Consider the following 72,089-nt stretch of genomic DNA (forward strand, 5'->3'; position numbering starts at 1 on the left):
CACATTTGAATCTTTTGCTTCATATCAATGGTTTTGCTTACAAAGAACTGCACTCATAACTGCCACCATTAGTAAGAATGTATGTACCACTGCATCTTGATGGTCTGATCGATCATTGCTTTAAGTTTTTTCCAATCTAGTGGCAACAATAAAATACTTCAGGACTTGAATTTTCTTTTGTTTGATCACCAGGAAAGTTGACTTTGCCGTATCTTTATTATTAAAAGTATCCAACGTATTATGAGATTGCTCATCTTTTCCTGTTGACTCACAGGTCCCTTTTTATTAAAGTTATTAATATCTTGTGTCAAATATATTATAGATATCATTTCAAATTTGACATTTGCCCTCTAATGTTCTATGAGGTTTCTTATGTTTTATAATTTTAAAAAAAGCTTCAGAAGGCTGGAGAGCAGGCTCAGCAGTTAAGAGCATTTGCTGCTCTTCCAGAGGACTAAAGTTCAGTGTCCAGCACCCTCACTAAGTGGCTCACAACTCCTGTGATTCCAGCTCCAGGGAATCAGGTGCCCTCTTCTGGTCTCCATGGGTACCTGTACTCACATGTATACACACATACACACAGACACATGTAGATAAAAGGAAAATAAATTCCAGGGTGGCTACAAGGCAAATGCAGGCCTTTCCCTACCTCTATTCAATAGATCAACAAAGCAAATAAATAGTGGGGTGTGGTGGTACACATCTTTAATCCCAGCACTTGGGAAGCAGAGGCAAGCCGATCTCTATGTGTTTGAGGCCAGCTTGGTCTACAGAGCGAGTTCCAGGACAGACAGGGATACACAAAGAAATCCTGTCTCAAAAAGCCAAAGGGAAAAAAAAGAAATACAGTCTACAGTAAAAGAAATAAGCTTTTCAGTGTCACAAACAGAAGGGCAGAATAAAGACAAGTGGCAGTCCTGTAAAAACCCGGAGTCACAGCAGGCTAAGCCCCAGCCCTGAGGATCCTGCTTGAACAAATTCCAAGGAACAGAAAACAGAGCTTTGGGTCCACAGAAGACAGGGAGCAAACTTGAAGTGACTGCCCAAAACCAGACCATGGAACAGGATTGCTTTCATAAAAGAGGAAAAGTAGAGATTGTTATAACCCCTGGCTCAGGAAAACACTAGAAGGTTTCTCTTTACCTATAACTCTGAGTAAGCCAAATGTCTCCCACAATGAAATAAGACAAAAGTCTTCCAGGACACAGGATGCAGGGTCCACATGTGTAAGTACAAGGAAAGGCAGGAATGCACATACAGAAACAAAGCAAAGCTTTCAAGGATGCTCAATGTGAAAGCATCTCCAAGTTACTTGGCCGAATCAAATTAACACCACTCTTCCCCAACCTGACATCCACAGAGCTCCTGATGGCCACAAAGCAGCACAACTTTAAAGTCACTGCACGTCCATAATTCCCGGATGCAGGAGTGGTGACAGCATCACAATTGTGAGGCCCTCGTGGGCTACCTACAAAGTCCAATACCAAGGCTGAGGAGAAAGCTTCCTAGGTAAAGTGCTTGTCATACAAGTATGGAGCCATGAGTTTGGATCCCCAGAAGAAATCCCAGTGCTCCCCCAACGAGGATCTCATTGATCAATACCTAAGGCTGTCATCTGATTTCCCCATGCATGCCCTGGCACACATGAGCACACACACACACACACACACACACACACACACACACACACACACACACACACACACACACACACACACGAGGAAGATGGAAAGGACTTCCGTGCCAACCCAGACTATGTAGTGTCAGTTTCAACTGTCAGTCTGACACAAGCTAGAATTCCCTGGGAAGAGAGACTCAATGATAGGTGTTGGGTTGACCTGTAGTCCCAATGAGAGATTATCTATGTTGGGTTGGCCTGTAGTCCCAGTGAGAGACTGTCCATGTTGGGTTGGCCTGTAGCCATGTTTGAGGGATATTTTCTTAATTAAGATAATTGTAGTGAGAAAACCCAGCCCACTCTGGGTGGCACCATTCTCTAGTCAGGGGTCCTGGATAAGAGTGGAGAAACCAGGCTGAGCACAGTGAGCAAAAGTGCATCCATTTCTCTCTACTCAGGACTGTGGATGTGATGTGACCAGCTATCTAAAATTCCTGCCTTGACTTCCCTACAATGACTGTGACCCAGCATTATAAGCTGAAATAACCCCTTCCTCCCCTGTTGTTTCTTGTCGAGACATTTTACCACAGCAACAGAAATGAAACTAGGACACATATTTTAAAGCTGCCACTATGTGCCAGACACTGATCTAAGTGATTCCGCATGCATTACTCTAATTGATCTTCACAATGCCTCCCCAGGCAGAGTCCTTTCTATAGATGAGAACACTGAATCACAGATGATGGCTCTGGACAGTCCGGAGGCCCAAAACTACAACACAGAACAACCGCAATTCAAACACAGCCAGCCTTGGCTCCTGTGTATAAACCCAGCATTGTTTTTATAACAGCCCAGCTTCAAAATATACGAGACACACGTTTACAGAATTGCAGGGAAAAATTAGCAAATCCACAATCATAATAGACATTTTATTGTGCATGTCCCGGTATCTAATTAAGCAAATAAAAAATTGGTGAAGATATAGAGCACAATTAAAACACTTGATATAATGGTGCTATATAAAATTCCATTGCCAACCATTAGAGACTGCACGGTCTGTTCAAACAGCATGAGACACTTACAAAAATAGATCACATGAAAGGTTGCAGAGCAATTTGCCAGAAATCACAGAAAATGGAAAGCACAGGGGCCATCACATCTGACCACAGTTTAATTAAATAAGGCATCAATAATAGAAAGGTAACTCACAGATTTGTACATTTTAAAGCATACTTTCAATTGCATTACAGGTCAGGGAACAAATCATAATAAGCACAATAAAATCTATAGACAAAAGGGGGGTGATAAAACAAGATATCAAAAGTCACCAAAGGACAGGAAGGGAGAGTTTCTTTAAGTGTGTGTGTATTACAAAAGAAAGTTAAAAACTAAGAAGTTAAAGTTCAAATAAAGATAGAAAAGGACTAACTTCAGAAAATGATAAAGTAAAAGCAGCTAATAAATGGAGGGGACATGTCCAGTGAGCTGCTGCTCACAGGTTTCTTAGAATCAATGCAGAGAAGGAGTGAACGCTGAACCTAAGGCTAACTAGGGAACTGGGGTCTTCATCTAGGGCTGTGTGACATTCAGCAGGGTGCTTATCCTCTCTGGACAGCAATTTGCTCCTAGTTGAGCAGGGAGAGAAACTCAGCAGTCCCAAGTCCCTTGATAGACAATTGATTAGCATGAGAACATAACTGCAGTGAAAGGCATGGTGCAGTAGCTTTACAATATACCAGGAAGTGAGGTACATCTTCCCTGTGTTGGCTGATACAGGCCTAGGAAGAAAAGAGAAAATTCCAAACTGAGCAAGGAAACATGCTATGGGTGTTTGAAACATGTATGTATAGCGAGTGTAGCAAGTCCAATGCATGCACAGTGCCTAGTGGAGAGCAGGCATTTGGAACTATTTTAAGCAGCGGTGGAGATGAACATATTCGAGGTGGGTCACTCAAAGGAAGCCTGCTACAGAGTTTAAGTCAACATCGTCTCATGAACCACTTCAGAGAAGCACTCACAAAATACTCAAGACTCTCAGGCAAGATGGCGGATGCCTACCTATGACCAGGGGCTGGGCGTGGGGAGAAAAAGTTGAGATAACAAAATATAGACTGTTGTAAAGAGGGGGAGAATCCAAAATCACAGAGGAGGGGAAGGGGCAGCTGAGCAGTGTGGAGAAACAGAAGGTAGTCCCAGAAAAGAGTGAGTCATGGTCAACTTCAGCCAAGTGATTCCTGGTAAGAGGAAGAGAAACAGAAGCCTCATCCAGAAGGCAGTCCAGGTGGCCCTGATGAAAAGACACCAGCAATCCTACCCAAAAGAAAGGCCCACAGCTCCCACAAGACCCAAGCCCAGGTGTGGGTTTTAGTGAGACAATGATTCTTCACATTGAGTCAGTCAGCAGGGGTTGGAAGCCCATCCTGTCACTCTCCATGAGTCAGAGGGCAATGGCCAGACATGATCTTTAGGGGTTAACTATGTTTTAAACTCTGAGAGACTAAGAAGACAGAAAATCTGCCACCAGTCACATGGAAAGCATTAGTAGGGAATGGGAGAGCCAGGCACTGTCAAGCTAAAATCTACAAGTTGAGCAGGAGCTTCACTCAGGCATCGAAATGCCCCACCCACAGTGGCTAGGAGTTAATGTCATCACCTGAAGATAACTTTGAATACTGACAAATTCCAAGCCTGAAGTCAACAGGTAGATCATTAACTAAAGCCAGGTGCCTACCTGCTGTTAGGTTCACTGCTATAGAGACTGAGACATGTGTGGAGATAGTAGTTAATTGTTGCTTAGAAGGGGTCTCGTGTGTTCCGTGCTGGCCTGTACTCACTCTGTGGCTCACTTCCCCACCTCTGCCTTCCGGGTCTTGGGATTACAGGACTGTACCACCATGTCTAGTCTGACGCTGAGAACTGGGAAACTCCTTGACATCTATACCCTCCATATAATAATGCTTTATGAATTTAGGCTCTACAGATGCAGGTCTGCCCAGACCTAGCTAAGCTCTGTTTGATCTCCCTACTCCAGGTACTTAGGAAAGACCACAGTTATAACACTACATACCTCAGGTATGTGAACTAAGGAGTCTCAGGAGAGTAGGGAAGCCAGTTACGCCCACATACTACAAAGTTGAAGGGGGTCAGCATTGGTCACTAGTATGCAAAGAAAACCTACTGCAATGAAGATAACTCTGTTGGACGTGTGACACAGGCCACTACAGACCCAGCACAGGCACAAACGGGCAAGGAAAGGTCCATGAGTTCACATGATGTCCCACCCACCCCACCCTGGCATCCACCAGGCAGACTCCAGATTTAGATGACCCAGGGAAAATCTGCTTCAACACTTCTATTTGTTGCTCTTTATCCCTTTCTTTTCTTCAAATGATAATTTTAGTCATATTTTTAATTTGTGGCCCAACTGTAGCATGTCCTGAAGGAACCTAAGTCAGCATACTATGGAGATATATGTACATATGTTTACTGTTCAAAATAGACAACAAAGCAGGTCTAAATGCCCATCAGTGAGTGGGTGGATCGAGAAAATGTGGTGTGTGCACACAATAGAGTAGCATCAACCACAAAGACAAAGGAAATTGTATCACCCACAGGAAAGGGGATGCAATTGGAGATGATGTATAAAGCAAAATAAAATATGAGTGTGTAAACACACATATGTACACTCACAAAATACACTCTTGACGTAAATGCCAGAGTTTAATGCCTTCAGGCTGATGAAATCACGGCAGACGATGATTGCTATCTGGCTGGAATAACAGACTTCAGCCTTGGTGCTGAGCAGGAAAGGGATAATAGGCAGTGCTTTCTGGCCCCAAAGTTTCTATGGGCCTCACTACACAGAGAATGACATACTGAATTGTGTGTGTGTCCCCCTGAATTAAATTAAGGTTGCTTGCATGAGCCTGGATGGGAAGCTATTTACTGGACCATGGACAGTTTTTTCAAAGCCTATACCACTTAAGAAAATGATTCCCCCCTTGTAATCACTAATTGCCAGTAATAATCTCCTCCCCTATCTATGGTGAAATGTTGACAGGTTCAATATTGTGCCAGTCCTGTGCAGGTAACCAGAACTACAATAAGTTCATGAGCACAATGGCCCCATTATTTCCAGAAGGTGTGTGTGTGTGTGTGTGTGTGTGTGTGTGTGTGTGTGTGTGTGTGTGTGCGCGCGCGCGCACGTGCACACATGCTGGTGTCTAGCACAGCCCTCCCACCTCCAGCTCTTACATTCTTTCCACCCCTCTTCTGTAATATTCCCTGAGCCTTGGAGCATGGATACAGGAGTCCTGATTGAGGGAAATAACTCCACCATCCCTTACTCTTGGCATTTTGACCACATATGAGCCTCGGTGTTAATGACTCAATGATAAGAAGTTTCTCGAACAAAGGCTGAGAGCGGCACTGATATTTGGTGGTGAACTTGGGCATGTAGAAGGCAGTTTGGCAGCATGTCCATATAGCTGAACAATAGTGGTGTGGATCTTCTCTAGGGCCTATGGCCTCCCAAGCCACAAACTCTGGGCCAGGTTCACAGTAACAATCACAGGCTCCCTCATGTGGAGCCAGTCTCAAAACAAATGAGAAAGTAGTTGGTGACCTCCATCATAATTATGTCACTATTACACCAAGACCACCTTGAATTTTTAAGACAGGGTCTCTCACTGGCCTGAATCTAACCAAATCTAGACTGAGTGGCCAGTAAGCCCCAAGGACCTGCTTGTCTGTATCTCCCAAGTACTTCGATTACAAGTGTACTTAAACACACACACACACACACACACACACACACACACACACACACACACACACACACACACACACACTATTTTTCATGTGAGTTCTGAGGTCCTCCTGGATTTTCATGCTCAGCCTCTTCAAGCTCTTTGCTGATTAAGCTATGTTCCTGGCCTAAGGCTGTTTCTCTGTGTCTGCTACTCCCCTTGCGCTTGCTCCCCGCCCCTCCAGTTCTTTTCACCCTTTTTACTTACAGATGGGTACTGGACAGCCCAAACAGCTTCAGATTCCCCAGTGCCATGCATTTTTTAAAATTCCAGTCCCTAAAGGACATCTCTGCCAATGGTTTAGATACATTTCAGGCATTTAATTACCTAAATGAAGCATACTCAAAGAAATGTGTGTAGGCTTTTTTCCCCCTATCCTCTACTTCATTTTGTATTTTTCCCCTTCTAACTGAAATTAATTTCTGTCATTGTTTTGTATCACAGAACACCTGGCTAGGGTTATTATTCTGAAAAGGTAATTATAAAATTAGAAGGATAACCATGATGTGGATTTCCTAAATTGCAGGTGACAATGGCCCCAGCACACACAAAAGGGAAAATGTTCATAAATGCAAGCTAAATCCTCCCACAAAGAAATTTCCACATCCCTAGAAAAGCCTCAACCATGGGTGCCTACAATGCACCACTATTAGAGAAAGCAAGTTAGACATTGAAGTTTACAACCTGGATTTCCCCCTCCAGACTGAAGAATATTCTCCTACGTGCTACAGGCAGCTGACCCCAAACTATAAGTGGCAGCCCCCATCACAAGGCCCCTTGCCCAAGGTCTCACTGTGGATTCTCCTAAGGATTTGGTGTGTGAGAGTATGTTGGTGTGGCTGTGTGCACACGGGGAGGTCAGAGGACAACGTTCGGTCCACGAATTCCAGGGATGACTCAGGCCATGAGGATTGCACAGAAAGTGCTCTTACACTGAGCCATCTCACCCACCCTATCTTAAGGACTTTACTCTGCCTACATCGTAGCCTTAGCCTCTGCCCACAGTTATCTCTTTCCCTCCTTTCCACAAATGTGAACCTAAGAGCATTCCACACAAAGCCTTCTGAAGCCTAGGTTCATTTCTGTATCAGCTTGCAGGGAACCCCACCTGCAACAGGGAGGGGAGTTACAGTTTTCTTTTAAAAATTAACCTTGGAGCTAAGTATGTGGCTGCTTGGCAAACTCTTGCCTAACATGCTGTCATGGGTTCAATCCCCAGCACCACAAACCAAATAGACCTTGCATTAAGTCCTCCAATCAAATGATACTCTTAGACCCTTAATACCAGTCCAGAGACCTAAGGTCCATGTAAGAACAGATGACATCAGGGGAATCAGTGAAAATGAAAGTTAATTGGCAGCATTTATCAAAAGTCTCAATTTTTCACATTCTGATCCAATACAATACAATTTTATTTATGCCCATCCCAACTCATTCCCAAACTTTCTGGAGGTGGTTAACGAAAGTACTCATGAGTCAGCAAACCAAGCTCCATAAATGAGCCTCATGCAGCTAAGTAACAGCATGAAAGCTGGAGGGAGCCAAGTCCACATCTGTGGCCCCAAGGTCAAGTAGATCAAAGGTCTTTAAAGAACAGCGCATAAATAAATGTGTTGAATTTAAAATGGCTTTTCCCCAAGTTCCTGACCTAAAATTCACTTTAAAGACGTTGAAAATGAAAAAGCAAGTCAATAAATGCAGAGCATCCAAATGGCTGCGGTTTGATGCCTTGGCTGTGGATGAACTGGTCATGTGCCTTGGGAAAGTACAATGGTTAACTTGTCCAACTTGACACAACCTAGAATCACCCGGGAAGAGTCTCAGTGGAGGGCTGTCTATGTTGGTTTTGCCTGTGAGCATGTCTGTGGGGGACTGCCCTAAATTAATTGATTGAGAAGACCCAGCCCACCATGGGCGGCACCGTGCCTAGGCAAGGGGTCCTTAACTATATGAGCATAGAGATCAAGCTGAACACACACAAGCATACAAATGAGTGTGCACGCATTCACTTCTCTCTACTCTCAGCTGTGGGTATGATGAGCAGCTGTCTCAAGCTCCTACCACTGTGACATCCCTGAAGTCACAATGAACTATGGCCTGTAACTATAAGCTAAAATAAACCACACCCCCTCCCAATATTGGTCAGAATACTTTAGTCAAAGCAACATAAGATGACTTCCATAGAGAATTCCCTCTCAAAGATTAGAGAAAGGCATAGACATAAAGTGTAGACATGTTGGTTTGGTTTCTCTAGAAAACTGCCATTATAGGGAACTTCCCTCCCATGTAAGCAACCCTGGGGCTCAGTTCACATCTGGCTTGCATTTGAGTCTTGTTTCATTTCCTATGTCAGTGTCGAAATCAAACCCACTGCTATATTTCAGTCTCACCAAAGCTTCTGACTGAACAAATTAAAAAATAAGACAAAAATCAAAGGGAAATGTCTTGGTTACAATTGCTGTGATAACTTCATGACCCTTTACTTGGAAGATAAAGGATTTATTTGGCTTATAGGTCACAGTTCACCATCAGGGAAAGCCAAGGAAAGAACTCAAGGCAGGAACCTGGTGGCAGGAATTGCTGTGGAGGTCATAGGAGAACACCATTTACTGGCTTGCTCCCCAGGGCTTATTCAGCCTGTTAAAGCCCAGGATCACCTATCGAGGGTGGCACCACCCACAAAGAGCTGAGACCTCCCTCACAGTCATTAATCAAGGCTTTCCTACAGGTGATCTTATGGGGAGATGTCCTCAATTGTGTTTCCTCACCCCAATAACTTTAGCCTATGTCACATTGACCAAAAAAAAAAAAAAAAAAAAAAAAAAAAAACTAGCCAGTGCATGAAGCTGCAGTAGAATAACAGATAAAAGAGCCAAGCTTCACTTTCCTTGTGTTAAAAAAAAACACCCCACAGCATTTTCACAGTACTGTCCCACATTTCCCCCAGGGAGACAAACAAAGGACAAAGAAAGTCTTTTATGCCTACAAAACAATAACTACCTCCCAGCTGTGGAGACACAGTCTCAAAACTGAAATCTGGAATACACAAGTTTGACTCTTGGGGTAGAATACTCTTGGGGTAGTTGAGACAACTCTAAAGCCAAGAACTTGGTGCCAGCCATGGTCATCCTCACTCTGGTGACCAGAGATATTGCAAACACCAATGGGGTCATCTTCCTCGATATAACTTCCCAACACAGGAGTGGACAAAGAAGTTTCTAATCACTTCCCCACTAGAAGGCAAAGAGAAATGGTAGACAGTAGAACTTTGAAGTGTTCGTGCTTTGGGTGGATGAGGAAACAGATCTTTGAAGTTAAAGCCAGCAAGGGAAATAGAAGCTGATGAGATGTGGTAGGCAGTCACAAGACACAGCACATCACCATGAAGGAAGAACTTCTGGACTGAGCTTCTGAGGGGGGGGTCTGTCTGTCTGTCTGTCTGTCTGTCTGTCTGTCTGTCTGTCTGTCTTTGTGCATGCGTGTGCAGGAATATCTGTGTGTGCGTGTATCTGTGTGTGCCTGTGTGTGCCTGTGTGTGCTTGTGTGTGCTTGTGTGTGTATGTATGCATGCACAGATATGTAAAATTTGCCCCACAATTCCACACATCTCACATGTAGGGCCTTTCTACACACAAGCCATTCAAAATGAACCTTTCCTAACCACTTTCTGGGAAGCCAGATTGGCAATTGTTCCTTTCACTCAGCTTGCTCATAGTATAAACAACCTTAGAACAGAGCCCTGATTAAAGTCTTTGTGGAAGTTCTGGAAGCTTCCTAATCCAGGTTTATGTGCACACAAGTGGAGAGAGATTCAGATACTGGCTGTCTGAGGGGGGTGTTGAGAGAATCCCAGGGGCAATATCACGGGTCTCTCAGTAACAGGTTCAAGGTACTTTGGAGCCTGTGGTTGGAGTCTCATGTATCTGATATAGCTAACCATTCCTTGACACAGCAGGAAAGGGCAGTTGGGCCAGCCTCCGTCACCCATCTCCACCAAGCCTCTGCTGCTTCCTCCAAACCCCAGAGCATCTTATTCACGGACAGCAACCTACCTGCTTTTTGTCGATGGAAAAGCTTCTCTGGGGCACCAGAGAAATGTGGTCATTGTGATCTGAAGTTAGAGAAGCTAAATCTCCAATGCTAGGCTGTAGGGACTGTCTCTTTCCCTTTGTCCAACTGTCTCACAGCCATCTGCAGGGTCAGGGCTCAGCTTTCAGAAGGAGGTGGTCCCCACCACAGTCCCCCTCTCAAGAAACCCCAAAGTGCTTGATCACTTGCTCTCCCCCTCTCCTATCCCCTTTCCCTCTGTGCTGGACTGGAAGCCATGTCACTCTCCACCAGTACTCTTTAAAATACTCTTTAAAGTTCAAACTCTGCCATTTCTACATCTTCACCACTTTCTATCGTAAGCCTGCGATGGTTTTATAATGGGAAAAACCCACTCTAAATTGCTCAAAATAAACTCAACTTTCCCAAGGTGACAAGAAACTGCTCCAGCCTCATCTCTCATGGCTACAATTCCAGGGAGTTTATTTTGGCTCCATAGACACCCACTCCAGAGCCCATATGGCCTGAGCATAAGCATGCTGCAGTCTCGTTTTTTTAAAGGACTATGCACAGACTCACTATGCACTGCAATTAGGAATAGAAACTTGTCAAGACCTTTGTGTGTGGGGGGGGAGTGGGAAAAGAGAGTGTCCCAAAGATGGACAAACTAGTGCTTTCTCCCATAATTCATCCCTGAAATGCACGTGTGTGTGTGTGTGTGTGTGTGTGTGTGTGTGTGTGTGTGTGTGTGTGTGTGTGTGTGTGTGTGTGTGTGTGGTCTAGATTAGGACCTTGGATACAGCAAAAAACAACCAGAGCAAAAGTCTGCACACTCAGATGAAGCTTATTTAGGAAAAGGAAGGTCCTGCCTAGGGATGCAACCCACAGCTGTTCAGAGAGGGTGGCAGGTGTTAAGACCTGGGTCTGCAGGGGATGGTAATCTTTATCTGCAATGTTGAATCCCAAGGGAAGGATTCAAAGGGCCAGCAATGGCACTGAGGTTGCTGTTGGAGAATTCAGTCCTACACGAAGAGCTGGGCTGCCATCCCAGGACAGCCACAGGCAGACTAAAAGTTATCCTAAAGCAAAACACTGAAATTTCATTTCTGAAAATTCACTCGTACTTCTTGTTGATTTTTATGGTAGTTTGAATGTAATTGGCCATCATAAGCTCAAAGGGAGTGGCACTATTAGGAGCTATGGCTTTTTTGGAATGGGTATGGCCTTAGTAGAAGAAGTATGTCACTGTGGGTGCACGCTTTGAGGTTTCCTGTGTCAGGACAGTCTCAGTCAACTCCCTGTTACCTGCAAAATGCAGGGCTTTCAGCTCCTTCTCCAGCACCATGTCTGTCTGCATGCCACCATGCTCCCCGCCATGACGATAATGGACTAAACCTCTGAACAGTAAGCTGCTACCTCAATTAAATGTTTTCCTTTATAAGAGTTGCTGTGGTCATGGTATCTCTTCACAGCCATAGAAACCCTAACTGAGACAATTGTGAAACAGGATCTCACACTTTAGTCCAGGCTGGCCTGAAACTCACTAAGTAGCTACGGCTGGTTTTAAACTGATGGCAATCCTCCTGCCTCAGCCTGCTGAGCACTGGGATTACAGACATGGGTCACCATGCTTTGTTCACTGTCATATTTCTACAGCAGCACCAAAGCCCTGTGAGTTACTTTTTCTTGTTAACTTTATGATTTGGGTTCTTTCCTTGTCAACAAATTACATAGGGTAGAAGGAGAAGGTGGCTCCCAAAGCCTCCAAAAACTTCTCCCGCCATGGCCTTGCCTTCATGTCAACCTGTGTGTTTCCTGCTGCTCTTGTTGTGCAGCTGGGGTCACCAGCCACTGACACTAAGATGAAACTTTCCCTTCCCACTTCCCCCAGGTTAGACTTTGCCCTCAGCGTAGAGTGTGAAACTGCTGAGTGCTTCAAATCAATTCATTTCACCACACAGCTCACACTCTCTCACACAGTCAATTATCTGGACCCAGGTCACAGGTGCATTTCTCACCTCTCCAGACAGACCCCAGCTCAAACCTTCTCAACATCCTGTCAACACCTTGAAGAAAAGAACGAGGCTGGCAACAGGTGGTCAATGCCAGAAGAAATGAAAATGAAATCGCCCCTTGCTAGTCTTTCCCTCCCCCTACTCCTTCTTATTTAGGAGTGTGACTTGAGTATGTAGACACATATGCATGGGACCCAGAGTTGGGTCATAGTGTAACTGGAACACTGACTATGTGTCTTATTGGAAATGCTGGTTGATAATAAAGAATAAGTTTGATACAGGGTGAAATGTTGTTGTTGTTGTTGTTGTTGGTGGTGGTGGTGGTGGTGGTGGTGGGGTGTGTGTATGTGTGTGTGTTTTCACATGTAGAGACCACAGGAGGACATCAGGTGTCCTGCTCTATCACTCTCAATCTTTTTCCTTTGAAATAGGACCTCTAACTGAATCTGGAGCTAGAACAATGGCCAGCCAGATCCATCAGCCCCCTGCTCCCTACAGCGGTGGGATCACAAGCACAAATACGAACATACTCAATTCTTTATGTGGGCACTGAAATGTACACTCAGGTTCATGCTTAAACACTGAGTGGTCTTATCTGCTAAGTCATCTCTCCAGTCTCCAGCAATTGTTTAAACCAGGGCAGGAAGGTGAAGTGGTTGTCACTATGGCCTGAAATGCACCAATGACACATACAACAGTGACTGGGGGAATTTCAAGGTAAGTGTGCTGGGTAGGAATTTCCAAAGATCACTGTGGACAAATCTCTCATTTTCAAACCTGGATCTGGCTTCTAAGAGCTGGTGGAAAGCAACCAGGTAAAATTAGTAATGGTATTTTCACCGGCATAAAAAAGAAAGTTAGGCTAATGCTGGGAAGACATGGAGAATGGATGGTAACTGGGTTAAAATAGAAACCATCCATGCACAGCACATCCTAGATATTCAATTAACTGTGGGTGCTTTCCTCAACCACTGATTAAGAAAAGAGATGGTGTAAGAAGCCCCCAGGCAACAAGTTCTTCCATGGGACAGCTAAAGTAACCATCTCATGACAGATAGCAATACAGAACCATTGGACTCTCTGGATACAACCTTTAAGAATATGAGAGATCCCACTTATGCAAAAAACAGAGGGACCTAAAATTCAAAGTGCAGTCACTGAACCTGCCAAAATACATTCTTGCAAACCATGGCTTGGTGCATTACTTCTGGAGCACTATCTATCGCAGACCATGGAGCATGAGTATGTTTCATGCCAGCAGACATAGCCCTTCATGCATAGCCATTGGAAAGCCAGAGATAGGAATGTGGTCACTGGGGGTAAGAAATCCAAGCCTTCACGCCATTGAGCTATCCCAGAGGCTTTCCTGGTGCAGCTGTCATAACAATGGTGACAAGTGTCCCTTACCTCCAGAGTAGACCCCACTATCTATGTCTTCATAGACTTCTGAGATGGCTCTGATACACTCTGAAGTTTGAGAGCCACCGATCAAACTATGTCATATAAGCCAATTAGAACATATATCTGTCTTTTGCCTTTTTTGTTTGTTTGTTTTTTGTTGTTTTGGGGGGAGGGTGGTTTTGGTTTTTTGATTTTTTTTTTTATATTTTTGGTTTTGGTTTTGGTTTTAGCTATAAATGTAGCATAAGAAATACCTCCCCCAAAGTCTCAGGAGCCCATGAGAAAAAGAAACCTCCCCTTAAAGACCACATCAAGTAACCCCTTTCTTTGTTATCTGTGATGCAGCCACAGGGCCTTGGCAAAGCTGCTCTCCTGGCGAATGTTCCTTTATACCCAACATACGGGGTTCTGAGGCTCACACCTGGGTCTGTAATATGTCCCAAATGAGCTACAGCCACAACCTTAGGTTGCTTTTACAAAACTACAGTGATATGGTGACACATTTTCTAGTAACCCTTTTCTTGCAATTATTGTTGCATGCATGTATATTCTTAAATACATAAATATGATTTGCTCAGTCTGTATAATGTTACTTATATGTTTTCAGGGCTGACCATTTGGTACTGGAAAGCCAGTTGGTATGCTCTTCCTGGAAGAAACTCTTTTCCCCCCACTCTCAGCACTCCTCAGTTGCCTGTAGTTCTTTGTGTAAGGCTGAGGGACATTAGCACATCTATCGTGTCCTTGTTCAGCTTGAGTCTAGGCAGTCATGTTGGTGAGACCTTATGGGTGTGGCATGTGACATTCCTAGGAGACACAATCTCATAGCAAACACCATCCTCTGGCTCTTAAATCTTTCTGCTCCTCTTTTGCAATGTTCCCTGAGCCTTAAGTTTGGGAGTTCTTTGTAGATTTATTTATCATTGGGACTGGGTTCAACAACTCTTCATTTTGAGGATTGTTTTCTGCAATGGTCTCTGTGTTGAAAATGGTCTGTTCTTTGATGAGGGGTAAGAACTACACTTATCTGTGGACAGGACAAATCATCTGGAATGTAGTTACGGACCACGCTGGTTTAGTAAAGTGGTGATCATAGGTTCTCCTCCCAGATCCATGATTTCACTAGCTCTGGGTAGTTGGCTAGGTACCAGGCATGAGTTGCCTCTTGTTGAACAGGTTTTAAGTCTAATTAGGGACACATGAGATTTTACCTCCAAAAATAAAATAATTCCAACAGCGGGTCAGTAGACCTTTGTTGTGATGGACTTTTGAGTATTTTGTTTTAGACTCGAATAAAATAAGTGAAACTGTGCTGCACACTAGAGAGCTGCACACAAACCACGCCCTCTGCCGTCTCGATGCTTCTGTGCTACTGGAAGTGATAAAGCATCCCAGCCAAAAAGCTAATAAAAATAGAGACGACAAAGATGGAAAAGAACTCCAGCTGATTGATCAAATGAATACAGAGCATGCTCACCACCCAGAGAAAACACATTTATTTCCATCTTAGAGGGAAATCTTTCAGAAGGGAGCACACATAGCACTGCGTTACAATAGGGGAAGGCATCTCGAGTGAGATAGTAAATGTCAAAACACAACAGAAAAATATTAATATGTATAAGCAGCATTAGAATTAAAACTTCTACATAAAAACCACTCTACAAAGTTGAAGAAGGATTAACTATTTGGTCCTATAGATGTGTAAAACTTTGATAAATCAGAACATCCCATAAATAAAAGTATAGATAATGGATGTAATTGGGTGATAGATTCATAGATTTGTTGTACTGCTGTAATTTATGTATGTTTTACTTTTTCCCATTTGGCAGGGTTTTAAAATGCCACTCACAAAATTAAAGGGCAAATGAAAAATATTGCTCTGTATGAGAAAAAAAGAAAATAATTCATAATATCTAAGTATTACTTACATTTCATCTTTAAAGATATATCTGTCAATTAAAAAAAAAATAGGTGACCTGGCATGTAGCTCCGTTTGTAGAGGATTGCCCAGCATGCACAGAGTCCCAGGTTCAAGCACAATACCACATAAAACAGAGCACAGTGGAGGATGCCTGAAATCCATCCAGCACTGAAAAGAGGATCAGAAACTCAATGTAATCCCCAGCTACACAGCAAACTCAAGGCCAACCTTGAATACAAAATCCTATCTCAAAAAAAGGGGGGGGGGGCGAAGGTGATGGACCAGCAGTTTCAAACACAGCAAACACAAGAGAGGTTTTCCTATCATAAAAGCAGAGACCCTGATTAACTTAAGAACTGTTGTCCTACTCACCAAATACAAGTCTGAAAAGACATCTTTTTTCTCTGAGCCTGTTCCAAGGTTAAATCCATTTTTCCTTGTCACTGTTCCATAGATTTTAACCAGCTCAGTAGGAAAAATAAAGACAAACCAAACATACTAGAAAGAAAACATTTTCCTTGTCCAAAAGTGAGGTGATTATATGCACCAAAAATTCAAAATAATCTACAGACTTTAGATTCAACCAGTAAATGGAACAAGATTACTCATGATTAAAGCTCCGAAGTAATTGCATTGATTAATGCCAGCAACAATTAACAATTTTTTTATAAAAAGACTATTGGCAACAGAACCCAAATTATTGAATATCCAGGAGTAAATCTAAAAACATATATGTGAGACTTTTAACAGGAAAGTACAAAACATGACTGGAAGACGACAAGAATAGTCTCCGTAAACTAATGTGGGCTCTGCACTCACAGACTGGACGTTTCAGTTCTCTGTAGGTCCATTGTGATGGTCATTGCTAATTGTCCACTTGACACCATCTACAATCACTTGAAAAGGGAGTCCCCATGAGAGACTATTGAAGTGTGATCCTAATTAGTCTCCTTGAATAAAAACTCAGAGTCAGATATGGGGGTAAAAGCTGAAAGATCAGAGAAGTAAAGGACCAGCCACAGTCACCTCTTACCTCTCCAACAGAAAGGGGCTGAGATCCTACCTACACCCCACCTTATCACCTCCTTTTTCTGTCCAGTCATAGCATTTCCTGTCCCCTGTCTGTAAAGACCTCCAGAACTCTATGGTTAACTAGTCACCAGCTCCACCCTCTGATCTCCAGGCAAGCTTTATTTGTCAGAACACAAACAAAATATCACAACAGATTGTCTGCATTAGGTTGGCCTGTGAGCACGTCGGGAAGTGGGTTATTGTGATTATGTTAATTAAAGTCAGAAAGTTTTTGCACTGTAAACAAAGGCAGTAGAAGGAATGGGACACACCTTAAAATAATATAACAATAGCAAATATTCGATAGAACAACAGCAGGCAAACAACATTTTCCATCAATGGTGTTGGGTCAAACAGCTGTCTGCTCATAGGTAAGCCTTAACCCTTACTGTGAACAAGTCTCAGGTAGAGACTCAAATATAAATATAAAAAAATACATGAATCCATGTACTCTCCATAAGGAATCCCTACCCCAGGTTTTGGGTCATAAGGATTCCATTTGTTTTCCACACAGCTGTTGCATTTATCTTTTTGAACCTCACAGGTTGGATTATATTAGATTATGTGCAATGGTTTCTCAGTCCTCTCAAAAGAAAGACCAAATCACTTGCCATGACTTCAGAGGTGCTCCGCAAACTACCTGCGACCCCACTCTTCAGCCTTGTCTGTACGTTGTCTTCCCATCTCACTGGCCTTATAGACAGTCTGGCTTCATTCAGTCCTTCAAATACACAAAGCTCTCACGTCTGAACATATTCTCTTCCTCTGCCTGTGGTGCCACGTCTGGACTTCTCCACTCTTCATCTCACCACTCCTTTTTCCTCCTTTGTTTTGTTTTGTTTTTGTTTTTGTTATTGAGACAGGGTTTATCTGTAGCTTTGGAGCCTGTCCTGGAACTAGCTCTTATGTAGGCCAGTCTGGCCTTGAACTCACAGAGATCGGCCTGTCTCTGCCTCTCGAGTGCTGGGATTAAAGGCGCACAACACAACTGCCCATCAACTTAGCCTAAAATTGGAGAGGGAAAGTCTCCAGGGAAGCAGTTCATCACATGGCAATAGGTAAGAGTGAATGAATCCTTCTCCTAGAGAGGAGAGGAGTGGAATGATGGGTATTGATGACAGCATAAGTTTAATAAAGACATGGGGACTCGAAATCTTAGCTTTGTTTACCATACTTTCTACTACATTCTACATGACGGCAGTGCAATGCCCAGCCAGCATGTGGCATTCTGGGTAGCAGAAAGCCAAGCAAGGTACATATATCATACTCATGTATTAATAAACATTTCAGCTTTTATGTTATAAGTGCTCATGATAACCTCAGAACCAAACATTAACTCTACTCACATTAACTCTTTACTCACAGAACTCAATTTCTGGGATATTTTCTATATCCATTATTTATTATCATAGGGCAAATCATCCTAAAACTTCCTGGTTTAAGATGAGTTTTTGCTGCTACCTCTGAGTTTGTAAGCTAAATGAGTGAGTCTGCAGACCTGAGCCGTGCTTCTCTGACCTGGCTGGGTTCCCTCTCGGCTACCCAGCAGCAGCAGCAGAAAGGGACTCTGCTCGTCTTCGGTAACTCATCTAAGGCATCTTAGCACCAGCCCACATTCTCTCTCCATTCTCCGTCATCTGGCTTGGGGAAAAGCACACCAGCAGAAGATGGATGAGAAAGCAAAGCTTACAAAGCCAAGACTCAGAGCAATCACCATTTTTCTCAAATTCTATTGGCAAAGCCAGTCAGGGGCCAGAGCATGCACAAAGGTGGACAAAGGGACCTCATCTCTTTATTGGAGGAGTTACTAAAGGCATAGGCACCTCAAAGGAGCAGTTTTAGAATCCACCAAATACTTCAAGGTCCCTATCCTAGTCAGCTTTAATTGCCAACTTGACCCAGCCTAGAATCACCTAAACAGAGTCTCAACAGAATAATTGTCTTTCTAAGTAGGTTTGTGGACATGTTTGCGGAGGACTGCCTGTTTGGTAGTTTGTGTAGGAGGGTCCAATCCACTGTGGACTACAACATTCCCTGGGCAGGTGTTCCTGGGATGTATAGGGAAGCTAGCTAAGCCATTCCTCCATGGTTTCTGCTTCAGGTCCCTGCCTTGACATACCTCGGTGATGGCTCGTGTCGTGGAAGTGTAAATTAAACAAACCCTTTACTCCTCAAGTTGCTTTGTGTCAGAGTTTTTCATCACAGCGACACAAAAGAAACCAGATCACTCCCCTTTTAGTGTGTGTGTGTGTGTGTGTGTGTGTGTGTTATGTACACATATATGGCATGTATATGATATGGAAAGACAATAATTTATAATACAATAGAATTGAAATATTTGTCTACCCCTCTAGGAACAAGCTCAACGGCTTTGTTTTGTTTTTAATTTGTTCTATCCTATTCACAAAAGTTACCAGAATTCGCAGGGGACTTATAAAACAATAACAAAAAATTAAGAATCATAGCTGTGTGGAGTGTGACCTCCTCTGCAGACACAAAATACACTGAAGTGGAACTAATGATTTCTTTTGAAAGTCACTTAGATATTTCAACCAAGACTATAATGCTCCACCAGGGAACAGTTTTTAAGTTCATATATTTTATGCATGCTTATTAAACATATTTTATTCATGTACATACATATAAGTAGCCATATTCCATACAACAGTACAAATATGTAATTGATATAAAAGCCAAAGGAATAAACATAAAATCAACCTTTTGTGCTCACTTTAACCAAAATAACCATTGGGAAGATTCTAGAATAGAACAATATTTAGGTTCAAACTATGTCTTGGTGCTATTAAAAAAAATTACCATTTCTTATGGTACCCATAAGAAAACAATCATTCCAGTTTCAAAGCCAGAATGAACATTTAAAAAAAAAAAACTTTGCCTAAACAGTAAGTTTATGAGCCCCAGCAGGTTATCAGTTATAACCATTTGAGAAAAGGCAATTCACCCCCTTCATCCTAGATAAAACCATTATTTCCTTTTTAATTGCTGGCAACTGAACCCATGACCTTTCAGATTTTAGGCAAGCCCTTTTCTACCACTGAGCTACATTCTCAACCCTCACCATCACATTTACATATTTACTGTAAAGGGAAAGCATTCTCAGGTGGGGTTATGGCAGAATGGCTGAAGTCTGCTGGAGAGGCTGCCAGCTTCTGCACACAGGCAGTGTTGGGAGAGGAGAACATGTTAGAAGAATACTGACCGAGAGTCGGGAGAAGAAGGGAACCTTTATTTCTGATCTGAATTTCTACTCAGTGCCCAAAGTACTCAAAATTAAATGTCAATTTTGAAATCTTAGGAATTATGTTGAGTCATCTCCATTAGCCAGGTTGGGTATTTAAAGTCCTTCTACAGTCTAAAGAGTTTTTAAACAGGGACTCGTGTCATTCAAGTTGCCCTCAAACTCACCATACAGATGAGAATGACTTTGAACTCTGGATTCTGCCTCCACCTCCTGAGTGCTAGGATCACAGGAAGGCACCACCACAATGTCTTAGTTGCTTTTTTCTGTTGATGTGATAAAATACTCTGACAAAAGTGACTTAAGGGGCCGGGCATTGGTAGCACCCCCCTTTAATCCCAGCACTTGGGAGGCAAAGGCAGGCAGATCTCTCTGAGTTCAAGGCCAGCCTGGTCTACAGAGTGAGTGCCAGGATAGGCTCCAAAGCTACACAGAGAAACCCTGTCTTGAAAAACCAAAAAAAAAAAAAAAAAAGTGACTTAAGGAAGGAAAGGTCTATTTTGAGTCACCTTTGATAGTACAGATCATGCTGGTGGGGGAGCCAAGGGGACAAAAGCTTGAGCAGCTGGTCCTAGCATGTCCACAGCCAGGAAGAAGGTAACAATGCTTGGCCTCAGCTAGCTTCCTCCTCTCTATACAATCCATGATCCCAGCACACAGAATGGTCTCTCTCTCTCTCTCTCTCTCTCTCTCTCTCTCTCTCTCTCTCTCTCTCTCTCTCTGTGGGTCTTCTCACCTCTATTGACCCAAAGAAGACAATCTCTCATAGGCATGCCCTGAGGCTAATCTCATTTAAATAATCCTGCACAGGTGTCTAATGTCTTGTCCCCTAGAGCCTATCAAATTGACAATCAATATTTACTATCACATTCACTCAGTTTTATGGGGTACTAGACACTGAACTCAGGGTCTTTTATACTCTAGGCAGGTGCTTTCTGCACAGCCTCTACTAGTCTTCCTGATACAATGAGGTGTTCACAGCCTCTAGGGACAATTGTCCTTTGCAAGTTGAACTGCAATGTTGGTATACCAATTAGTCACACATCCCTTTGCCATCACCATTCTCGGTGGCTCAGAAAATAAGTAACTATGATACAGCAGAGAATCAAGCATTTGCTTGCCAAGGCCACCTCCCTTGCTGTGCTTGGATTCCTGCTACCTTGTGAACAGGACAGACCCACCAGGTAGAGGATGAGGTCACACTGCTCAGTCACTGCTATGACCACAGCCAATGGCTGTCCAGTGGTCAGGCATGTGAGTGAGCCCATACAAAACCACCATGTCCCCATCTGACTCACCAGCCAACCACAGAGCCAATCCAGCTAAATACAACCTAGGTCAGAAGAACCATCCCCCCAAAGCATGAGTTAAATAAATGGTTGCTCTTTAAAACTAGTATGGGTGGGGGTTCTTATGTACAGAAGGCTAATTGAGACAGACAAGTTGTGTCTTAGCTACCCATGAAGGTGTTTGTCTGGAGAAACCCTGGATAGAGCTGTGCCCAGTCATTCACTGGGCAAAGAGTCCTCAGTGCCTTCTCCATTGGTTCAGTGTGTCTTTCAGTTTGATTTTCTATTACTGTGATTTACACCATGGACCAAACATGTCTTGGCAAAGGGGAAAGGGCTTACTGAAGCTTATACTTCCAGAGCCCAGTCCATCATTAAGGGAAGTCGAGACAGAAACTCAAGCAGGAAATGAATCAGAAACCATGGAGCAGTGGTTCTTAACGTGTGGGTCACAACCCCTTTGGGGGTCAAATGACCCTTTCGAAGAGGTCATCCAAGACCATCGGAAAACAAGTTGTTTACATTATGATTCATAACAGCAACAAAATTACAGTTATGAAGTAGCAATGCAAATAATTTTATTGTTGGGGTCACCACAACATGAGGAAGTGTATTAAAGGGCTGCAGCATTAGGAAGGTTGAGGACTACTGCCATGGAGGAATGCTGTTGACTGGCTTGCTCACTTGGGTAGGCTCAGCTAGCTTTTTTATACATCCCAGCACCGCCTTATAGATGTGGCCATAGGCCAATCTGATCAAAGCAGTTCTTCAGCTGATGTTCCCAGGTGACTCCAGGTTGTGTCAAGTTGACAATAAAAGATAACCAGAACAGTGTGACAGGTTGTGCTCAGGCACAAACACTCATTGTCCCTAAGAATTACAACAGGGCCAAGGAGTCAACTTAACCTTTATAAACACACTGAGGTCTCCAGAGCTCAACCCTTGTCTTCCTTGCTCACTATACTCAGAGAAACCTACATTATATCTCTGAAATCTCCAGCTTTCCACCATCCCTACACAGAAGGTCCTTGAAAAGTAAATTAGTAAGCAAGGAGCAATTCAACTTCCAAATGAAGAGAACAATAAGCAATGAAGGCAAAACTGGTCAGATAAATGATCCTTGAGGTGGCAAACGATCCTGACACATATGGCTCGAGTCATGGGGAAAGGACACCACAGTTCCTTGGCAAAGGAGAAATCTTTATTGGCTCTTGGTGGAAACTCTGAAGGATGCCATTCTAACACCTGGTAAGCTTGGCAAAGACAGACCTTGGATAAGAAGGATGGTGGGTGATCCACCACTACTGAGAAGAAAGAGTTGGAACAAGAAGTCAAGAGCCCAAGGACAGTGTGACAGGCTAGCAAGCAGCAAACCCAACCAGCAAAGAAGCAGTCTAAATGGGACCCTGTCAGGCACCCCGGGTAGGAGAATATGCCTTAAGATAAAACATGGCATCGTGACACAGCCACCGAGTTCCTTGAAAGTGCTGAAAAATACACCCACAGCTGCCACAATGTGCAAGCCTCTGGGTGCCCCATGAAGATCCCCTTATGCTATTATGGGCTGGGGCTGTAACCTGGTAGAATGCTTACCTAACATGAAGAAATCCCCAAATTTCATCCCTAGCACCACATAAACTGGGCATAGAGACACACACCAGTAACCCCAGCACTCAAGAGATAGAAACAGGAAAATTGGAAGTTCAAGGCCATCCTTGACTGCATTGCAAGTTCAAGGCCAATTTAGAATACATAAAACCCTATCTCTACATAAAATATGCTACCAGTGGCCGAGGGCAGGCCACCCAGGGCCTGTAGTAACCCCAGGCCCTCTGCCTGATGGCCCAAAAGACATTTTATACTCCCACGAAGCACCGTGAGCCTGTAGTCTCACTTGTTACCTAACCTCTCTGCAGTAACATGTCTTCACCCCAAAGATGAAGAGCAGATCTATTTTGCCACATGTATTTGCCATCTGTAGTAGCCCCATGTTTTGGCACCAATCTGTAGTAACCCAACTTTGGGGAGCTTCAGTCGGATCCATCCAACTTGCCTCATTTGTACCTAAGTCGGGGGGGGGGGGAGTGTGAATTGAGGAGCCGGCAGGTAAGGAAAAGATAGAGACACAGAATAGAGTCGGGAGGTCAGTCCAGTGAATACTGGATGCCCCAAGTTTGTTTATTCTTTTTTTTTTTTTTTTTTTTTTTTTTTTTTTTTGGTTTTTCAAGAAAGGGTTTCTCTGGGGCTTTGGAGGCTGTCCTGGAACTAGCTCTTGTAGACCAGGCTGGTCTCGAACTCACAGAGATCCGCCTGCCTCTGCCTCCCGAGTGCTGGGATTAAAGGCGTGCACCACCAATGCCCGGCTTGTATTCTTCAACATTCTAATATTCTTCAACAAACCAAAAAGGGGGAAATGGCAAAAGACTTCTTTATCATGATACAAGGAACAAATAGACTTACTTCCTTAATTTTCCAAACATTCAGTAGAAAACCTCTTGTTATCTGGCCTTAAGGCTTAAGAGTAATGACACCTTAGACCAAGTCTCTTTTTATTTAGATAAGCCATCCACGCCTAAGATCAAACATCCTACAGTAGCCATGTCTTATTAGACCCTTAGGTTTTATGACCTTAACCTTGGAAGAGTGAGGATAGTTTTGAACTCCCCAACCTTAAGTCAAAATGAAGAGAGGCCATTTTTATGGACCCCAACAGCCTTGTTATCTCAAGAATTCTAATTCCATTGAGACTCTGGGGTGTAAAATCTGTGCAGACCAAAGGAGATTATTGGGTCTTGCTTACTTTTCTGCACATAAGAGAGACACTGCAATGATATTCTCTGTTTCTTGTTTCTCTTAATGTGGGAGCTGTAGGAATTAAACCTTCTCTATTAATACACTGACACTAGTGATTTATCAAATTAGCGCAGAGGTTAATGGCATAAGCAGGTTTTGGTTTCAACTCCTAGCACCATCATTCAATTAGGTATTTGACCTTGAAAAAGAAAAACTTAATCTCTCCCCCTTAGTTCACTCATCTGCAAAATCAACTTAATGATAGTTTCTATGTTTTGAAGAGTTAATGAGTTAAATATCACACAGCAATTTGCATAACACCAGGTACATTGGTAAGGGCTGATTTATAAATATTTACTGTTATTCCCTCTGCATTGCTGTCAACCTCCCTTTTATCATTTTCATTGCTAGCAGTACCACGAAGAGATGAAGCATAGAACAGCAGCTAAGAAAGGTGGCCCTGGCTATGAGCTACAAACACTCACTTTGTCATGAGGACAGCAAGAGCTACTGGGAAGGGTTTATCGGCCTACACCAGCCCTAAATTGATGGGCAGCCAGAATACCCTAGAGCAGAAACTCCGACCACATCACTTCCCCCACTTAAGGCCTCTGTTAGCTGCACATTTCAGCAATTAGGATACATTCCAAAGTCCTAGCCCGGGCCTGAGGGCTACCCACTTCCACCTCTGCACTTCATGGCTATCTAAAATGTTATTCATTTGTCCCTGGGCTAGAATCTCTTGTTCCCCCATAGACTATAGGTTCTACAGGAACAGAGCATGATGCCCCAGCCATGGCTGCACCCAGCAGCTGCAATAGAGCCAACACACACTAAGCTGGCAATACATGCATGTTGAATAAATAAATGTTCATTAATGAGAACAATAATCCCTGGTGCCTACTGGAAAACTTAGAGTTTACAGGAAATTTTGTGTGTCCTGAGCTTACTATTATCCCATTACTAAAAAATGGATGCTAGTTGACTCAGAGGGCTTTAATTGTGTGACTAAACTGTCAGGGGCCATGTGAGGGGACCAACAGACAGCACTGGAGCTCAAGGGACATGACTGGGTGGTTGGAAAAGCCATGCCTGAGTGAGTGTTGGAGAGGCAGAGCCCTGAGGACTACTTGTCCTGAGGACCTCATGGTGTTAGTGAGCATAGCTCTGACTGTTGCCTTTGCAGTCACCATGTCCCTCATGATCTATGGGTTGTGTGAAAACTCTCAGGGGGTTTCTAGCCCCTCACTTGGCAGTGTTACTGATACTTACAATAAGAGTGATTGATCTTTTCCAAACATTGTCACTGGAGCAGGTTAATGATTCTACCACCATCCTTAGAAAGAATTTAGACTCTTAGAATTGTAAGGAAGGTTAGGTTAAGGTGTTTTTATTAATGGCTTTGAGGTAGAAAATCTTGGGGAACAATTTAAAGTTTATAAAGACACATTTTTAACAGTTGAACAAGGGACTTGTTGCGGTCAGGGGATAGGAACAATGGTAACCTGGCTGTTGCTAGCCTACATGTCTTTCTTACTAGGATGGGTGGGTGATCAAAGGTGTGATATGACAGACTCTGAAGATCCCCATGGAAGGCCTCACCGTCCCTAGGGAGCAGAAAGGGGATGGGATGGGTGGTTAGTGGGGGTCAGGAGAGGAGGGGAGGGTGAGGGAACTGGGATTGACATGTAAATAAAGCTTGTTTCTAATTTAAATTAAAAAAAAAAACAAGTTGATGACTAATTCCTTGTGCCCATTTCTGCCCTCAGCTTCCTGATACAAAAAAACTGTTGATGAATGGGTATGTACCCTGAGGATTTAAAATAGAGCTGACTGTTTTTCATATATAAAAGTTTAGATTTGTGATTCTTTTAAAGATTTTTGTAAGATTAGCTTTTAAGACAAGTAGTAAAATAATTGGTCCTTTCTTTGTAACCACAAAATGCAGCCTGCCATCAAAAGAACTGGCTGGGAAAAATACCCTGCTTGCTTATACTCTGTTAATTTATAACAAGTTGCTTGGGTATGAATGTATATGGGTTCTTGGAACAACTTGGTTTTCACCTGTGATATGTAAAACATTTAATCATGTAAGGGATATGAAAAACATGCTTTTTTTAACTTGTATTCTTTGTAATCATTCATTTAAAAATAGAATCAACCATATTGTAACTTTTATACAACTTGAAAGATTCTGCTGGGGTGTATAAACTGTAAGGGGAAAATAAAAGGCATGAGAGACGGAAAACACCAGGAACAATGCAGAGGGAAAGGTGTAGAAGGAAAACACCAGGGAAGATACACAAAAAAGACATCAGGAAGTAGTGAGAAGGAAAGACAGAGAAGGAAGAGGTCTTCAGGAAAGCGGAAGGAGGAAAACTCGGGGTAGAAGAAAGGAACAAAAAAAGGATAGAGTAGAACAGGGACGAAAAGAATAATAAATACAGAAGAAGCTTTTATCCCTCAGGGGGAAAACGTCTGTTTTTCTTGCCCTCTCTGCCTCTCTTTCCCAGTGTCTCTGACCTGCAGAAGGCTGATCCCTCTCCTCTGCACTAAAGACACATGTCTACACGAGAACGGAAACCACTCAACAGTGAAAGGCCAGGGTCTGCCGGGTACTCAGTGACTTCCCTACTCTAAGAAGGGACCTATGTGTTCCCTTCCTAGATGAGCAAAGCAGTGGTCTGCCCTGTGGTCCCTCAAACAGTACTGAAGGAGAATCAGTGCCCAGCCCTGGTCTCAGAAAGACCACCAGTTGGCTTTGAATCCTCAGGCTTGTTTCTTCCCTCTGCAACTCCCATTCCTCCTCCAAAAACTAGGTCATGAAAATAATCTAAGGTCCCGTCCCATACTCAAAAGTAATTTGGTGATTCCATCACTCCTAAAATCATGGTCCTCAATAGGAAACCCTTAGAGAAACCCTGCACTCAGCAACCAGACCCTCTTGTCATTGCTGCTCACCCCAAACCCCACTGCCAAAGATGAAGCAGAGGTCAGCTGTGTGTACAACCACACCCCCCAACACACACACACTCAGTATTATAATCCTGCCATGCCAGCACTGGCACCTTGCAGTGTATTTATCTGTTTGTTTGGCTCATGTTTCCTTCGTGCAGCTCTAAATAGCACTTAAAAAGAAAAGCAAACGCAACGACAAAGTTTTCTTTCTCTCCTGAGCAGGCAGGCTGCCCCCCCCTTCAGCTGACCCAGAATCTCTGATTTTGCTGATTTCCCACTGTAACTGCCTCCTCATTTACCACACAGTGGAGATCTGATCCCTTCCTACTGAGACAAGTAGTTTTGCCTGCTCCTTTGGGCTTTTAGTATTCTTCCAAATTATTCTGATTGATATAGACCTCCATCCATGCTAATTATGCATAGCTTCTCTTATAAAGTGTGGTTTCCATGGTGATGGTGAGGGGAGAACAGGTGTGTGGAAAGCTGTGCTATATTAAATGACAGTTACCCTCTGCCTCTCCTATGCAGATTGCTTTTCTCTGCATTTATTTATAGCAGGCAGTAATTAATCTGTGTGAATCTTGTTGCTGGAGGTTGGGGGAGGGGAGAAGGACACAGAATGATTAACAAGAGTCCTAATTATCCACGTACCTGCGAGCCTGAGAATTCTGCTACCGCCAGATAATTCCAAAGTAGAAGAGTCAAATTTACCCTTACGCTGAGATGCCGCCGCATGACAATCAAGGCTATGCCTAAGAAAGGAGACAATCTTCCAGCTGCTGAACCTCTGAATAGACATCTGGGCTAAGCTAGCCTGCGGAAGGTTCCAAAGTGGACACTGAGGTTCTCTTCAATGACCCATCAAAGTATAAAATTGGTCAGGCCAGTCAGTGTCCCAGAACCCAGGGACTGCCCAGTTATGCACGTCACAGCAGAAATGCCACCACCAAGCACAGGAGAAAGGCAGGAAAGGCACTGTTGGCGGCTGGCCTCCTGTGGGGTCCAGAATGCTGCTTAACTGAACCCAGGAAAGTGTTCAAAAAGACATCAGACCGGGCCCAGTCCAAGGACAACAGAGTCTCTGTAGGGCTTGGGCACCCAACTGTGCCTCTGAGCCTCAGTTTCCCTATCTGTAGATTATGTTTCAAAACACACATTTTTCGGACCAGAGAGAGGGTTTATTTGGGCTTACAGATTGAGGGGAAATGGTCCATCATGGTGGTAATTCATGATGGTGGGAACACGAGGCTGCTGGCCACAATGCATCCCCAGTCAGGACACAGAGAGAGATGAAGGCAAGCATTAGTGCATTCTCCTGTTTCCTTTTTATTAAGTCTAGGACCCCAAGCCCTGGGAAGGTGATGCCCATGTTCACATCTCAGTTTCATCTCAGTTAAAAATCTCTCACAGACAAACCCAGAGGTCCTCCTAGGTGAATCCAAATCCAGCAAGCCAACAATGATGATAAGCCATCATACTTACTGCTCATGTGATAGAGGGCGATGGCAGTCGAGGGTTGGGGAATAAATAGAAGAATGTAGACTATTAGCTCCACCCCAGAACACACACACACAGCATCCCTGGGTGGCACAATGCCATGTGTCTCCTGTAAGCAAGCCACTTGGAAGGAGAATTCACTCACTCCTTCCAGAACTTTCCACTGTGGGGTGCAGACTCCCCGAGAGGTGTGGTGGGAGCCCCCAGCATGTGATAGCCACACAGTTCACAATTTTTATCTTACTCTCAAGCTTTTGGGAGTCAGTCCAATAGAGCTAGTGTCATTTCAATGACCTGGTAATCAAATACCACAGAGTGAAAACTGCAAGCTTCCGCTAAAACCGCAAGAGCCAGTCTCATAGGGGACAACACTCATGTTTGAAGCTCTGACTCTGGTGTTTCCTTCCCCACGGACATTTTATTTCTAAAATGACCTGGAGAAAATTGTACAGAACACTATAGCAATAAAAAACAAAAAGAGAAAATAAAGAACCAGTACACATCACCTTTAAAAGGGAAATACCTTCAAAGTTAGCCTGCCTTCTATGAGAGAGACAAGAGACAGAGACAGAGAATAAAACCCCTGTGTAGTTTTAGCACAGACAGCTTCAGCACAGAATAGGGAAACATTAAAGAAAAATATGTCTCATTCTCAGTGGATTTCCTGAACACCACAAGAAACATCAAAAAATTATTAAATTCCCAATTACTGCCATGCGTACATATGTTTTTCAGAGCTGGGAAACAAAGTTTAAAAGCAAACAGGACAAGCAAGCAGAATATAGATGTCTTTGAAACTCCCAGAGAGGTCACACAATTCAAAAATGGAGCTAACCAAAGGTTCTCTATGGGGAAATGTCCACGATGGAGGGTGAGAAGTGTCATTCATTGCTGGCACTCAGTGACCTCCGTGGGACTGTGGATGTGAAGCCATATGAGAATAGGCAGGGACAGGAAGCAGGGATTGGTGGGTGGTAAGTACCATGCCCCTTACCGCCACAAGCTAGTTCCACCGTGTCCGGCCCTTCTCACTTCACTGATACGTAAGCCCATAGAAACACAGGAGCGTCACCCCACTTTTTACCTTTGACTGTGGATCTAGAAAAGAAAGGCATTAACAAAGTTTGGGAACCTTAAGATAAAGCATGAAGCTCCCAGCAAGTGCAGGGTTCTGCCCAAGGCCATTTGGCTGGGACGTTCCCACCCTCAACCTCCATCTTTCTGCTCTTTCAACCACCCTGTCCTTATAGTCAAAGCCACACACAGGCAGATCACATGGTGACATCACACTATAAACATTTCCTTTTTCCCGATGAGCACAGACAGTTAACCAGTCCCACACACATTATCTGCACCACTCCCCTCTCTTGCCACGTCTCTTCCCAAAGTAACTGCAGCTTCTCCCAGTGGGCTAGCCTACACCCTACTTTAGTGAGTAGTCTAGGACTGAAAAGGTTGAGGCTGGGCCTTGAGACAATGGACCTCTTCCACACCTATCTTGGAAACCTGGATCTACTATGCAAACAAGTCCAAGTTAGTTCAAGTGCACAGCACATCACACCTACTAATCATAATCTGTCCGGAGTCCAAAATGTTAATGATTTTGACCAAAGACCCAAAGCAATCAAAAGCCTGGACTATTCACAGGAAACATGGTTTGGCTCTGTCTTAATGCTCTTTCACTGTGGCCTGTTTTCTATTTATTTTTTCAAATACCCATTTAATGGTGTTATACATGGATATTTAGTTTGATTTCTGTTGCTGTGATAAAATGCCCAGACAAAAAGCAACCTAGGATAGAGCTGGTTGATTTAGTTTATAACCCCAGCTGATGAAACAACTGGTCACATCACATCCTCAAACAGAAGCAGAGGGAAAAAACACAGGCATGCTTCCTTGCTGGCTTCCTTGCTGACTTGCTTGTGCTGAGCTCAATTTCTCCACCCTTACACAGTTCAAGACCCCTCTGCTTAGGGAAAGCCCCCCCACACACAGCAGGCTGGTCTCTCTTTACATCAGACATGCCTGGGGGCCAACCCAATCACAGAGAGTCTCTTCCCAGGTGACTCTAGTTTATATCGAGTTGACAATTAAAGCTCAGAATTGTAAAGGGGGGATGGGAAGGATGAAGCTACAGGCAGGAGACTCTCACCATTATGCGGTGATATATTATTTATGATTTCTTAATGCTTGCCTGGGGATTCAGAAAGCAAAGTCAGCCACAAGCCATAGAAGCCAGGCACACACCTTTAATCCCAGCAGCCAGAAGCTAGGAGTCAGTGGTACACACCTTTAATCCTAGGACTCAGGATTAAGAGATAAATGGATCTCTGTGAGCCCAAGTCCACCCAGATCTACACAAGAGGGAATCAGTCTAAAAGAGTAACAGGTTACACACCTTTAATCCCAGCACTAGAGAAATATAAAAGATAGAAGCAGGATTTTCAGTAGTCAGTATAGGATTCATTCTCCAGCCACACTGAGGAGAGGCAGCAGTTGGGTGAAGAGTTCATGCATGGATCAGCCCTATCAGCCTGAGCTAGAGGTGAGAGCTAGTGGCTAGCTACTTTGCCTTCCTGATATTCAGCTTGAAGTTTGGACCCCAATATCAGTCTCTGGGTCTTTTATTCATTCATGTTACACCATTAAATGTATGCTCTGCACCAGTCACTCACATCTAGTCATGCACGGCCCATAGCTTTCTGAATACTGCCACTGTAATAACCCCTTCCACAGACACAAGTCACTGTGATCAAAAATCCATCGCCAGACCCCTTAGTTTGTTTCCCTAATGTTTTATTACTATCAATGTTGATTTTTGTTTGCCTTTTATTTCCTGGGAAGTACAATTTGTGTAAGAATGACCAGAGTTCAAATCCCACCCACTACTTATTTGGCTGTTGTAATATTCTTAAGCCGAGGGTAAAATTTACTGCAGAGAAACACAATCCCTTTAACCTGAACTTCCCTACAATTAATTTCAAACCTAAAAATAGTTGTACAGTAAAAGGAAAAAATGAAGAGGTGTTAGCCTAGCAGACTTCTCTGGGGCAACAGCCAAGGTGACTTCACAGAGACAGTTCTGAAAAGTGTTTCTGTGAGTTATAGGATGTGGCTTTTTCAGATGTGATATGCCACAGGAAAGGCACCCAAATCCACCGTGTTTCTGCAACTTATTATCCTTGCTTAATTAGAATTTGTCAAGAAGCAGCTTAAGCAGCAGTTATCAAAAGGGCATAAATATCTCAGCATTGGCCCTTCTGCCCCTGAATTTAAATACACCCCCCAAAAAGACACAGGAAAATGCCAGGGTGCATGGCCACCCTGTCATATGAGCTGGAGGGGGTTGCTAACAGCCCCCAGGCTCACACTGTAGCCTGGTTTGGGGACATGTTGTCAGGTGTCTACCTGGGAAGCGTCACCCCATCCACTCAGCAAAGTCTCATCTGTCACTCCATTGTCACTTGTCCCCTCAAAATGAACTGACTGGTATATTAAAAATTTCTGTCTAGCTGAGACAATTCATAGGTGGCAATAGTTATGAGTCCCTGCCTATAGTAGCAAAATTTTTACCTGCAGTAGCTATAGCAACAATAAAATAGCATAACTGGGTAAGGGTTGCTGGTTATTATTCTGGCTCCTGGGCAAACAGGACTTGACCTTCTGTGTCCCACACTGCACTGTGCCACTGCTGGGCTGTCCAGCATCTTGTTTCTCTATCACCTAGCAACAGATGCTGAGCTACTTAGATTACAGTGCTGGACCCTGAAGACCAAGTTTAAGCAAAAACGCTGGAGCCAGCAAGGTGGCTCAGAAGATAAAGGTACCTGTTTACCTTGACCTGAGTTCAATCCCCAGAACCCATGTAAGGGTGAAGAAGAGAACTGACTTCACAAAACTGTCCTCTGACCTTCACACACATACACACAATAATAAACATAAAACAAATCAATAAAGAGCCAGGGCATTCTAGGTAGAAACACTCCATGACCCCCAGGGAGGTTACTTACAAGTCTATCTTGCTGAGCCAATGAACTTGCAGTAGGTAGGTTACTTTACAAGAGCATAGGTGAGTGCTTACTTATAGAAGGATGGGTGTTCTGGTGAGTGTTTTCTCAACTTGACACAGTTAGAATCATCTGGGAAGAAGGAGCTGCAACTGAGAAAATGCCTCCATCAGATTGGCCTGTAGGCAAATCTATGGGGCATTTTCTTATTGAACGATTTAATGTGGGGCCACCCATCATGGGTCGGGACCTCTTTGACGCTGTATCAGAGTCCTGTCTTCGTTAACCTTTCTTCCATCTCCTGTGCATTCTAGCACCTCCCACTGTCACATGCAGCTGGGAGGTGGCGGGCAGTGGTGGTACCTGGAGTTGCAAGTCCGAATGGAGTGTTACTAGTTCCATTCTCATTACCACGGACCTGGCTATCCCGCTTTATCATTCTGCTGATTGCCATAATCTCTGCCCTGTGATGGTGACAGGGTGGTCACCCATGCCTGGAAGGAAGGGCATTCATTCATTTGTGCATCGTGAATGGATGATGTGAAGGCAGAGGTGGATAGTCCCCATGGACACTAAATGGCCTGCAGAGCCTAAAGTCTTTGCCAGCTGACCCTTTACAGGAAATGTATACAGTGACGTGTGGTTTAGGGGGCTGGAGGCTGAGCCTGTGATATACCTGGGAAGGCTGTGACTTTGGAGGCTAACCTTGGCACACCATGACAGGCATGCCATTATCTCACATAAGCTAGTGGCTGGACTGAGATCCAGCTCATGTCCTTGTGACTCCAAGTAAAGCAAGGTACCTTGCAGGAGAGTATCAATCATCTCACCAGCCTAGGCTTGCCTTCAAGGTTGTGCTCCTGGGAGTCCACCTCTGGGATGGGTTTGTTCTCTGCAGATAACAAATTTGCAACCATGAGGTCTCTTTGGGGAATGGATGGGAAGGCAAGTCCAATATTCCAAAACAAATTTTACAAGATCAACCACGACCAGGATGATTATTCATTTGTTTTATTTTTGTTTTGTTTTGTTTTGTTTATCGAGACAGGGTTTCTCTGTAGCTTTGGAGGCTGTCCTGGAACTCTCTTTGTAGACCAGGCTGGTGTCGAACTCACAGAGATCCATCTGCCTCTGCCACTTTAGTGCTGGGACTAAACGCATTGCCACCAACACCCCTCATTTGGTTTATTTGATTATTAATTTATTGCCTGGCAGGTCTAACCTGAGCTCTGGCTTATAAATGTCTTCTAAGGGTCCATCTTTTACGGCTTGATTGACAGCCTATGGCTCTATTGAAAGGTGATAGAAAATTTAAGGGGTGTGGCTTATTATAAGGAAGTAAGTCAGTAGATGGGTACCCATGCTCTCTCTCTCTCTCTCTCTCTCTCTCTCTCTCTCTCTCTCTCTCTGTCTCAGGTTTTACATAAAGAAGTATCATGTCAAAGGAGAGCAAATGACTCTCCTGTGCCATGGTTTGTTTGGATGTGATTTAAATGCTCACCCAACTACACTGGGAGCTTGGAACTCACCATGGCAATATGGCAATATTGGGAGATAGAAGATGGAACATGTAAGTGGTAGCACTTAAAAGCTGGGGAGATCACTCGGTTCATAGTGTTTTCCCTCAAAACAGAAAAACCAGAGTTCTACCCCCTAAACCCATGTAAAAGGGAGGGAGGGAAGAAGGGAGAAAAAGAGGGAAGGAAGGAAGGAAGGAAGGAAGGAAGGAAGGAAGGAAGGAAGGAAGGAAGGAAGGAAGGAAGGAGGAAGGGAAGGAGGGAGGGAGGGAAGAAGGAAGGAAACTCTGGATAGTAGTGCACACCTTTAATCCCAGCACTCAGGAAACAGAGGCAGGTGGATCTCTGTGAGTTAGAGGCCAGCCTGGTCTACAGAGTGAGTTCCAGGACAGCTAGAGCTACACAGAGAAACCCTGTCTCAAAGAGAAAAAAAAAAAAGGAAAGAAAGTCAGTCCAGGCAAGGTGTGACCTTTACAATCCCAAGAGGGCTGGGCTGTCTGGAACAGTAGAAACATCTCCTCTCTTGATTGGGGTTAGGCCCACTTGGACCATACATTTGAAAAGTTCTATCAAACTATAAAAAAATTATACATTTTACTTTAAAAAGCATCCATCTCCATAAAATAAAACAGAACTGGCTCAGTAATTTAAGGGCGATGGTTGCTTTGCAGAGGGCCTGGGTTCAGTTCCCAGCATCCAAATGGTGTGCCTTACAACCACCTGTAATGCCAGCTCCAGGAGCTCTGATATCTTCTTCTGGCCTCTTCAAGGCCCACACACCCAATATATGCTCTCTCTCTCTCTCTCTCTCTCTCTCTCTCTCTCTCTCTCTCTCTCTCTCTTCCTCCCTCCCTCCTTCCCTCTCTCTCATACACACACACCAAAAAATTAAAAATAAATACATTTTTTTAAAAAGCAAAGAAGTAAAACTGTAAGTAGAAATCGTGGGAGTATTTATGAAGACTGGATGAAATCCTACAGCCCACAGTGAGAGACTGGACAGATCTCCTGAAATTCTCAGTCTCCCCACAGGCAGTAGCTCTTCTGGGACAGAAAGTGAGGGCCTTCCCACGCCAAGCAGGGCAGGCGTTTTTCCCCTCAGGACTCCAGAGTCCTTGTTCAGCAACCTGATAGAATCTGGGGTGTTCATTTGGACAGTGAGTTGGGGCTCTCAGGGGGAGGAGGGGAGCCCTCCAGCAGCTCATGGTTTAAATAATGATGTGTCAAAGCCTGCCTCAGATGCCTCCGATTTAATCTTCACTGTGACCTTGCAAGCCGGCAGGATTATTAGAGCCAGCCACAGAGAAGCAAAGAATATTAAAGTTGTTTGTCAAAAACCTCTTGCTTCTGTCAGGAAAAACTCCAGAACAGAGGAACATGTGTGCTGGAAAGAGAAGAACATCTAAGCAGAAAGGGAAGGAAGGATGCCATGCCTCCCTTGTTTGCCAAAAACGGGTGGGGTTTGCAGCATCAGCATGGCGCCCAAGGTCCAGCTCTGCCACACTTTCAAGATTCAAATCATGTGTCCTCAATGTTTCCTTAGAGTTAACATTTCTAAGTGACTGATCAAATCGTGCTGACCTTGGTAACCAGACTTTATCTGTCAGTGCTGTAACTAGCAGCCAGTCTGTGGGCAGGACTACATCCCCTTCTCTGGGCCTCTGTCTCCCCGCATGTCCAGTGGAGAAGAGAATTAAAGAAGAATGTTAAAAGAAGGAGGGCTGAGGAGATGGCTACTGGCAAAGTGTTTACCTTGAAAGTACAAGGATATAAATTCAATCCTCAGAGTCCACATTTAAAAAAAGAAGACGACGACGACGAAGGAGGAGGAGGAGGAGGAGGAGGACAAAATGGGCTTGGTGGCCTTGTATTTGTAATTACCAATGCTGGAGAGATGGAGAAAAACAGATCCACAGTTCTCACTGCCCAGCCAGCCTGGCCTACTTGGCAAGTTCTGGACAATACTGGCATGCTTTCTCAAAACGTGTAGACAGTACCTGATGGTGCACCAGGTACACTGAGCCCACCTCAGACCCAAGGGGCACCAGGAGCATTGAGATCCCCTCAGACCCGATGGGGCACCAGGAGCATTGAGATCCCCTCAGACCCGATGGGGCACCAGGAGCATTGAGCACAGCACTCTCTAGGTTAAACTGACTCATTGCACCTCACCACATCTGTCAGGCTCTGTGACAGCTGAGAAAGCTTGAGTTCAAAGTGTTATGTGAACACGGCATTGACACTGGGGTGGGAGATGCCTGCACTTTGCTCAGTTCACTAAAGTCAGCAAGGCCATGGGGAAAGACACACATACCTGGAAGGAGACCAAAGGGCTTTCATTTTCTATAGATATGTAGCCTATCACTCCCAAAACCTGGAGTCTTAACCAATTTCTTTCCTTTATAATTCACAAAAGGCGTGGGAGCTGAGGGATGCAGCGGAACATTCAGAAACCCAGGAAAATCGATTTCCATGATGCTTTCTCCACCAATATCTGATATGCTTTTTGCTCCTTGGCCTTTAGTCCTTCCCATGTGATGTGGCAACTGGTGGCCTCAGGACAATCACACATCTTTCAAGGCCACTAGCTCCAAGACATAACATGTAGACATTGCCAAGCTAGCTAAAAGTTGCATCCTAGGCATGCTAGTGTGGCTTTGACAATCCTGTGGATCAAAGCAGGGACACAGGACAAAGTGGGGACACAGAGTGCAACTCCTGGGAATGAAATGGCAACATCACAGCCAAGTGGACATGGGCTAGAAGGTACCTTGGCAGCCATCTTTGGAAAGCATAATCTTCCACAAATCCCTATGGGTTGTGTATTTCAAAAGTGAAAGTTAGGGACCCTATTAATACTGCAATCTAGCAACACTAATAGACAAAAATATGCACCACTTAAGGGCTGATACAAAGAAAAACTGTAAGATCACTATTGTTTAGGAGAAAGGGAGAACAGTGTCTTCCTTGAAACCCTCCAGCAGAAAACATCTGGTCCTTGGGGTCACCATACCTGGTCAGGAATGGAATAGAGCAGGTTGATTCGAGAATGGGGCTTCCCATTGGTTGCTATGGGGCAATAAGAAAGAGCAGCAGATGTCAAATTCCTGTGTATGCAGGTTAAATCTCCCACTGAGCATAGACCAAAACAATAGTGTTTGTGGCTACTACTTATTGTCTAGCCTTACTTACTCTTGACAGCAAATGTCAAAACTTTCCTCAACAGGCATGTGACTAAGGTTATTAGCAATGACTGGGATCACTGCTAACAATGGAACAAGAGTGTCAACTATGGCTGCAGTTCACTGTGCGATAGCTGGCCTTTGGGTTTCCGATGACACCCACCTGAGGCTTCCCTGACCCCCCTCAGGGTTTCTTGGCACTAAGAGTGGCTAACAGGAACAATGGCATTCACTTGATACCCTTTGTTCCCCACAGAAATCTAATCCCTCTCAAAAACGAAGTAGGAAGGAAGCACACAATGCCCCCCCCCCTCCTTTTGGTTACTCTTCCCTTTGCTGTGACAAAAGCAACTTCAGGAAGGAGGGAAGGGCCTGCTTTGGCTCTCAGTTCAAGAGAACAAATCCATCATGGGGGAAACCATGGCAGAAGGAACGTGAAGTAGTTGCTCACATGCAGCCACCCACAGTCAGGGAGCAGAGGGAGATAAATGCTGGTCCCAGCTCTCCTTCTCATTCAGTTTGAGACCCTAGCCCAGTGAATGGTGCCACATGCATTCTGGATGGGTCTTTCTATCTCAATTGATCTAATCCAGAAACTTCCTCACATACATACACAGAGCTCTGTCTCCTGGATCCTGTCAAGTCCTAAATATTAGCCATCATACTTTGATTTTGCCTGAGTGTGCACGCACACACAAACACATACACACACACACACACACACACACACACACACACACACACACACACACACACACACACACACACACGCATATGCACACATCCCCAATTACCTAACGGCTCAAGACTGAACACATCCTGAAACTTGGGATACTATGGAAATGTGCCGTATGAACCGGACCATGAGAGCACCTTTCAAGCCATGTCACTGTTTTCATTTAATGAACTTCTTTGCTTAACATCTTTCCCACCCACGTTACAGCCTCTCCAAAAGCAGGGGTAATTTGTTCTCGCCTGTCTGCCCCTTTATTCTCAATGCCTAACACAGAGATGATCAAACACTAAGCACTCTATAAATATTTATTGAACCAATGAGGGAACACAGCCTTTGAGCTCCATCCACAGTCATATTGGATAGTTAGGGACTATATTTCTCCTGTTCATCTCCATATCCCAGCTGGTGCCTACTAAATGCTCAGTGAATGTTTGATGAGTGTATGAACGAAGAGACCCACGGCAGAGGAGGGAGGGGGAGAAAATGACTTAGATCTGAAGGCAAACCTTGCCTCTACCTGCACAGCCATCGAGTTTTGCTGAAGTCGTGCACTTTCACTCTCAGATTTCCTAGGTTTGGACAGCCCCGACTTCCAGCACTACCCTCAACAGACTTCTCATTTGTTACCCTAGGTGGAAACACGGTGGCAGCGATGGGGAAAACTGTTACTGGATAATTCAATTTTACTTACAAGATTTTTTTTTTTCAAGATAAAATCTCGCTTTGTAGGCCAGGGAACAGGCTAGCTTGGAATTCACTATGCAGCCCAAACTTCCAACAAAGTGTTCACAGCAAGCCTCCTGCCTCAGCCTGAAAAGGGTTGCAGGTATGTTCTACCATACCTACCTCATTTGCAAGATTTCACAGCAAGAACAAATCGCTGGAACCCCAGGGGCAATAGAGATAGCTCAGCTGGTAAAGTCCTTGCCATTCAGGATCTAAATTCAATTCCCAGAACCCACACTGATGGCCAAACAGACTGGAGCCAAGTTATAATCACAGTGATGGCCAATGAGGAGCGTGAAGACAGGCGGGTTCCTGGGAGGTCATTGGCCAACTAGCCTAGCCTACTTCAAGCCAATCAGAGAGCCTGTCTCAAAGAAAAGGTGAAAGGCATCTGAGACAGGACACTAAGAATTATCCCCTGACCTACACACTACACACGCATGCGTGTACGCACAGATGCATAAGTGCACAGAGGACACGCATGTATGCACAGATGCAAAAGTACACAGAGGACACACATGTGTATATGCACAGATGCACACATGCATGGAGGACACACATGCATGTACGAACAGTTGCATGAGTACACAGAGGACATGCATGCATGTACACACAGATGCATAAGTGCACAGAGGACATGCATTGTATATGCGCAGATGCATAAGTACACAAAGGACACACATGCATGTATGTACAGATGCATAAAGTGCACAGAGGACAGGCATACGTGTACGCACAGATGCATAAGTGCACACAGGACAGGCATGCGTGTACGCACAGATGCATAAGTGCACACAGGACACGCATGCGTGTATGTAGAGATGTATGTTGCTTAGACTTTCATGCCTTCATCTGTGCCTCCCTGTCCCCTAACACAAGATCTCACCTGATTGTTCCCTTTCCCTGCCCTTCTCACCCCAGGACCAGCAAGCTCAGTGAAATCTGGGTTTTCCTTCACTGTTCATCCTGTGGCCATCTCGCCTTATGATTCTATAAATCAGTGCAGCCTGCTCATGTCATTCACCTCCAGCCTTTGCTGGCTGCCTCCTGGGAAACACGCAATGATTGGCTAAAGCACCCTGCCCTGCTGAGCTTGGGAGAAAGGGTGTTCTGTGCCATCAAGCATGCTGTGAGTGAGTCCCATCTCCAGAGACTCTCTTCAAGCTTGAGAATGCCGAAGATGCCCAGACCCGAGAGGCTAACACATCTTCATGCCACTTGCTTGCTTAGGAGATCATTGTGCACAGACCCAGGAGGGAGCAGGGACAAGGGCAAGGAGAAGGGAAGGTCCAAGTGTCCTCGGCCCCTTAGGAAGCCTTCCTGAGACTTCCCCTCACCCCACCCTCACGGGCACGTTCAGACACACCTGTCCGGGTTATCTGGGGGCGGGGCTACAGTGTCTCCCTACACCACCCCTTCTCCATCAGTCTCATCTGCTAAAAGGGCTTAGAAAACAGTCTCCTGCCACAGTATACTTCCATTCAAGGAAGAAATGTGCACACTAGACTCTTAAAGAAGACAGGATTGCCTGTCCCGCAGACGAACACAGTTTGTAGCCTCAGTACCACTCTATCCCATTCCCCTGCTCTCTTTTGACCCCATTGCTTCTGGAGTTTTCATGAACTAAAATTCATTCAGACACAACATACAAAACCCAAGCATTCTGGACACCAGCAGGTAACCAACAAATGCACAATTTGGTTGCAGGCCTCTGATCACCCAGCATGGCCCTCACCTACAATCTACCTTAGTCACCTTGTTAGGAGAGCAGCTGGGGTAGTTCCTGCCACACCCACACCCCACCCACCCTACCCACCCCACCCACCCCCGTCCAGATCCCCTTTCTCCACAACGGAGGCACAGTAGAATGACCCTCACCTTATTATTTGTGCCTCCAGTGAACTGTTATTCAACGTGAAAACCTTGGGCGTGGGTGCTAAAAATTGCTTGCTTTCTTCTTCTTCTTCTTCTTCTTCTTCTTCTTCTTCTTCTTCTTCTTCTTCTTCTTCTTCTTCTTCTTTTTTTGTCATTTTTCTCCCTAGGAATTTCAGCTCAATACAAATCTTGCCACATTTGCCTCTGAGTAACTCAAACAGGCCCCTTTGTCTGCCTTTCCTGTTTTTTTAAAAATCACCTCTTAACTGTTTTAGCACCCAATTTTCACACCAACCTCCATCCCTCAGACCCCACCAGAGCATCTCCTGCTGAGTTCTTGTCAGCCACACTGGCAGTTTGTTCCCATGTATGAGCATTTGAGTTTAGTTACCTAGCAGTGGATGGGTACTGAGCTAGAGAAAATTCTATACCTCAGCCTCATGTCCTATCACTCCATAGCAGGAAGGAGCCATGCACCTGTCACTACACCAGAGACCTGCCATCCTACCTCAGAAAGATGATAGCTACATGGAGATTCCCCCTGTGAATGCTCTACTAACCCTGGATTATGCTGGACCCTGTGTGGGTTTAAGTGTAGAAGACACCAGCAGACCAAAGAAAGTATTCTGCCCACGTCCAGCCCGGTGACACAAAGAGTTTATCCAGGTCACTTACACATTAAGTGGAGACACAAGAGCTTCACCATGTTGAGATAATCTTTTTGTGTCCTATTGAAGGTATATCTCTGTCTTACCTCACCTGCCTAAGGCATCTTCTGACTGCTTTAATAAAGAGCTAATATCCAATAGCTAGGCAGGAGAGGCTAGGCAGGACTTCTGGGGAGAGATAGGAACTCTGTGGAAGAATCTGAGGTGAGAGATTCGCCAGCCAGACACAGAGGAAGTTGGGCATATGGTACTGGGAAGAGTTAATGAGCCACATGGCCGAATTCAGATTAATATAAAAGGGTTAATTGAAGTTTTAAGAGCTAGCTGGGAACAAGCCTAAGCTAAGGCCAGGCTTTCACACATAATAATAAGTCTCTGTGTCATTATTTGGGAGCTGGTAGTCCAAAGAGAAACCTGCTATATCACCACTCATAAATCCCACCCTGCCAACTGCCTTACGTGATTTGGGAGATGACCTCATGAGCATCTCATGGAAGCCTAGAGAGCCACACTAGGCTTCCTCTCTTCCATAAGGGACTGTTGGTGAGGATCTCCTGTGTGCCACCACAGCTGCTCTGATCCAAGCCAGCAATGGCCATGTCCAACCTTGAGAAAACAACTATGCCACGCCTGCCCTTGTCAAACCTGTCACTTCCCACTATAAGGCAGAATCAGGAAAGTGCTCTCTCTCTCTCTCTCTCTCTCTCTCTCTCTCTCTCTCTCTCTCTCTCTGTGTGTGTGTGTGTGTGTGTGTGTGTGTGTGTGTCTCTCTATCTCTATCTCTCCCTTCCCCCTCTTCCCCACACACATACATACATGCACACAAAAAACACACACTTGAAGAAGCCCTAAAGGGTAGGATGCTCTGGTGTGTGTGGGTGTGTGGGTGTGTGGGTGTGTGTGTGTGTGTGTACCACTTGACAGCCTGTGGGCCAGTGACGGTGTCTCCAGATCACAGTGAACTTGATCTGTGAACAGGAACGACTGTACTTGCTGGCCCCAAGTCATTAGCAGTGTGGAATGGTGCACTAGAGAGATGGCAGGAGGAGCTGGAGACAGAGAAGAGTTAAAATAGAATTTTTAAAGGGAGTTCTTTTTTCTTTTACTAGTAGCATAATTAACCGAAGAGCCCCAACTGCTGCTGTTATGGTGACTGTAATATGAAACTGAAGCATAAAGGGAGGAACTGGGTGGAAAATAACAGCACTTAGCATCTCTACGGCTTTTTGCATGTGATGGTTTTCGTTCCCTTCGAAGTGCACAAACATTAACTAATTAATTGCCATAGGACCCCAGAGTAGACAGTAGGCTTTCCTATCTAGATTTTATAAGGAAAGAAAATAAGCCTCTCTAAGAAGGCAGAAGTAAGTTCTAGGCTCTGGGTACTGTTTCTTTTGTATCACCACAGCCCTCAGGGAGTACATATTTTTATATCCTTGTAAAGTTCTGAAGATTCCTATTCATAGCCTTCAAATGTGAGTAGGTTTGAGCTCGAAGAGACAGACGAGCCGCACAGGGCCAAATCTTTCATTTTACAGAAAGTTTACTTCAGCCAAGGACTTTCTAAGGTCAAAACACAGCTGAAGGGAGATGCATCTAGATTAGTCCTGCGCTACCCAGTAGCGAGGATGAAATTTGTACCCACGCATTCTGAAAGAAAGCCATTACTATCTGGCCCACAAATGACAAGCCATGTGTTTAAAAGATGGGTTGTCTGTAGGAGTGTGTGCATGCGTTATGTATGTGTTCATTTGGGGTGTACCCATGTGCTTGCTGCATGCACACATGTGTGCACTCACATGGAGGCCAGAAGTGATTATCACGTGTCTTCTTCCCTTGTTCTCATTCTTACTTTCTGAGACGGGGTCTCTCACTGAGCCTCACTAATGCAGCTAGACTGGCTGACCAGTAAGTTCCAGGAAGTCTGCCTTGTCCGCTCGTCCACCAGCCAACCCCAGCACCACCTCGCCCAGCTTTTTACTTTTTACATGGGTGCTGGGGATTCAAACTCGGGTCCTTGTGATTGTGCAGCAAGCACTTTATCCTTTTCTTCAGCCCCCAGAAGATAGCTCTTGGAGCACTTGCCATCCAGTCATCAAGATTTCATTGGGCACGTGGCATGCGAGTCCTGGAGCACTGGAGACCTCGTGTCAAGTGAGGTGTGTTGGGAAGTCAGTTCTGTGACTGAGAAACATGCAGAAAGCCTCACCCAGGAGTCCACAGCCTAGGGCACTTGGGCATTTCTCAGCCACGGATACTGTTCTGAGCAAAGAGTAGTTCTCCATAAATAAGTGGTGACTAACCAGCTGGTGTATTCCACAGGCCTTTCAAAAGCCGCCTAAAGTAAGACAGAATGTGGCAAGGTCCCCATACTACACTCTTTTATATTTATTTTACTTTTAACTCTTTGTGTGTCTGTGCACAAGTGTCCAAGGAGGCCAGAGGCATCAGATTCCATGGTACTGGAGGCATGGGTGGTTGTGAGTTGGCTGGGGGTGCTGGGAATTGAATTCAGGTCCTCTGCAAGAACAGAGGACCTCTGTCCACTCTCTTAACTTCAGAGACATCTCTCCCTGTAGGGAGACACAGGAACCACGCCTCCTAAGAGGTGGCTACAGGTGTGCCCAACCACACCCATTATCAAGGTGACGTCAGGGTGACATGGGAGAGGTTTTAAAGGGACAGAGAAGGCACATGGCTCACTCTCTTGCCTCTCTGGCCTTGCTGCTTTTGGCATGCTCCGGCTTGCTGTTGGCTGGTTTTTATCTATTAAAAGATATCCTAACCTTACGGATTTCGTATCAGTTATTTTTCTCAATATCTCCCTACTCTGATTTTAACCCAGGGGGAGATCTATGAACCCAATCTTCTGACTCATCCAGCCTGTGCTTATTTGTTGGATATACACATGTTGTGTGTCGAACATAATTTGAAGATTGCAGGGCATACAAGAACTACAAAGTATTGTTCACCCGTCTTTTGTATACTGAAAGCAAACAGAACATCAGAGATTCGCTCAGACAGAAAAGTCCTTAGATGCACAGTGCACTGTAAGAGATTTGGTCCCCTTTCTTCATGTCCACTATATGGTTTCCTAGTGACAGGACACAGAGCAAGGCTAGAGCCGAGGGGGTGTGTGCTCTGACTGCCACAGCCTACTGTCCTGAAGACAACTCTATCCCAGGGCCTGTCCTTTTGAGCACTGTTGTCACCAACACCACACTGTCAACATTGAGTCATCATGAGACACCATAGGAATCTCATCCAATGGGACGCATGATATAGTCAGCTCTCCTTCTCAGTGTTGGGACTGGAACCTGAATGAGAAAGAACTGCTGAGAGTGGAATAAAATCCAGGCAGACTGGGAAAAAGGAGGAGGGTACCAAGGATAGAAGGGATATTTGCAAAGCCTAGCACTTAATAGGTACACAGACTTGTTTGTGTCACTGATAACTAAGCAAAGATGTTTTTAAATAAAGTCAAAATATCTTTAACTTCTGGGAGGCCATGTCAGTAGACTGATAAGAATATTCTAGAAAAACATGAGCTGCCCTTTCCAAGATTACCTGTGTTAGGTCTTGCCTTCCCTCTCTGTTTTAGTCACATATGCTCAACTGTACCTGCCAGAACATGCCACCAGCATGCAGAATTACTTGTGTGAACAACTGAAGGACATCTTACAGAACCTGCCTATGAAAGAAAACATGCTCGCAAGAACTTTGACCCCAGAAATCCCACTGTGGGGGGATTCGATCTTTATCATCACCACTGCCAGCAGTTCCGACTTGGAAATGTCACAGCCACACCTCTGGAGAGCTTTGCTCCTTGGTAGAGACACATTTCTAAGGGTCTGTGATGTCAAGTCTCTGCCGAGATCCACAGCAACACTCATGTCTACCCAGGTCCACAAGGCCACTGCCTTCTCCACTCTCATACTCCACTGGCTGAAACCCAAGTGCTGTTCATAGGTGTGTCCATGTCCCTTTGCCCAGAGAGCCTTTCAAACACCCCAGTCTCTCTTGACTCTTTCCCAACACCAACACAACAAAGAAGCCCTCCCCCCATGAGATCCATGTCACCTGTCCACTTCTTTTAGCATGTCTTCCTCCCCCTCTACAACTGTGTACTTTCTGGGTCTCCAGTCATTAGCCACGAGCTAATGTTATCAAGTGGTCATGTTATCAAAGTGGTCTTAAAATGGATGAGTGCTTGCATGCAGACAGAAGACACCAGTAAGCACTGATAAAGAAGAGTCTTCCCCTTAATGAAATTTACACTGGATGGATGGCACATGACCCCTCATGTTCCCTAGACCCTGATTTGTCTGGCAATGCAGCTCCAGAACCTTCAGAGGCAGTCAAGAAAAGTTTATACAGCTCCTTAAGTTGATTTTCTTATAGACCAAGAGCAATGTCAGCCAAGTAGACTGTGACTCAAACACTGATCTACCCAGAGGACACTCAGGAAGTGGTCACAGCATGCCTCCAAATGCCTAAAGGAGCCAGGATCTTACCAGCATCTCCATAGCAAAGCAGCTGAGTGTGGAGGGCAAGCCCAGACTATGTGAATCACTGAGCTGCCAGCCAGTTGCCAGAACAGAAATGCAGTCTTTTAGTATAAACTATTTGCAGCCTTCTAGTTTGTCAACCTTTCCCTTTCCCTCCATTGACTTTCCCACCATTCCCTAACTCTGAACGATGCAAGTCTCTTAGCACTAAATGCATGCAAATGGCATTTAAGGGAAATTAAACAGTCAGGCTATCCCAGTACCTGTTCAGAGCCAACACAGAGTTCCAATTTCCTGCTGATACAAATAATTATTCGGCTTTAAAAATCTCCTAGTTTTTTTTTCTCTCTCTCTCCAAGAGAGACACTGCAAAATTGCCTTCCATGATGCCATTTGGAAAGCTGGGAGAAGAAATTTACCATATAATTTGTTTTAAATAAACTTTTTAAAGGTATAGATAACCGAAAAACAAGGCTGAAGGCTCTCAGTACAGCTGACTTGACTGCTGCCTGGTTTTCACATGAGCTTAGCACTGTCTCCCAAGGTCAGAATTTAGTCATTAGCTCTGAATCCAGATAGAGACAGAGAGGGTAGTATGGGCAGGGCATAGGGAACAAGGGTAGAGGACCCTTGATGCCAAGCAATGTCACTTTGTCTCCTCTGTGCCAAGGATGGCACAGTCTCTGGGATTGAGAGGGACAATGGGGTGGTAAGGCCAACTCTAGCCTTCAAGAGGCTCTCTCTTTTGAAAGGGGAGACAAGGAAAGAGTTAGTCACAGTGGGGCCTCAGTAGGATGGCCAAGGGAGCAAGGAGACTGGTAAGGATGGATAACCTGTTCAGACTAAGTAGTCGGATGGTGTTTTCATACAGGAGACACTGGGCTTTCCCAGAAAATGTAAGGTAGAGGACCCTAAATGCATGAATCCTGTCCCTTCCCAGATAGTCCCATGCCAACAACCCAGGCACATTCTTTGGAACTCATCTACCCCCTGCCTTCAGTTTCAGCTCCTAGGAATCCCTGACATTTACTTTCCCCAGCTATCCCAAATGCCAGCTTGACAACATGACTCAAAAGCCCCCAAGTCTCTCTAGTAGAATCATGGTTACACTGCCCAGGCTGGAACTCAATTCTCCGATGAGTGCTCTATCCATGTGTTCCAACTCTACACATAATCATCCTTGCAAACTCTGGCTATACCATGTTCTTCAGCTCTCCCCAGACATGGCCTGAACTCTCTCTACTTCTATGCTTTGCACTCTTTCCTCACCATCAATTGTCTGTCATGTCAGACAAGGTTTCCCATGACCACACAGTAGTGGTTAACCTGTCTGTCACATGGACGGACAAATCCTTGTTACCTCAAGGAACGATTTCATTCAGGGTATGGTGACCTAGCTTTCTGCAAGAAGCCTTCTCTTCCTCTTGAAATGGCCCATGTTCCCTGGGTAGAAAAATCACTGTTTGTGGATATAACTCTTTAAATCATGTTGTGTGTTGGGGGTGGGTGGTACACTTTCATATGGGTGTATGCATCCATGCATGCTAAAACATGAATGTGTGTGCATGCATGTCAGAGCTAGAGGTTGAAGTTCAGTGCCTCCACTGATTGCACTTACCATTTCACACACGGACTGACACTCACCCTGGAGCTCATTAATCCATCAAGTCTGGCCAATCAGTTCATGAATCTTCCTTCCTCTACCCTACCACCAACACTGGAGTTCCAAGCATACACCACCATGTTCAACTTTTACATGGACTCTGGAATCTGAACTCAGGTCCTCATGACTGTATGGCAGGCACTTTAACTGATTGAGCCATCCTCTCAGCCCTAAATTTTATGTTCTTATAGAGGAGACAACAAAACAAAGGCTCTCATGTTTGAGCGTTTACTACATACCCGATACACTGTACCCTAACATTTTATACACATCATATACTTACACTAACGCCCACATAGCTCTCGTGTGCAGCTTAATGAGTTTTACCTGTCTACATCCATGAGCCATGACTTGATCCAAGGCAAGAAACTTGTCCACTCCTCAGCAACCCCCCACCCTATGTCTTTCATGGGAGTCACCGCTACTCAGAGCTCTCTCACCCAAGATTGGTTTGGACCATTCTCAAATCCATATAAGTATAAATGGAACTCCAAAGAGAGTAGAAAAAAAAGTGTGCTCTCTGTCTGGCTTCTTTCATTCAACAGCAAACCACTGAGAGTCATCTACATATCTACCGCTAGCAGGCTGATGAATTGCATCCCCTTGGTACCCACCATAACATGGTTATTCCTCTATGGATGGGACTCTGAATAAACACAAACCTCCATTCCCTCGAGTCCATGCTCAGACGGGAAATCACCTGCCATGGCATGCACACATTTCTATCACTAATAGATTCTGCTCTCGATTTCTCTACAGGCTCCACTCCCATGTATACTCTTAGCCAGAAACACAGGAGAGCTGTTTCCACTCAAATTCTTGACATTGCAATCTGTCAAATCTTACCATTTTGCCCATTCTGCTGGAGGTGACATGGTATCTCATTGTGGCTTTAATGTACTATGCTATCAGATGAACTTGAACATGTGTTTATTGGCCATTTCTAAGTCTATCAGACATTTGCTATACAAGGATATTTCAGTCAGGTTCGATGCTAGCTCTGGGGGGCAAGTGTTGTTACCTCCATCATATAAAAGCTTCAAAATGCTAAGTAACTTGCCCAAGGTCAGATAGGCAGGAAATGACGGAACTGGGACCTTCACGCTGTTACACGGCTTTCTACCTGAGGGCAAGCTCTTACAGAATAATGTGTACTTTAGAAGTACACACTGTGCCAGCAGTCACCAGGTTTTAATTGCAGCCTGGGTAATTCCTAGGCAAACCTTAGGTTTCTTGAGTGTCCAACATGGAGTATGGGTGCAGAGAGAGGTCATTGTGAAGATGTTGGGACAAAGCACACTGGGGACATAGCCAGAGCTCAGAGCACGCCATGCCCTCTTGGCACTTCCAGGGATATATTATTCTTCTCTAGGAAGATTATAAAATTCTTCTATAAATAGAGAATAGTAGTTCCCACCTTCTTGCTTGTGGACTTGCCTTCCATAACACCTTAACTCAGAGGTGCCCCTAAACCAGAGGCTTCCACCATGTAGGTTACGATCCCTTAGGGGGTCTCATATCAGATGTTTATATCATGATTCAAAACAGCAGCAAAAATTATAGTTATGAACTAGCAACAAAATAATTTTATGGTTAAGAGTCACCACAAAAGGGCTGAGAACCACTGAGGTCGATGCTATCTTCCAAGCAAGCATGCACACTGTATTGTTAAAATGCTAGAAGAAAACATACCCACCCAGGCTGAAAACAGAAACTGACTCAGCCTCCAACCTGTTACATGTCCACTTTCCAGACACATCCACCCTTGAGCTGGAAATCCCAAGTTCATTACACATTAGGGAAGTATAAATTAAAATTGCAGTAAGCTTACCACTCCATATCCTCCAAAATGGATAAAGTTTAAAAGATTGACAATACAAAGGATTGGGTCCCTGCTTTTTCTCCCCATTGGGGACCCTTCAGACACATTTTAACTGCAGACTTCAATGAATGGGAACAGGCTATCGATTCCCTGTTATTAAAACCCAGAATGTGAAGTCACAAGACGTTTAGTTCAGTAACTTGCCCAGTAAATTTTGAAGGGATATAACATTATTAAATAAGTCTCTAGTGGGTTCTGTTGGAACAGTTCAAAAATAATTATTCTGGAGTTCCAAGAGCCGGTGTGGTCTCTGGTGGTTTCTTCAAGTTACTGAAACTTACTAAAAATCTTCTCAGGGACAGTCTCCAGTCAAAAGGCAGACAGCACCATGGTGGAAACCACTTCGACCTGACAGCAACTAAACAAAAATATGATACTCTGGCTGCTGTGTAGCCAGACAGAACCTATCTGGACATGATTGCATATAATAACTAATTGTTGTATATGTTAGGAAGCAACGAAAGTTAACGTGGTTTTAAAAATCAAATAAAACCAAAAGCTGAGTAGGACTATATCACATGGAAAACTTGATTTAGGACAAGCAAATGAGAATGCCTGCTAAAGAAAGCCCATGGAGATTGAAATTCTAAAGGACAGAAGTAGCTAACCAAGGGATGAGGGGAGCATTGGCCATAAGCAATCTGTCCAGGAAACTGAGAGAGGCCCCTAGGCTGAGGAAAATGGAAGCAGGAGATACATGCCAATGGTCTGATGAAAACAACAGGTCTAGGCTGTGTAGCATCTTACAGGTCATGCAGAGGGGTCCAGGTTCTTTTATAGAGATTAAAAACAACGGAAGAACTTAAAGCAGGAAGAGCAACATGAGACAAGTTGTGGTCTGTTAATGGAGGGAGATCAAGGGAACTAGAAAAAGACAAAGGAAGTCTGGAGTGGATGGGCCAGAAACTATTTTAATCTAGTCTCTGCCACCACCACTCCACTGAAAACAGCCTGTTGTCAAAGCCACCTACAGGCAGCCAGAGCTTTAACAATAACAACAAAAAGAAAACTTTAATCTTCAGCATCCACCAAGAAAGCATCCCTGAGCCTCCACATGCATCTCCCCCAACCTCTACACACATCTCCCTCAGCCTCTACACACATCTCCCTCAGCCTCTACACACATCTCCCTCAGTCTCTACACACATCTCCCTCAGTCTCTACACACATCTCCCTCAGTATCTACCTGCATCTCCCTCAGCCTCTACCACATCTCCCTCAGCCTCTACACACATCTCCCCACCTCTACTCACATCTCCCTCAGTCTCTACACACATCTCCCCCAACCTCTACACACATCTCCCTCAGCCTCTACACACATCTCCCTCAGCCTCTACACACATCTCCCTCAGCCTCTACACACATCTCCCTCAGCCTCTACACACATCTCCCTCAGCCTCTACACACATCTCCCTCAGCCTCTACACACATCTCCCTCAGTCTCTACACACATCTCCCTCAGTCTCTACACACATCTCCCTCAGCCTCTACCACATCTCCCTCAGCCTCTACCACATCTCCCTCAGCCTCTACACACATCTCCCCACCTCTACTCACATCTCCCTCATTCTCTACACACATCTCCCCCAACCTCTATACACATCTCCCTCAGTCTCTACACACATCTCCCTCAGCCTCTACACACATCTCCCTCAGTCTCTACACACATCTCCCTCAGCCTCTACACACATCTCCCTCAGCCTCTACACACATCTCCCTCAGCCTCTACACACATCTCCCTCAGCCTCTACACACATCTCCCTCAGTCTCTACACACATCTCCCTCAGCCTCTACACACATCTCCCTCAGTCTCTACACACATCTCCCTCAGTCTCTACACACATCTCCCCATCTCTACACACATCTCCCTCAGTCTCTACACACATCTCCCTCAGTCTCTACACACATCTCCCTCAGTCTCTACACACATCTCCCCATCTCTATACATTCTCCCCTTGGCTTCCATCAAGTGTCTGATGAATTATCAATCCCTCCAAGAAACAAGTTTTATTGTCTTAAGTAACAGGAGGCATCTGCAGAAGTGGATGAGCCTTCGAGGCTGATTAACAGTGTTCTGGGGACACAGACTCAGTCTCAGCTCCATCATTGCCAAGGTCTGGACCCTTTAAAGGAAAAGGGATGAAAGGGAAAGAAAAGAAGTTTCATGTTTAAGAGAGTGGATCTATCCTCGGGTAACCTGGCCAGATGAGCATAGTCCAGTCCAGAATATGCTGAAGGACGGTTCTCTTGGCTCTAGGGTCTAGAGCAATTCTCAGATTTGTAGTCACAAGTGAGTTTCAAAGCCTTGAAGACCATGGTCCAAAAGCTTTAATTCAAATGGATTGTGACATTTTCTGCATATTGATGTTTGTTGTGTGAGAAATTAGAACGGAGTCCTTTGAACTATTAATTCACTCCAAAATTAACAGTAAAAAACCTACTTTGTATTTATGTAAATAACTTATATTTATGAAAAAAACTGCTCTTCTCAAGCCAAAGAAAACCAAGGCAAGGACAGTATCATCAACAGAGAAATAGCAACTAAAACCTCGGTATTACTTTTTAAATAGCTTTGATCTTCCTGATCTCTACAAGTGACCTTGGATCATAATTTGAGAACAAACATGCTGAACATGATAAAATTGGGAATCCATAGACTGGAGGACAAGCCATAGACTGCTCCCTCCCATAACTGGGACAATTAATGAACCAAATACATGAGCCTCAACTAAAAGATTTGCACTGAACACTGAAACTCTGTCCTACCTCCCCAGCTCCATCCTTAGCCCATCTTGGACCACAGAATAATGTCATTGTTCAGCCACAGTGTTTAGCCATGGTGTCAGTGGTCTCCCATAGCAGAAGGGCCTTCTGGAGCCTTCCACAACTATGGGGACATGCTGTGTTGAATTTGTAATTGCACAGAAAACAATGCACTGCTTGAGGGGGTAAATAGAGATGGAGTTCCAGAGGTCAAACAAACTAGTGAATGCTCAGAGTTTACAGCCTGACTTCCCACCTTGGAAAATACATCTAGGGAAGAGTTCCCACTTCTACTTTCTGAATCCCACATTCAAGCAAAGCTTTTGGATGTCTTGTTTTGTCTTCCTAGCTGCCTGAAAGGACAATGTCCATTCTAGTTCCATTTTTGTTGCTATGATAAAATAACACACACACACACACACACACACACACACACACACACACACACACACACACACACAACTTGAGGAAGAGGGCAGATCATTTAGTTCCCAAACCCAGGTTACAGGACATTGTTTCAAGAAAGTTAAAGCAAACGGAACTTGTGGCAGCTGATCAGAGCACAGCACAGTCAAGAGCAGAGGGAGATGAATGCATGCTTGCTCACACCCAGCTTCCATTCTCCACTCTTAAAGGGCCCAGAACCCAACCCCAGGGAATGGTACCACTCACAGTGGGCTAGGTCTTTCAGGCATCACACATTTCAAATGAGCTGCTATCATGGGCAGTATGGAAAATGTCCTCACCAAAGGGGACAAAGGACAGATGTGCCACCTGGTTCCCAGGTAGGTAAGATGAGGGAGGAAAAACAGCCCTCATTTGAGACAACCACATTTCAGAGGGAGATGGGAGACAGGAAAACTCAGAGAATATAGCTAAGTTCCCTGCTGACATCTCCAGAGGGCAAGATGGAATGTATGGGTTCAACTAGAACTAGAGGAAATGCTGGCCCAGAGGAATATTTGAAAAAGTCTAGAATCATTGTTTAAAGTTATAATTGAGGGGTAGGTAAAGATGAGCTGTGCTGTTAAATATGAATGGAGCAGTCATCCACAACAAACCTATCCAACCTAAGACTTCAATACTACATAAAACCCTGACCATAGTTTAGATGGGTATATGGATAGAATGAATGGGAAGGAAGGAAGAATGGAAGGAAGGAAGGATTAGTGAGTGGGTGGATGAGACAGACAGTATAGTTAGAATGAATGGTTGGGTTATGAATAAATGGAGATTGGCTGTATGGAATGGATAGGGTAGATGGGTGGGTGGATGATGGATGGATGGATGGGATGGATGGATGGATGGATGGATGGATGGATGGATGGATGGATGGATGGGATGGATGGATGGATGGGATGGATGGATGGGATGGATGGATGGATGGATGGATGGGATGGATGGATGGGATGGATGGATGGGATGGATGGTTGGGTAAATAGTGGATAGGTAGATGGGTGGATGGGTAAATAGAAGAGTAGATGGGTGGGATAGAGGAATGTGTTGTTAGGTGTGTGGACGGATGAAAGGATGGACAGATGGATGGGTGGACGGATGGGTGGAGACACAAGTAATAGAAATAAAATGCAATGTAGTTAATTAATATTTTTCCTCCTACTTTGTCCCTTGGTTGTAGATTTTATTTACTCTGTTTTTATCTTGGCTTTAAAACAAATATATAATCATCTATGATAACAAAGGGGACATATAATAACAATAATTGAAAACAGAAGACATTTCAGAAATAACTTCTACATTGACTGGGTATTTTTCCCATGCTCTTTTAAGGAGCAGATTTACCAAATTAATTCCATTTCACCTTGGCAAATATTAAAATTATTTTTCACTTCTTAAACACCCACCAGCTGGTGGTGGGTGAGATAAAGCTAGATATAAACTGGATGGCAGGGAAAGGCAAGCTGGGACATGATTCTTTGGAGCAGAGAAGTCACGAGCCTATTACTTTTGAGTGGATAATGAAGAGTTTATTTATAACCCCCCAAGTCCTTTAAATTTAATAATAAATAATGACTCACTTTTCCATGAATTTTCCTTGCAGTATGATCTGTAAAGAGATATCATTTAAAATCATATTAGAAAGATTTTGACTGTCCTGATTAAGATTCCTTCAATCACCCAGTAAACAGAGTAAGTTATGTATTGGACCAAACCGTCCCAATGAACTCTCTGGCCATCCTTTCTCAGACCAGTCACCTGTTGACCCTCTGTTACCTGCCTATCCAAATGCAAGTCAGAAGCCCAGCACCCCTCGAAACCACTCAGCCAGTAGGCACTGGGGTGTTAAGACTAGAACTGCTTCCTTGTTCTGGGAAAGTTCACAAGGCCCTTGAGATTCCACTGTAAGTGCTCTCTCACAGGACAATGATAAAAGGAAGGCACAGTAGCCATGGACGGTGGCTCCATGGGAATGATACAGGGAATCACCTCCAAGAACACAGAGGAGGCTGCTTGGTCCTGAGAACATCCTCGGGTCCAACAGGAATCTCGCTTGTTTTCCTAGCTCCTGTGCTTAAGGAAGACAATTTCCACACCACATCCTAACACAATGCTAGGCCAAACATCCAAGATTTTTCCTCAGAGCCGGGGAGAGGATAAAGGAACTGGGCCCTGTGGAGTCTGCTTTGGCCCAGGTGTGATACTTCAATATCTGGCTCTATACTTGTATCTCACATCATCCATTTAGCCCAAAAGCCTGGCCATAGTATATATAGACCCATTGCAAGTCTACCAAATGCCTTTTGTAAACCCAGGTCTTATCCATCAAAAGTCCATTTCTCCTTTTCTGGTAGTCGTTTTAACCCTGCTCACAGAAGGAAAACACCGGTCACACAAAGCAAACATGAAACACAGCCTTGTCTAAGATACCTACACACCCATTTGCTTTCCTGATAATGAAACAGGGAGAAACCTTGCTGAGACAAAATGGACAAAACAAGCATTTGTACTCAATACTTTTCTCATGGCTCTGACGGAATACCTGACAAGAAGCAAGACCATACAGTCCACCATGGTGGGGGAGGGCACAGCAGCTGGTGTGGGAGGCAGCTGGTCGCCTTGCATCTGCATTCAAGAAGCAGAGAGAGAGGGGAATTCTGGGACTCATTTGGCTCCTTTGTTTCCCCAAGACAACAGCCTCTGCCACCAAGAGACACATCCCTCTCTTATCAAAAGAGAAACCTAAATGAAGAGACAGACAAAGTATAGCAGGTCCAGTCTTGTAGGACCTGGTCGTGACCTTCATATTTGTATCTATGTTTCAAGTTCCTATATTATGGAATCACGGTGTAATCATTTCTTCACAGATTGGGGGAGAACCACAGAACATCTTGCCTTGCAGTGTGGTTCCTAATTCTTCAGGTTTCTCTCTTCTCTATTTAGACAACCAGACAACCTCCCCTTGCAGCATCGCTCAGCCTTATCCACCAGTCCTGAGCACATCCTAGATAGAACTATGCAATAACGGAGGTAATACAATGGGCACTGATGATATGACCCTGGGGAGCCAACCCAGGGAAAATGGAGGGATACAAAGAACTCAGAATTCAGAGTCAGAAAATCAAAGAGTATCCCACTTGCTAGATACAACACCCTGAAAAGCCCCCTGTGGGAACTACTCTAAACCTGGTGTCCTTATTTATAAACAAGAGATGATGGTACCCATGAGCAAGTACATCCCACAGACATCTAAAAGGCTAGGTCACAACCAATAAACAATGACCTGTGGTGCAAACAGAACCTCAAGGACAAATTGCTTTTTTGTGTCAGCTGCAAACAGAGCGGTGAGCCTCCTTCATTGGCATCCATAGTATTAACCAGACCCAGAATGTTAATGAAAAAAGAAGAGTCCATCAGAGGCATAAGAAAGCTCTACTTACTTTGGGGAGCCCCCTTTGAGGGCCTTACCCTGCCTAGGGAGTGGAGAGGGGATGGCTAGGGGCAGGTGGGATGTTGGGGGGGGGAGGAGAGGGAGAGGGAGAGGGAGAAGGGATTGACATGTGAAGCAAGCTTGTTCCTAATTTGAACTAATAAAATAAAATAAGAAAGCTCTACTTAGACCACATAAAGTGAGACTCAAAGAGGCAACAGTCGAGAATGGGAGATGGCCCAGCCAGTACAGTACCTGTTGTGCAAGCATGAAGACCTGAGTTCAAATCCCCAGCACCCATATAAGAAAGCTGAGTGTTACAGGGCAAACCTGTAATCCCAGCACCAGGGAGATGGAGACAGGAGGCTCTCTGAAGCTCACTGGCCTGCCAGACTAGCCAAATGAGTAAACTTTGGGTTCAATTAGAAAGCCTGTCTCAAAAAATAAGGTAGAGAGCAATCAAGGAAGACTCTCAACACAGACTTCTGGCCTCCATATCCACAGGCACTCACATGAACAGATACACACCCATATGAAGACATAAATACACCACACACCCCCACAAACACACAATAATAATTTAAAGTGAGGAAAAGAGGCAACAGTCAACAGCACACTCATATCACAAAAAGACCCTATGCGCCCACCCTGCACGCTGCCTAGCTATTAGTCTAATGTCATTATACACTGATTTTGTTTCATTTTCACCAGGGTATCTCACAGTGATTTGATAACCAAGTGATTTTAAGGAGTAGAAGGAGTGGCTGGGGTGGAGAACAAGCTGTTCTTTCGCCAGAAGACCCGAGGGAGCAGCCCATGAGAAAACAGTTTATAAATAGCCAGTGCTGTGCACTGCAGAAGCTTCAGTGATCTTTCCTGGGCTCCGGTAAGGACAGCTTTCCATGACCTCTGGGCCACCTGATCCAGCCCACAGGAGCCCAACCAATGGAGTGAGCCTTGCATGTAAAGAGACGCAAGAAGGGATCACCGAGTCAAGGAAAGCTGGATGCAAAAAGAGCCTCGCCAGGTCCCTAGTCCCACTATCCATTTTGCCTTAATGAATTTAGCCACAGGCATACATCAGTTTATCTCCAGTTCAGTGAGTCATTTATCTCCGCCTTTATTCCCTAAAATGATCCAGATGTCTGTGTGGCCTGCTGCAAATTCATATATTAAGATATTTACTCCCAAATTATATTTAGAGGGAAGGGAAAGCCTTCAGGTGATGAAGTCATTGGGCAGAGTACTCATGAGAGAGACTGATGCTCTGAAAAACAAAAGGAAAGAAAAGACCTTCACCCTTTATCTTACAGGTAACACCCACAGGCTGGAAAGCAGAGCTCCCCAAACACAGGATCTTCGATCTACAACCTTTGGCAGGCAGGGCCCTCCCACTGTGGATCCGGGGACCAAACTAGGGCTGTCAGGCTTGCACAACATGTGCTTTACCCTGCAGAGCCCTCTCACAAGCCCCACAAGGTCAAGCTCTACCAGAGGTTTCCCAGATTGAGTAAGACATCAATCTCTGCCCATCAGAAGCTATTCTAATTTTGGGTGTTTTGGCATAGAAACCTAGAAGCACTTAACTAATCCAATTTGCCATTAAACAAAAAGCATAAAGCTTATCAGAAACCCTAGCAGCAGTTAGTGCTGAACCCACCTTCCAAACACTCCTGTGACATTCCTTGTGATTAGACAGTGGCCTCTCTGGTCAGAGCATTCAAGCTAACAGGACATCCTCTGAAGTCCTCAGCAGTAATGAAGTCCACATGGGAGCAATGGATAGCACCACATGCCCCCTCTCGAGTGTTATGCCTGAAACCCGGGCCCTCTTGACTGGTAGATATAATTGAACCTTATTTAACCACACAGTAGTATTATTAGTATGTATTATTTAGTATGGATCAAGGCCCAGGAACAGAGTTTGAGCAAAAATAGCTAGATTGTGACCCAGGTCTATTTTCCTCCCTTCCTGCGCTCCCTCCGTCCTCCCTTCTATCTATTCCATCTTTCTGTCCATCCTTCTTCCCTCCCTTCCTTCTTGCTTTCCTTCCTTCCTTGATCTCTTCAACAGCTACTCCATCACTACCAGGTTCCTGTCCCACCAATCCTGTGCTAAGCTCATTGTCTATGGAGAATCCAAAGCATCATATCTGAGCCCAACTAGAACACAGACCTACCCCTGACAACTTCTGACACTTGCCAGTTATTGAACCTTTCTTTACATCTGATTCATCATCTCTAAGATGGAGATGGAAAGGGTATCTATTCAGTAGAATTCTGTACGGCTTGTGTGGCATGCTCCATGGAAAATTCCTAGCAGAGCCTGTTGTTAGCACCTTCCCCGCAAATAGCATGTCGTATGTGGTGTTGATGGTAGTCCATGGTATAGCTCTAGATGATCCTTGTCTCCTAATGTTCATGGCCGCTTGTAGCTCTGGTCCTGTGTACTGGTCCTGGTGACTTCTAATCAACAGGAACAGTAGAGGCAATGAGATGTCACTTCCATGATTAGGTTCTAAGACTGGTCTCCAGGATACATATAGCCCTCCCAGCCCTACTTTCTGAGACAAGGTCTCAGTATATAGTCCTGGTTGTCCTGGAACTCACTCTGTAGACCAGGCTGGTCTCAAACTCAAAGATCCACATGCCTCTGCCTCCCGAGTGCTGGGATTAAAGGTGTGCGTCACCACACCTGGTCTCGCCAGTGCTGGAATTAAAAGTGTGTTGATGTCATCATACCCAGCAACCCCTTGCTCTTACTTACACTCCCAATTTCACATATTTACACTCACTCTCCTTGCATGCTTGCTTTAGTCAAAAGGGCTACTTTGCAAAGAATTGAAGGCAAGCTCTTACCAACAGCCAGTGAGCAACTGAGGCTTTCAACTCAATGGCCCAAGAGAAACACAGTCCTACCAGCAAGCTTGGAAGTAGATTCAGCTCTGGCTGATCCTTGAGGCGGATTGTATCCCTAACTGACACCTTGATGGCAACCATGGAAATAAGACCCTGAAGCAGAAGACCTGCTAATCCATACCCAGATCCCTGGCCCTCAGAAACAAGGAACTGACGTCTAATATGGAGGCAACCTGTTATGTAGCAAGAGATAACAAATACAACATTGCTATCAAATTTTGTGCTGTAATTGGGGATGTGTTAGGCATGCATCTCTAGGGTAACAGACCCAACAGAATATATACATGTTACAAAAGGGGATCCAGCAGAGTGGCTTACACAATAGAGGCTGGGTGGTCTGACAACAGCCATTTGCATGCTTGGAGAGGCTGAGACCCAGCAGTCTGTAAAGCAGTATGCCTCAGCAATCCTAATCCAGTGTCAAAGGCCTGGAGACTTTTGGAGAGTCACTCACTGTGGTAGTTTGGATAATAATGGTCCTTATAGGCTCATGTATTTGAATACTTAGTCACCAGGGGGTGGCACTTTTTGAAAGTATTAAAAGGATTAGGAGGTGTAGCCTTGTTGGGAGAAGTGTGTTACTGGGGATGGATTTGAAGTTCCCAAAGCTCATATCAAGCCCAAAGTGTGTGTCTATGTGTCTGTCTGTGTCTCTGTCTCTATCTCTCTCTGTGTGTCTGTGTGAGTGTCTTTGTGTGTCTGTGTCTCTGTCTCTGCCTTTCTGTCTCTGTCTCTATGTGTCTGTCTATGTCTCTGTCTCTCTATCTCTGTCTCTGTCTTTGTCTGTCTCTGTGTGTCTGTCTGTCTGTCTGTGTCTCAATGTCTCTGTCTCTGTGTGTATGTGCATGTCTATGTGTCTGTCTGTGTCTCTGTCTCTATCTCTCTCTGTGTGTGTCTGTGTGAGTGTCTTTGTGTGTCTGTGTCTCTGTCTCTGCCTTTCTCTGTCTCTGTCTCTATGTGTCTGTCTATGTCTCTCTATCTCTGTCTCTGTCTCTGTCTTTGTCTGTCTCTGTGTGTGTGTGTGTCTGTCTGTGTCTCCGTCTCTCTGTCTCTCACTGTTTCCGTCTCTCTTTCTCTGTCTGTCTGTGTGTGTGTGTGTGTGTGTGTGTCTATCTCTCTGTGTGTCTGTGTGTGTGTCTCTCTCTTTCTGCTTATGGATCAGGATGTAGCTCTCAGCTACTGCTCCAGTGTCTATGGCATGCTACCATGATCCCAGCCATGATGATAATGATTTAAACCTCTGAAACTGTAAGCAACCTTCCAATTAAGTGTTTTGTTTTATAAGCGCTGCCTTGGTCATAGTGTCTCTTCACCGGAATTATAAGTGACTAAGACACTGTTCTTCAATCCATATTACAGGGCTGGAGAAGGTAGAGTGTGATGGCAGCAGAGGCTAGCAGCAGGAGCAAGGATAGGCATGCCCACCAGCAAGAAGCAAAGGTAAGCAAACAGGCACCACTTTCTCCCAAGACCTCTTTATGTCTGGGGTGCTATCCACTCTGAATAAGGGTCTTCTCTAGGCTAACCCTTCCTAGACTCACCCTCACAAATGTGCCTAGAGTTGTGTCTCTTGACTGGTTCCAGATTCCCATCAACATGGCGTCAAGGTTAACCACCACAAGTACAAAGAACAAGCATGTACAAAAAAATCAACAAAATGGGTATGTTGACAGCTCCATCTAGAGGACCCGAGAATGACATGCTGAATACTTGACATTCCACAGAGGGACATCATGAAGTCATGGAACTTTCCTCTTAAATAATAAGACAAATGTAGATGGAGCCTTAAAGACATCTTTCAAGAGGAACCACATGACTCTTTAAATCCATGTATCATCAAAGATATGAAATTGGAAAACTTCCCAGACATCTAAGACCTCTTCTTTTTTGTTCCTTCGGCTATTAGGCAAATCACTTTGGGATTTATTTCACCAAATCTAATGGCAAAGAAAAGACATGAAAGTGAAGTCACTGAAATAAACAACTGCATTAAGTTCAAAATCAATTAAATGTCTATTACTCTTTTTAAGGACTCTAATAGTACATTAATAACAGTGAAATGTGTTTGGGAGATTACACACACACACACACACATACACACACACACACATACACACACACACACACACACACACACACACACACACACACACAGAGCTAGACATTTGAAACACTTGGCATGGCATTATAATATCCTGAACCAGTAGGTATCTCTTTTTAAATCTTGAGTTGAGACTTCTAAATGGTCCTTCCTTAGACAAGTCCCATATATCAGATTGAAAATGACCCAGTTTTTACGCATGAGCTATGATATCCATGTATCTAGGCCTTACCATTACAAGGTGACAGAGATAAGAATGTGATCTATAAACCAAGTTTTAAAAAATAACCTCTGAGTTGATTAAAGAAGGAGTCAGCTTCAGGGGGAGCTGGTGTGAAGAAAGACAGCCAAATCCATGGGCCAAGTCTTAAGCTCTCAGGACCAGAAGGGTCTGTTGCCATCAACTTGCAGAACTTCATACTATATTTCTTTGCTTGGTATATGGAGTGCCTACTAGGCACTGTGCTGGACTCTGGTCACCCTCTTAGCTGCTAGCATTAAAAATCTGTTGAACTTGTTTAAGACGAGAGTGGGCCTCATGAAGGAAGAGAGTTTCCATTAGATGACCAAACTGCCTCTCTGAACCTAACCACTTATCTGCTGCGTCCATTACTTTTCTCACTGCTGTGACAAAATACGCAACAAAAGCCACCTGAGGGAGAGAGAGCGGATTTTGGCTCACGATTCTGGTGGGTGCAATCCATCATGCTGGGTACAATCCATCATGCTGGGTACAATCCATCATGCTGGGTACAATCCATCATGTTGGGTACAATCCATCATGGTGGGGAGGACACGGCGGAAGGCTCGTGAGGTCACATCACAGGCAGAAGCAGAGAGCCATGAATGCTTGTGTTCCGCTGCTTTCTCCCCTTTATGCAGCTCATGACCCCAGCCCATGGCATGCTGGCACCCACTGAGGGCAGTTCCATCCACCGCAATTAACCTAATCTAGAAAAAAAAAACTTGGAGGACTTATGAAATGTGCCCTGTCACCAATGTTCAACACCATCAAAGCAATCTCACAGTGTCCTCCTGGTGAAGGACACATTTGGAGAAAGTGGAGCAAGATTGAGACGGCAGCCACCTCCTCTTGGTCCCACAGACAGCCTGTGAGTCTGAGAAGGTCTGAGACCTACATGAAGTGGCACTGACGACATCTCCTCAGATGATAACTAAGCTTGAGCTAGAAGATCTCTCTAGGTGTTGTCACAATGTGGCCTTCACTGCTCTGATTCCTCCCAAACATCCCAGAACAGTGAGATGCCTCTGGTCCAACTTTTGTTCTCATTCCTCAGGAAAGAAAGCCAGTGATTACACACATTTGACAAGCCATTCAGCACCAGATCTAGAACTGAAACTCAGGTCACTCAGACCTCACTTGGCTCCCCAAGCTGGAATGGTCTATGAAGCAGTCCCCAGGCTGAGGCTCATGCAAAAAAAAAAAAAAAAAAAAAAAAAAAAAAAAAAAAAAAAAGGCTCCATCAGGAAAATATGGACTAGGAAGTACCAGCAACAACTAACAACAGACAGAGCCCATCCTTTGCCCTAGATGATTCCTTCCGAGAGCTGAAGACCCCATGCTCCAACTCATGCCTTCCTGCTTTGGGGTATTTTTCAGAGCTGCTGGTCCATTCTAACCTTTGCAGATTCCTCCATGGGAAGTGGTTGGAGGGGAGAGAAATACTAGCTGATGATCTGGAATTGGTTAAACTGACTCCTAGGGTGTCAAATGCACTTTACTAAATCAGAGATAATGAATTCCACAGAGAGCTCATGAGGGGAAGGAAAAAAATATGCCTGCTGTCTAAATATACTTCATTTCATGAGAGACAAAAAGGAAGTTCACCTTTGAAAGGGTGTGGTTCCACCTCAGTGAAGAGGACTCCAGAAACTGCCTGAGAGCAGTTGCTTCCAGCCATCTTCTGCATTGGGAGTTTTGTCTTTTCAAATGCCTTTTGGCTTTTGAGATCCATCCATCCATCCTTGTTGCCTTGGTCATCAATAGTCTGCATGGAAGATGAATTAAGATTGGTTACTAAGGAATTGTCCACTGCACAGTGGGAGCTGTGCATCACCCATGATATGGACTGTGCCCTGCTCAGAAGCTAATGAAAGGAACAGTGCTCAGTGACTTCACACCTTGTCTAAAATCCAGCAATAGTGGCTTCAAGGCAGCTGAAAGTTCTTTGGCACTTGTCCTCTGAGAAAGTGAGACTAATTCCCCTCCTGGTCAAAGCAGGTTTTGCTCTGGGCTCCACTTGAAGCAATAGAAACAGATGTGAGGCTCTGTGACTTCTGAGAGTTGCTCATAAAAAGGATGGCTCCCACCAGGCATGTGGGTACACACCTTTGATCCCAGCACTCTGAAGCAGACACAGGTGTCTCTCTATGAGCTGGAGGCCAACCTGGTCTACATAGAAAGTTCCAGGCCAGCCAAGGCTACATAGTAAAAACATGCCCACCCTAAAAAACAAAAATAGCTCCCATTAAGCTCTGGCTGGCTGTCTTGGCTTACTAACTCTGAAAAAGCCAGCTGCCATGCCATGACGGCACACTTCAAACAACTCATGTTATCTATGACCTCTACAGAGAGGAGGCAGCCTCCCTCCGACAGCCAGCACCACTGGATCACCAGCCCCATGAAGGAATCCTCACTCCTGGTCCAGCTTCCCATGACCTAGGAGCTACCTGGCTTGGCCACTTCTCAGCTCTTGCCCCATTGCAATCATAAAAGAGGGTGTTTTTTTTTTTGTGTCAGGACACAATTTAAGACAATTTGTATCAAGGCAGTAGATGGTTTAAAAATATAAGCCTGATATGTTCTCAACTGAAAATGATGACCACATCTAAGATGAGAAGACTGGAAGAGACTGGACATAGAACTGACAAGATGAAGAAATGGGAAGAAGAGACAGAAATGTAGGGAGCAGCCCTCTCCTCCCACTCTGGATAGTTCTCCTGGTTCTCTGAATTTCTCCACGCACTTATCAACGCATTCTTATTCCCATGCTTGCTAGCTTTATCTCATCACTTGGATGGGAGGCTTGTTTTTTTAAGACTTATTTTAAATTTTTTTTTCGAGACAGGGTTTCTCTGTGGCTTTGGAGGCTGTCCTGGAACTAGCTCATGTAGACCAGGCTGGTCTCGAACTCACAGAGATCCGCCTGTCTCTGCCTCTCGAGGACTGTGATTAAAGGCGTGTGCCACCAACGCCCGGCTTATTTTAATTTTTAATTACATGTATGTATATATCTGTATCTGAGAGTGTATGTGTGCATGCACGGACACACATATAAGTGCCGTAGCTCACAGAGGCAGGGAAGTAGCTGGCAGACAGGAAGCCACGGTGTTCTTGGAGATAGACTATCATTTACCTTTTAGTGGCCCTCAACAGGCCACATTGTCAGGTGTTCACATCTTCATCCCTACTACACTGTCGCTAAACTTGACCATGTGACTACATCTGTCTACTGAGACATTACCAAGCCTGATGCAAATGGGACTCGACACACAATCACATATTCACTCTTCGGAATTCAGCTGCCATGGTTTGGCTTTGTTCGGGTTTTGTATGCATTCATTGTGTGTGTGTATTTGTGTGCACATCTGGATATGTGCAGCTGCACATGTATGTACATGTAGAGACCTGAGGACAGCCTCAGCTGTCAATCCTTTCGGACCATCCACCTTGTTCTTTGAGACAGGGTTTGCTGAGAAGTCTAGGCTTGCTGGTTAGCCCAGGGATCCTGTCTCCAGTTCTCCCAGCATTGAGATTACAGAAACACACAGCCATGCCTGGCTTTATTTCACACGGTTCTGGGGATCTCACTCAGTTCCTCTTGATTGCAAAGCAAGCATTTCACCAACTGAGCCACCTGGCCAGCTTCAGATGTCATGTTCTGAGGATGTCCAACAGGAAATACCAACTTCCCCCTAGTGAATAATGACATTGTGGACCCAGTAGCCATCCCAGGACTCTGGCTGACTCCGGTGACACCTATTGGGTCAAAGCATGGAGCCCTAAGAGATAATTTATTGTAACTGTCTATAAAAGTGCCATACCAAATGTGGAGGAGGAGCATTCCAAAGGCCATGCAATTTGCTCAACTGTGACCTTAAAGGGCCCACAGCTGGAGTGGGTCTGTTTCAGCCCAATGTCTTGCTATTACTGCCTGCCAAATCATGAGGGTTAGTGCAGAGGAGGGAGTATCGAGACTCCAAGGGGTCCCGGCAGATGCTGGGCTTGATGAAAGACATCAAGGCTGGCCTTTGTTCTCTGTATGCTTCTGCCTCTAACCTCATTCTGCCTCGTGTCCCCCCATTCCTCTGTATCTCTTGCTAAGACTCTCACCTGCCTAGTGTGCTTCAAGAGTCACTCAAGGCAACAGACCTAGAACCCTGGCATAACCCATCTTCCTTCCCAGGCTGGAAGTCTGGACCCAGGGCACACCACACAGCTGTGTAAAAATTACTTATTGATTCTGGGTTTCCCTCTCTCTGCAGAGTGGAAATCAGGGTGTCTCAAGGTATCGCTGAGAAGACCCCCTTAGACACAAAGCCCCAGTCAGGACTGAGCCTAGCCTTCCTGGAAAAATAAGTTTCTCTCTTGTTTTCCTTCTCCCTATTTAACCAATTTCTTTTGTCAACTTGATTAGATCCAGGAACAACTAATAGACAAGACAGTGGGAACACCTGTGTGGGATTATCTTGTTCAGCTGAAGTATGAAGACCCAACCTAGATGGGATTGGCACCTTCCAGTGGCAACCCAGATGGGAGGAAACAGGGAAACAAATGCTTTCTGCTTGCTTGCCTTCATGTCTTGCTGGCAAGTTCATCTGCTCTGTTGGCATCTTGCTGCTGCTGCTGCTGCTGCTGCTGAATGTGGGGGTGGGGGTGGTGATGATGATTGGTGGTGGTGATGGTGGTGGTGGCAGTAGTGGTCATGATGATGTGATGATGAGGATGATTGTGATAATGATGGTGATGATGGTGATGATGATGGTGATGATGATGGTGATGATGGTGATGATGATGGTGATGATGATGGTGATGATGGTGATGATGATGGTGATAATGGTGATGATGATGATGGTGATGTGATGGTGGTGATGATGTGATAATGATGGTGATGATGGTGATGATGATGGTGATGGTGATGATGATGGTGATGGTGGTGATGGTGATGATGGTGGTGATGGTGATGATGATGGTGATGGTGATGATGATGATGATGATGATGGTGATGATGGTGATGGTGATGGTGATGGTGATGATGATGATGGTGATGATGATGATGTTGGTGATGATGGTGATGATGGTGGTGATGATGATGGTGATGATGGTGGTGATGGTGATGATGATGGTGATGATGGTGATAATGATGGTGATGATGGTGGTGATGGTGGTGATGGTGGTGATGGTGGTGATGGTGGTGATGGTGGTGATGGTGGTGATGGTGGTGATGATGATTGTGATAATGATGGTGGTGATGGTGGTGGTGATTATTACAACAGTAAGAATAATGTCATTCTTCTCTGCCCTGAAAACCCATCTTTTTTTACTTTCCAACCTACACAAAGACCAATGACTGTCCACTAATGCTCCAGGCCTTCAACACCAAACAACTGAGGCATCCAACTTCACAGACTGAGCAGCTAGTGGCTTCTCAGCTGCTCCAGTGAGTAGGCAGCCATTGTTGAACTACCTAGACCAACCTAATAAATTCCCTTTAATGTACCACACTGTTAGTTGTGTTCCTCTAGAGAACTCTGATGAACACACAGCTCCTCTGTAGTGTGATGTTTGTGTGCTAGTCTCTACCAACAGTGAGCCCTAGGGCAGTGCCTCTGCACCTCACTGGAACCAGGGGCAAGAAAGCTGTAGCTCTCCATGAAGCAACACAAGGATTTCTCAAGGAGTTTAAGACAGCAAAACCATTCTGGACCCTATCCCTATGCCATGGAAAATTAAGTGTGACTGTCTTTATAACCCCCCCTCAGGATACAAGTAAGTAAAAGTCTTAATTCACTCAAAAAGTAGAAGACATTTTATGCCTCCAAAATAATGGCAACAATAGGGAAAGGGGAGATGCAGTAAGAAACACAGTGATCTATATTATGAATTTATATGTATATTCATAGCTCAGCAGGCCCTGAAGAGTTACAGATGAGCTAATTAAAATGCTTGTGTTTTTAGCAATGATGTTTATTGAAATCATTTCATAACCATCCAAATTGGGGTTTGTTTTCAGCTATGATGTTATGCTACCTGGAATATTCTGACCTAAATTATTTATGGACCTAAGAATAGATTTCCTCCTCCCATCGCTGACTTCATAGACAGATCTCAGGATATGGAAAGTTTTGGTGAACTTTTACAGTGCTGACAAGGCTCTTGTGCCTTTCCTGTACTTGTTAAGAGTGGTAGAGGCCTGTGGAGGGCCAAGGGTAGGAGCTGACTTACCCCCTCTAGTGAGCTACTGACTTCAAGTAAAACCCACAACACAGATGATTCTCAATATTCTGTTAAATGAGTGGCAGCTGGTGTTGCTGATGGTGCTTCCCAAAGCAACCCCCAGAAAAAATCAGAAGCCTCCAGCCTCTAAAGAGGATAAGGCTGGAGCTCAAGAAGATGTCCAAACTGACCCAGGCCAGCTAATGAGAGACCTGGGATGCTCTCACTTGAGCTCTCTGCTTCCCAGCCCAAGTCTTTCTGCATGGCATCCTACAGGAAGGAACACATACACGAGCTGGAAAATGCAGAAAGTCAGTAGCCCCTGAAACCACTACAACAAAGGTGGAGAAGCAACAGAATCCTTGAAGCTAGCTCACAAAGACAAAGAAGAAGTCATTATCCTGATTCTCCATCCATGTAAAGAACTCCCCAAGCAGTGCACTGCATCAAAGCTAGAGAAAACCAGGCATTTCAAACTTAAACGATACTCAATATGAAATGCTAATACTTACCAAACATGGGAGGGCTGGAGAAACAGGAGATATAAGCAAGCTGTAAGGCCACTGAGTTCAGAAACACATCAAGGAGCTGGGGCCCGGGTGTCTCACTGTTCCTGCTATTGCTACCTTGTCCATGAAGTCCAGCTGCCACGAAAACTTCTAAATACATTTTTATGGCTTTGCTGGTCATGACCACTCAAACAAAGCTAGGCAGCAGGAAACTAGGCTTAGGATCTCTTTCAGGCCTAGCCTTGCTTGATTGCAGCTAACTAACAGAACCAAGTCCTCGACACCCTGGCTCAAAGAGGTCCTGGGATGATGATGTATGTTCATTTTCCAACCTCCATCCTTGGAAGGAAGGTGGAGTGTCAGCTCCCAGGACTGACCGTATCCACCATAGTCCACATCCTGTCAGCTTCCAGGACCACCTGACCGTACCCACCACAGTTCACATCCTTACATCCTAGCTTGCCTTTCATGGAAACTTTAATAGCCAACTGACAGCAACATACTGGATATGATGCTGTGTGTCCTGTATGGACAAAATTGTTTTCCCTTTCCTCAATACAAGACAGCCTGTGTCCCATAAGCCACTGAGAAATTGGCAATCGCCTTCTACTTCTGCTCTATTTCCACCTAAAACCCTGTAAACTCTTTAGTTTACCAGACACAACTTTAAACATAGGAGAAAAAAAGACTAAAGGAAAGTAAGAGATGTGCTATTGTTCATGCCAATGAAATGACATTCTGCTCAGCCATCATCAGAGAAGTTTCCTCCTGCTGTAGAAGGGAACTAATACAGAGACCCACACCTGGACTCTGCACAGAGAGTTAAGAGCCTTTGGAACACCCAGTCCTAAATGGCACAAACCCCTCCCCTCAGGGCTCAGGAAATTATGCAGAAGAGGAGACAGAAAGATTGCAAAAGCCACAGGGGATGAATGACAAGAACCAAACAGTGTCTTCCAGATATAAAAGGACCAATGGACATAATTCACAGAAACCACGTCAGCACACACAGGGCCTGTGCAGTTCCAAGACAGATGGGGTCCCAGTATTGAAAGAAAAAAGTGGGCATGGGCTCCTACTCCTAATGAGAAGTTATCTGTAATTGACATCTAATTGCAAAGGAAAGATTCATTTGATCTAAAGGACTCTCACTGGGTATATTACTTACACTTAAGGGCAGGCCCCATGCCCAGCTGTAGATGACCAACACAAAGTGAACTCAATGGTATTGTAGATTCTTTTTGCCTCATATTGCTTTGTTTGGGCATTTTATCTTACTGATTTTCTGCATGTGTATTATGGTTTCCAGCTTAGTGTTTTTATGGGTTTGGTGTGTATGTATGTGTGTGTTCATGTCTGAAGTTCCACTGTGAGTGTGTAGATCCTCTTTTTTAAAAAATAAAATCTCTTTACTCAAAAATCTTTCTTTCAAGAAACAGATTCTAAGGATGGAGACAGAGATGCTCAGAGGTTAAGAGCACTGGCTGCTCTTCCAAATAAGCTGGCTTCCATTCCCGGCACCCACGTGGCAGCTTGCAATCATCTTCTATAACTTCAGTTCCAGATTAGCCAATGCCCTCTTCTGGCCTCCTTAGGCACTGCACTCATGTGCTGCACAGACAAAACACCTATACACATAAAACGATAAAATGTTTCAACTTAAAGAAATAGCTTCTAGGGCTAGATATGTAACTCAGTTGGCTGACTACTTGCCTAGCATGCACCAGGCTTGAGATTTGAACCTATACACTGGCATGATGGCACATATCAATAATCTCAGCACTGGGGGAGGTGGAGGCAGAAGAATCAGGAGTGGAAGGTCACTCTTAGCAACATAGCAAGCTCAGGGGCAGCCTGGACTACATACATGAAAGAAAGAAAGAAAGAAAGAAAGAAAGAAAGAAAGAAAGAAAGAAAGAAAGGAAGGAAGAGAAAGAGAGGGAGGGAGGGAGGGAAAGAAAGAGGGAGGAAGGAAGGAAGGAAGGAAGGAAGAGAAAGAGAGGGAGGGAAGGAGGGAGGGAGGGAGGAAGGAAGAGAAAGAGAGGACAAGCTTCTGAAAAGCTTTTATTTCATTGTCATGGGGATTCTTTGCTCCCTAAAATTAAAACTGAAAAATGAGCGGATCAATGCCTCAGAGATGATTTTACACTACAAACTGAGGAGTAGAGTGGCGTGGCTACATGGCCTTTTGGGGCCGGCGCCCAGGACTGGAATAATAGATGTCAGGAGGATGTGAGGGCAAAAGAGAAATCTTTCCCTTTATTTCCCTGGAGAAGGCAGTCAGAAGCCAGAAATGAAAGGTGACAAGCCCAGGTGTAAAGTGGCAGATTAGCTTTGTTCTAGGGATCCAGCAGGACTAAGGGATTCACAGAATGACAGCCCGAGGGCAGTGGCTGGTACCAAATGTCAGCTAGAGTTCTTGCTATGTCAACAGCAGACTCTGGGGAGAAACTTGCAGCTGGGACGCGATAAGAGCACAAACAAGGACTCCATCAGGCGGGGCCTCCATGGGCCCTGTCATTTGGAAAACTCAACATTCACTCTGAGGTTGATCAGAAACCCCCTACCACCGCCACTGAAGGTCAGAAATACAGCCAGCTCTCTACTCTTTCCATCCCTGGTGCCAAGCTATGAAGACTTCTGCAGGACACAGCAATTCCAAACCTTTCCCCCTTGGGACACCAGTTGGTCAAGGTTCTATTCAACATCTTCCCTAAGTTGTCTCTGCACTGTCCCCTCCCTGGATCATATAAATCCCTACGTATAAAATACAGCAGCAGACACACAGTTCCCTCCCAGAATCCAGCTCTGTTCACATTTCCACACCTCTGTCTTAAGAGGTGTTCCTCCCCTGTACTCCCTAAGTCCCTCTCTAATCCACATTCAATTGTTCTAAAAAATGCAACAAAGGAGATGGCTCCGTAGGTAAGGTGACTGTCACACAAGCCCAAGGACCTGAGTTGGGATTCCCAGTACCTACAGAGAAGCTAAGTGCAAAGTCTATAACAAAAGTTTCAAGAGGACAGGACAGGAGAGCAGCCAACCTAGCTGAACCAATGAGCTTCAGGCTCAGTGAGAGACCCTGCCTCAAAACCTAAGGTGGAGAGAGATGGAAGAAGACATTTGACATTGACTCTGGCCTCCACAAGCACATGCACATACATACACACATGTACCCATACACACATGAATACATACACATAAATTATATATATATATATATATATATATATATATATATATATATATATGGAGAGAGAGACAGAGAGTGGGAGGGAGGGAGAGAGGGAGAGAGAGAGGGGGGGAGTCCAGAAGCAGTCTTGGACATCTGAAATCTCACACAGGCAGGGGTAATGCTGAGAGCTTGAGGCAATCTTGGGCTACACATAGTAAGTAAGTTCCAGGCCAGCCTAGGCTATATGTTACAAGACCCTGTCTTGGGCAAAAGGAGAAGAAAAAAGAAGGAAGAGGAGAGAGAAAAAAGAAAAGAAAAAGAGACAACAGAAGAGACCCATGCCCAAATCTACTTTGCTTCTTTTGACAGAGCCAGTATAAGAACCAGTCTATGGCAGGCAAATTAGGCCACTACTTAATGGCCTGGAATTCCAATTAAAGGAAGGAGCCATAACAGACTTTATGAGGCTGCCTGGTGGTAGGGAGGAATGTCTGACCCAATCTCAGATCCCAGAATGGCTACCTTAAGAGGGAAAGCAATTGCCCATCAGATTTGCCGTGGGTGAGGAAGACATAAACTACAGGGAGACTGAGCTCGTTAAAATGGTAATGTTCCCATCCCTTCTATTGGTGTGCTCCTGGACACCTCAGAAATGAAATTTGGAGCATCAGGAAGCCAAGCATTTCCTCCCCTCACTCAATCTAATTGTTGTCATTTTATGCATTGATGCATATAGAGGGCCCCTAAATCCGGACTCCACTCTTGAGGGTATACCATGCCCCAGACGCCAGCAGGCATGGACTTTCAACTAAGGTTATTAGGTAGGAATTGGGGGGG

The sequence above is a fragment of the Cricetulus griseus genome, chromosome 4 (genome assembly GCF_003668045.3).
Source record: "Cricetulus griseus strain 17A/GY chromosome 4, alternate assembly CriGri-PICRH-1.0, whole genome shotgun sequence".
NCBI lineage: Eukaryota > Metazoa > Chordata > Mammalia > Rodentia > Cricetidae > Cricetulus > Cricetulus griseus.